Below are 56,865 nucleotides of genomic sequence, written 5' to 3' on the forward strand. Positions count from 1 at the left end.
AAATACACGAGCACGTCGAAGAACACAAACCATGCAGACAAGTTCTCGCGAAGCCGGACTTCAATCTGAACACTATCAATAAAGTAATCTTCACACAAGCTAATATCTGTTCAAGTGTCAAACATCGCAGTCGCGTGCCAACTCGCGATGCCCGTGACACATCGACATGCATTACACACGTAACTTGCGGAAATTCATATCTACGTAAGAATTCCTTGCCGGGAAACTACCGAGAAAACAGTAACTTTCAGTGTTTACGTAAATATTTGCCCATTAAGTCCCAACAATCAGTGGTGGTAGCACATCACTCCATATAGCAAGTAAGCGGTAAGAAATGATACATTTCACGGAAACTCCCCACGTGAAGGGCTTTGGTCAACGTACGCTCAGAAAGCGTTCTGTTGTCGTTCCACAACGCTTACTACATGAACCAAAAGCTGCGAGAATGCGCGCAAGCGTCAGACCTGCTTACCTTCAATGTGGTCAGCAAACGGCTTCTTCGCCTCGCAGGCACCACGCGACGACGCTCTTTCCGGCGCGAACACTGTCGAATTGGCGATGAACACCAGCGCACGAAAGCACAACTTTCAACAACTTCTTCCACGCACCATAATTCGAAGCCACAGTATCAGGTATTCCACGAGCGAACGCGGACAGGCGAGAACAAAAGCAGCTCCGACGGGCGCTGTAGTACACAAGACACTGGCGTATCACAGGAAACATAAGGCGAACTAATGGCGTTACACGAGTCCAGAGGTCTCCTGATGGTTCATGCACACGGTACGGGTCACAGTTTGTTTAGGCACTTCGAAAATATGATTAAATTACTGTGTAACGAGCACTCTCACTGCTCACAGCAACACAACGTGGCCCAGCTCACCGTCAACCGTTACACTGCGGCAGCGCCGCACTTCGGTTAAAAAGTGAATTTAGCCTCCGAGATCTACATTTCCTTTTAGGGCGTGCATTTTGGAAAAGCACGGCCTTCGAGACTCAAAAAAGTCGTTGCTGGAAGGAAGGCTGGTATTTAAACAGAGATTATTGATTTTAAAGTGTCTTGGTGCGCTGCCTTCTTTTTTTAAGTATATGGAGAGATTTTAGACGAACTATGCGCGAACTTTTGCCGGCGGACACGAGCCAATCAGCGCGCATCATGTGCAGCTCGTACTTGTGGTCAGCGCGAAAGCGACACGGACAAAAGGAAGAAACACAACAACACGGCGCTGTTTCATCGGAGTGTTTGTTCCTTGTTTCCGCGTTGCTTTTGCGCTGTTGCTAAAGGTACGATGAATCGCAACCAACTCGCCCACTTTGCTATCTCGCTACAGCAATCACACGCAGTTTTGAAAAGAAAGGCACTTTTAGCATCAACCGCCGGTTCTGCATTGGTTAGTGACCAAACTTTTGTGTATAATCTGTGTGAGTAGTAGAGAAAAGGTATCATGACAAGGCCGAGGGCTGAAAAAAAACTAGCGTAGAAAAAGCAACATGTCAAAAAGTGCTTCGAAGACCACGGTTTTGAGGTGGAGCAGTGGCAGCGTCTCCCAATGTTCGAGCTTTTTTTTTTTCAGCTTAGAGCATCAGAAACGTTATAGATATTCAATTTCACTACATTCTTTCGAACTAGGCGTTCTGAAAGTTAGCGGCAGCTCCAGTTGAGCTTTGGAGGTGGCAGCGCTTGCATTTCCCGCTGATGGCTGCAAAGAAATCTTACGAGCGTAATATAGAGACAATCATAATGTACGTATTAGATATTTATGTGTAATGAGGCTATCATGAAACCAACATAACACCGCGAACAGCTACTTAAATGGTTGTATAATCATATACGCTCACAGCAAAGCGGCGGATTGGCCGCGGAGGCATCCGCCTCTTTTGCGGTTCATGTAGCGCAAGCCATCGAACACTGCCCTTCGTGCCACCGCGTCTCTAGCCACCGTGCAATTGTTATTTCTCGTGAGGGATTATTCGCTGCATGAGGCTTTGATGCACGTATGTACTGTTCATGGCGCGTGGGGATCAATACGGCCAAGATATATAGGGAGGGGGAGGCAGGCGCACCCCCCTTGTTTTTTTCTTTTTTACTTTAATACGCCAGTAGTTAAAGTTAATACATCTTTCAGGTAGACGACCTATCTGTAGCATGCGTAAAAAGATAATCACTGGGCGCACTCTATGTTACCTGGATGTGCACTCGAGGGAGTGCACAGCCAGGTAACATAGAGTGCCCACACAGGTAACGTAGTGCTCATATATATATATAGAAGCCAGATATGTAAATTAAGTACCTTATTTCCCAAACTGGAGGCGAAGCGGAGCATCTGCAAGACGGCTGCTATGAGAACCGTCTTAAACATTCAATCAACTATATTTGATAGCCTAGCTGGCACAAAACTTTCATGAAAGTCTTGCATATATTAGGTTAAACACTGCAGATTTCTGCATCTGACTTGCTACTGGAAAATAGCAGGTTGAAGAAGCAAGAAATACTTTATATATTCAGAGAATGCATAGCATAAATCATTTGTATACACCATCCTATTTCATTGCATGCTCAATTTTCCGCACAATATAGCCACAATTAGTGCCGGTCGGTATGTCTAGTGTGAGGGGTGCAAGCAGTGCCTTTTCCATGAACCTGCCAGTGACTAACATACAGTACAGATAGCTGTAACTGTACTATTTGCAAAAGATGCTCACTGCGCACATTCTGTTACCTACATGTGCACTCAGGTGCACATGTAGGTAACATATAAAGAGTACATGCACCATATATAGATTAATGCTCTATGTTACCTACGTGTGCACTGAAGTGTACACCCAGGTAACATCCCGCCGTAAACACAAAGGGCACATCCTACAATAATTATAATAAGGGTTGTTTTCTTGGGGCAAAGGAAAGGATAAGTCGAGATTTATTACTTACAATGACTCTGCAGAGTGTATCAATGGCTGTCACACAGTACAGGTATATCTGCCTGTATTATATGTACAGACAGTTGTTATGTGCACTCTATGTCACCTACATATGCACTCAAGTGTACACTCAGGTAACACATAGTACACACCCAGTTAACATCCTGCCGGAAACATAAAGGACACATCCTGGAGGCATAATAAAGGTCACTTCCTCGAGGTATACGTTAGGATGAGTAAACATGTGGTACACACAAATTTGGCGTCCCGGAGGTCACACAAAGGACAAGGAATCATAAAGGTCACATAGGGCACAAGAAGGAAACATAAAGGAAACATAAAGGCAATGACCATTTTCATAGGGGGCATTCCTGTTGCGTGCATCGTGCAAGCTCCTGGTAGCAGAGGACAAAGCGCTGCGCTCTGCCAACTCACTTACGCTTGCAATACCACCTGTCAGCTGAGAATGAAAAAGAATGACATTAATAAATTATTTCTGCATTGCGTAAACGCCCGGCCCCATACGTTTATACTTTAGAACTTGCCGTATAATATGTAATTTATATTTAATATGTAATTAGGAAGCAGATACATTCTGCAGTTCCTCGATTAGCTCATCATATGATGACGTACACTTCAGAGGTAGCACCCTCTCATATATTGGTCGCGTCCTCCCCTTCTCCACCTTCGGCTTGGGAAGGAAAGAAGGAAATCAACTTTATTCGAGGTCCTGCAGGCCACGAGAGCTTTGGGCTCTCGTGGAGTGGGCGTGTCCCACGACGGAACCGGGAAGTTGAGTTTCCCGGCGGCGTCGTGGGCCTGCTGGACGGCCCAGAGTCCCAAGCCTAGAGACGGCTTGGGAGGGGCACATTTAGTGACGTAAGCGGCGAAGTGAACGGTTCGTTTTCCGAACCGTTATAACATTCAGCCCCTGGATACGAGTTGTTGCATTAAAAAGTCCAAAAAAAAAACGCCGTGGTACGTTGCTTAGTGGCTATGGTGTTGCGCTGCTAAGCACGAGGTCACTGGATGGAATCCCGACCTTGGCGGCCTCATTTCAATGAGGCGAAAACATCCATGTACTTAGATTCAGGTGCACGTTAAAGAACCCCAGGTGGCCAAAACTTTTGGAGTCCCCCAATACGGCTCGCCTCATAGTCAGATCGTGGTTTGGGTACGTCAAACCCCATAAATGATTTAAAAAAGATCAATTGAGATGCTTGCGTCCATGAATTTTGCGCATGCTCGAAGAAAGTATGCTACTGCTCAAGCGTTACTTGTCGTCGTCTCCTTCCCCAGCTGGCTCCATGCCGCTCATTATTTAAGGGATATGAGCCATTCATTGGCAAGAAGAAACTATCGCCGTCGTCGTCATCACCAGCATTAACAACAAAAACAACAACTATCATCATCATAAATGACTCGAGCATCGTCGTCTTTTTCCACAGCTGGCTCGCTTCCGGCCCTCGGCACAACCACTCGAACGCACTTACGCCTATACGCTCGCGCATTCGTCGTCGTCGTCTTCCCCAGCTGGCTCCGTGCCGCTCATTACTTAAAGGGACACTAAAGGTTACCAGAAAGTCAAGTTAAAGTGATAAAGCAATGATCTAGAACGTCTAAGGCGTCAATATTATCGCGAACAGAGCTTTAGTAACCGAGAAATTGAGGTAGATGGATGACAGGAGTTGAGACCCCCCAGCGACATTCCGGTACTAGCCCGATGACGAAAGCACTCCTCATAATTTATGTCGCTAGTACTCAAAAACTCGTACTGAAAAGATCATTTCGTTAGTTTATAAAGACGGAAGAAAATGCTACTTGCCTACTTCTATTCGATTCTAAGAAAAAATAACATTTTCACGTTACCCTTGAGTAGTACGGGTGATCGAAAGGTTTCGTTTTCGCTCGACTCTGCGCGCGCTTTGGAGTTTCAGTTGTTTCTTTATCGCTTCGTGCTGCGGTGGTCCTGCTGGCTCGCGAAACTTGCATTCCGAACAAGCAGCGAGAATGCCACGTCCATGGGATGTCGTGGGATGCGCGAACGGTCTGCGGAACTTGGCCAAGGGCAGTTGCAGCGGCGAATCCAACGTTACTTATCACTTTGTGCCAACGAGTGAACCTCTCCGTTCGAAATGGTTAAGTGCCGTACCTCTGCCACAGCGCACTGGCAAAGAGCCGAAAAAATTCATAGTGTGCTCGCTGCACTTTCGTCCAGAGGATTACGAGTTCAACGCCGACTTAGTGAAGTCGCGTGGAGTGCCTTTCAAAGCAGGCCGCCGGCGTAGTAGTACGCAACGACGCCGGCAGCGCGAGCCCTCAGCAGCAGGTCACGTTCATCAGTGCTTAAATCGCGAGCCAACGACCCTAGCATCGCGAGCCAATGTGTCGTTGTCAGGGTCGTCCATAGCAACGAGCGTCGAAGTTGGCGTCATAAAATAAAGAACAAGCTTATCGTCGCCCGCTTTCCCTTCCGCTAGCCACCATAGTTCCGCTTTCGCGCTGCTGTCGGCTCTGTCTTGGCTCCGTTTCTGGCTGCGCGTTTTCGTTTTGCGCAGAAAAGGGGTAGCGCCGTCTGCGGGAGCCGTTTTACTCACCGACGGCGCAACGTCATTGTGAGACCATGACGTCAGGAGGAGGAGGAAGCAAACCTTATTGCCCTAGAAACAGTAATTCAGCGGTCGGGCCGGATGTCTTCATCTTCTAATGGTTGATGCCGATCTCCGGCCTGCATGGTTGGCGCCCCTATTGCAGGGCACCACTGTGCGTGGCTGCTCGTCGGGCATGATCCACCAGCCTCCGTTAGAGGCTAGGGTCACCGCTATTTTCTATTTTGTGGAATGCCTGATTCGTATTGCACTCCCATGTGATGTGATAAACTGTGGGTATTGCGCCACACCACGGGCAAGTGTCCCTGTATTGACCTGGGAACATTTTGTGTAGTTTATGTAAATTTGGGAAAGTTCCTGTCTGCAGCTTTCGCCAGTAAACTGCCTGTTCTTGAGTGAGTATATTGTGAGGCGGGGGATATCTGATCCTCGTCCCTCTATGGTAATTTAGTAGGTCAGAGTACGTTGGGATCACTGTCATGAAGTCCTCAGGATCTCTGTTTAGGCCCGCTCGGTTTGTATGCTCGCGAGCGATCCTATCTACCCTTTGGTTGCCCTCAATCTCAGTGTGCCCCGGTAACCAAAAGATGGTGTGTATAATGTGTTTATTCTGTTGGCCAGCGCGGAGGAAGATTTGGAGCGCTTTTAGACCAATTCTGCCGTTAATGTAGTTTCGACATGCTTCCTTGGAGTCTGTTAGAATTATAAGGGATCTATTTGTGTGGTAGCTCTCCGCAGCTGCTAGAGCAACAGCCATTTCCTCTCCCTCGGTTACCGTACAATCCCGTGCCGACGCGCAAGCGATTTCCCTATAGTCCGAGCCTATTACTGCCGCGACGACTCTTTGTTCTTTTTCCTTTCGTTCTCGAGGATATACCGGCCGCGGCGTCCGTGTATACCGTGTTCGCCTTGGTTGCTAGGTATTTTTCTACATACCTTGCCCTAGCGTTCCGCCTGGCTGTGTGTATATTCGGGTCCATGTTTCTTGGCAGGGACCCTACTTTGATGGCACTGCGATACTCATCGGGTAGGTTTGCCGTTCTTTGTTCTTCCCTCTCAATTTCTTTATGCCCCAGTTTTTTTAGGAGCTCTCTGCCCGTGGTAGTCTGCTGAAGTCTGAGTAGCTGCGACCCTAATTGTGCTTCTTTGAGCTCCTCGAACGTGTTGTGGAGTCGGAGGGCCAGCAGCTTCTCTGTCGAGGTGTTGGCCGGCAGGTGAAGCGCTGTTTTAAACGCTTTCCATATGATGGCGTCGGCCTGGTCCCGTTCGCCTTTGTATGTGTAGTAATATGGGAGGGCGTACGTAATCCGGCTGATTATGAGGCTCTTAACCAACTTGACTGTATCTTCCTCCTTCATGCCACTTCTTTTTTGCGAGACGCGAGTGATCATACGTGCCACCTGTGCCGTCGCTTGCTTGAGTATGTTTATGGTGTGTGTGCAGCATTGATTGCTCTGCACCCACATTGCCAGAATCCTGACGGCTTCTTTTTCTGGCATTTTTTGTCCTTCTAGGGTGACGCTGATTTGTTCTTCCGAGCGTTTTCCTCTTCTGACTCGCAGGAGCTCTGACTTCTCCGTAGAGCAGGCGAGGCCTCTTTCCCTAACACATTCTTCCACGCATGTTGCTGCGGCTTGTAGTCGTTCTTCTTTTTGGCTGAGCGAGCCTTGGTTAGTCCAGATGGTGATATCATCGGCATAAATGGCGTGATGTATGCCGTCGATCCCTTCCAGCTTCCGGGCTATCCCAATCATTGCAATGTTGAAAAGGATCGGTGAGATCACGGATCCCTGCGGGGTTCCTTTGTTAGGCGTGTGGAACTTGTCTGTCCGCAGGTCTCCTAAACCCACCGTGGCTGTTCTATTTGATAGGAACGCTGTTACGTAGCCGTGGATTCTTCGTCCGCTATTGAGATCGTCCAGTCCCTTGAGGATGGCCGCGTGGCTGGCTTTGTCGAATGCTCCTTTGACATCGAGTGCCATTATTATGTTTTCTCTGTTGTAGGGGATGTTGCTTAGAACCCCCTCTTTAATTTGTAGTAGGACGTCTTGGGTTGATAATTGGGTGTGAAAGTTGAACATACTGTGGGGATACAGATCTTCATCTTCCATGTATTGTTGTAGCCTCCTTGTCATGATTCGCTCGTACAACTTGCTATGGCACGAAGTGAGTGATATCGGCCGTAGGTTTTCTACTAGTAGCTTTTTCCCTGGCTTGGGGATCATAACTACTTCCGCATGTTTCCATTCCTCTGGCAGTGTCCCCGCTTCCCAATGTGCGTTGAAGAAGTTCGTCAGCTGTGTGACCGCCTCATCACTTAGGTTGCGGATTAATGCGTTCCTAATCTTGTCCGCACCTGCTGCTGTGTTCCGGGTCGATGCCTTAACTGCTGCGAAAGCTTCCTCCCTGGTGATGGGTCTGTCTAAGTTGGGGTTTTCTTCGCCTCGGTATCTCTCCGTGTGCGCTTCGGGTTTATCTTGCCCGTAGCCATTTACACTGACTTTTTCTAGTAGCTCTTCTTCTGTCCCTTCAAATTGGTGTACTAGTCTTTGGATGGCCTTGTTACTTTCTGACTTGGTCTTGGTTGGGTCCATTAGAGCCTTGAGGATACGCCAGGTCTTTGCGGTGCTGAGGGTTCTATTCAGCGAGTCGCTAAACGTTTGCCAACTTTGTCGTGTTAGTTGGGCTGCGTATTACTCTGCCTCCTTGGTCCCCTCTGCTATCTTCTTCTTTAGCTTCTTATTTAGTCGTTGTTTCTTCCACCTTTTTGTTAGTCCACGCCTTGCCTCCCATAGCCTGAGGAGTCGCGAGTCCACCTCCGGTGTTTGTTCTGACCTGTTGACCTCCTGGGTGTATTGTTGCTGTATTTCCTTAAGTTGTTTGCACCATTCCTCTATGGAGGTTATCGCCCCCTACATGTGCTTGCATTCTTTGCGAAAAGCGTTCCAGTCCGTTATTTTGACTGTTCCTATCTTGCGCTTGATGTTCTCTGCTGACACTTGCGTTCTTATAATATAATGGTCGCTACCCAGGTTCTCCAGCAGGTTCTCCCACGTGGCTTGCCTAGCTCCCCTGACGTATGTCAGGTCTGGGCATGTGTCGGGACTAACGCTGTTGCCTAGGCGCGTTGGATGGTTTGCATCCGTTAAAAGGGTGCAGCTTGTGATTTCTGCTGCGTCGCTAACTTGCGTTCCCTTCTTAGTGTCTTTTTGCTATCCCCAGCTCTGCCCCCTGGCATTAAAGTCACCCATTATAAGCAGGGTGTTGGATTTCGCTAGCTTGCTGGCTCCTATGAAAATTTTCTGAAAATCCCCGTCATTTTGTCGCGGTGGACTGTATAAGTTTATGATAAAAGTGCTTTTTTCTTTCCCCTTTTTCTTTGGAATTATCTCTGTCACGATGTGTTCTATCCGCGTGTCCGGAATTTCATCGTGTGCTATGGCGACTAGTTGTTTACTAATTAAGGTGGCCGGCGATTTTTTCTTGGCACGTGTATCCTTTGAGTGTCGGCACGGTGCTTGTCTCCTGCAGCGCGATTATGTCAGGAGGACTTAACTGTGAATTTATGAATTGCTGCAGCGGGCCTTGCTTTTTGCGGTAGCCTCTGCAATTCCACTGCCATATATCTAATGTGTTGTTTCTAGCCATGTTGGTTTATCGTTGGTTGTTGTTATACTTTTGTTCTCGGTGCCGAATCTTTTTTCGTGATAGAGTCTATCTCTAGCCTCATTTGTTATCTTTTCCGTATTTTGACTTTTTATGTAGTTGCGAAAGCTTTGATCTTGCATTGCGATCTTTTGTTGCATTAAATTCATTTGCTCCTGCATATTTTGCATAAAGGATTGCATTTGCATTTCTATGGTTCCCCTTTCCGACTGCTGTGGCTGTTGCTCCATAGCTGGGGGTGGAGTCTGCTGTCGCGGCAGGCTACCCGCCCTTTGCTGTCGCAGTTCCCTGATTAGTTCTTTGACTCTCTCCTCTAGTTCTGTTCTCTTCCTACTCTGCTCTAGTTCTCGCCTTAGAGCCTTGTTTTCTTCCCTTAGTTGTTTAAGTTCGTTGTCGTTATTGTTATTGTCCGAGTGCGGAAACAGTGATTTGGGAGGGCCTGCCCCCCAGCTTACCTTAACTCCGCCCTTCTTTTGTTGTTGTTGTGGTTTTGGCTGCTGTTCCCACTGCCCTTTGGCTGCGGGTGGTGGCCCCAGCGGTGGGAAGGAGCTGTCCCTGGAGTGGCTCCGGTCCCGGCTCCACGTTTGGCTGCGGCCTCGGCTCCGCGAGCGGCTCTGCTCTCCTTCTGAGCTCAGCCACCTGGGACGGCGCCTACGTCTCCGGCTCCACCCTCGGCTTTTCTGCGAGGCTCGTCCTCGCAGATCGTCGATGTTCTTGAGGCGCATCCTGCAGTCCCGGGTACCGGCGGCGTGTTCGCCTCCACATACCAGGCACTTTGGTTGGCACTGATGTCCTTCAACTGGGTTGTTTGCTCCGCACTGCCTGCAGGTTCTCGCTCCTGGCGTTGGGCAGACGTCCGAGCGGTGTCCTTGCGTGCCGCATACGTAGCAAAACGGTCTGGTTGGTCTGTAGGGGTATGTCTTCTATTCTATTGAGCTGAAGATGACCCACTTGGAAATGATGGGGCCGTTGAAGGTGATTAGCGCCGTCTCCGACTTGCCCAGCATCCTTGCCGCCGGGATCTCCACCCCTTGAGTACGTAGTCGCAGCTTGGATTCCAGTATTTCAGATGGTAATCCTATCGGTAGCCCGTGGATGACCACCCGGTTTACGTCCCCAGGCATGGCCACGTAAGCGTTTACTTCGTAATTGATGCCGCTGTGTGGGAGGTACTTGATCTTCCTGATGACGTCCGCTACTTCTTCCTTGGAAGCACTTGCGATGACGATGTTGGACCCTGGTCGGAGCCTGACCAGAAAGTCTTCTTCCTTGAATTTCATCCCGCAGGCCTCTATGATGGCTTGCGTTGCTTATATGGTTTAATGTCCTTAATTTTCAGCCCCCCTCTGGGCCGGATGATGATCTTCGCGTCGTCCGTCGGTAGCGGTGGCAGCCTCTGCCTCGGCTGCCGCGGCGCTCCCACCTTTTGTTGTTGTTGTTGCTGCAGCGCTCCCGTCACGCCGTCTTGTGTGACGCCGCTGCCAGCTGTGGCTGCCGGCGTCATCTTGTTATTGTTCTCCGTGGCTTGGGATCCTCTCGTCTTCAAAATGACGTCGCTCTCTGTAGTGCGCTTGAGATTCTTTTTCTGGCGCCTGGAATGGTAGATTTGCCAGTTTTTTTTCCCCGTCTTGCTGCCGGCTCGCCTCGCCCGTGGCATCCTGCTGCATGAGGTCCTCTTCTGCGGCTCCGGTGCCCGCTTCCTCCGTGCTCGAGTGCGTGGTGGCGGGCGCCTCCTCCATATCTTGGCATTCTGCCGGATTTTGGGCCGGCCCGGCCATAAAATTGCTTGTCACAGGGTTGGTAGCGCCCCGGGGATCCATTTCAGTCGATGCCTTGTCGCTCCGACCTACTTGGTGCACGCCCGGGTGTCGGGTGTGGCTAAGCCTAAGGCGAGACTTAGCTCCCCGGCCACGTCGGGGGGCGCGTGGTTTGAACTGCGCTTGAGCTACGCGGACGCTTCAGAACGCATTTTCTCTTAAAATAAGTTTCTTCTTCGCACGAAACAAACGCTTCGAGGTTTTTGGGATGGTATTTCAAGAGGCCGCGGTGACTTAATATTAACCTTTAGTGTCCCTTTAAGGGGTATGAGCCATTCACTGTCAAGAGAAAACTATTGTGATCATCATGACCTACAATCATCATCAGAAATGGCTCGGCATCGTCGTCTTTTTCCTTAGCTGGCTCGCTTGCGGCCCTCAGCACAACCGCTCGAACGCACTTACGCCTATATGCTCGCGCGTTCAACGTCGTCTTCCCCAGCAGGCTCCGTGCCGCTCATTCCGTAAGGGGTGTGAGCCATTCACTGTCAAGAGGAAACTATTGTGATCATCATGACCTACAATCATCATCAGAAATGACTCGGCATCGTCGTCTTTTTCCTCAGCTGGCTCGCTTACGGCCCCCAGCGCAACCACTCGAACGCACTTACGCCTAAATGCTCGCGCGTTCGTCGTCGTCGTCTTCCCCAGCTGGCTCCGTGCCGCTCATTGCTTAAGGCATAGAGTTTCAGACAATAATTATTAGAGGAAAGTCTGGCGCTAGTGTCTACAGGAGTTGCAATAAGAACGGTTGTACCAGGATGGGAATGATGGGAAATCATGTCTTCAGATTGACTTCAATCTTTAGCGACGTTTGCTTGCGGCACAGTAAACGAAGCTATACTAAGATATTATCGCATGAAATCCAATTTTATTTAAGCAGTATCTTATATAATGCACAACACATTACGTAAGCTTTGTATGACTGAGATTGAAGCATGGGTTGTCACTAGGGCAAACCAGGGTTTGCATTCTACTGCAATTCTGTTCCGGATTTAGCGCCAGAGAATAATTATTTATTTACTTTTACAACACCAATAACAACCGTGCATGTACTTATATAAAATACTCATCAAGTATTTATGGAAATCAAAATTTTGTATTGTGAGAGTGTTGTGCCTTCGAGAGGAATGCTATAAGTGTTGTCTGCTACGACGCCTGCTCGCTGCGAACACGATATTTTTCTCGCAGACGACAGGCACTTGCGAACTCTCTCGCTCTTTCGAAAGGCTGCGGCGGCTGTCACAACGTCACGATCACCATCATTATCATCATCAGCAATGGCTCGAGCATCGTCGTCTTTTTCCGTAGCTGGCTCGCTGGCGTCCTGTGGCGCAACCGCTCGAACGCACTTACGCTTATGTTCGAGCGTTCGTCTTCTTCCACAGCAGACTCTGTTGCCGCTCGTTATTCCAGCATAGAATTTCATTTCTGTTTTGTCGTCACAATGGGGAGGCCGTGTTAATTTTTTATTTACGGTGGTATCCACTATTGCTCAAGGGGATGCGAGGCATTAATTCTCTTACGTGATGGATGCATTTAGTAACAGAGGTGACACGAGAATGTGTGTGCATGCCTATCGTCCCGATGACCACGGATCAGGACAATAACTATGTTCCTTTGTTCAAAATTTCATGTCACCTCTCTGTCGTGTGCTAAACAGCTTTGCTGGGCATCCACCTTCACAGAATGGAATTGCTCATTATTTTTTTGTCAGGACGGCCATAAATATGACTCGCATGACACCAGCTACTTCAGCCGTTCATAGTCGTGAACTATATGGCTATTGCGGCAAAGCAACCCTGGAAGTTGCCCGCGGCAGTCCTATTTCAGCCAGTCAGCTACGAGAAGCTGTCGGGCGGCAGGGGCGCCTTGCCACCGGCTTACACCGAGATTGGCATCCGATCTGGCTGGTCCGATGCGCACAATATGCACGACCAGTTAAAAATATCTTTAGAGAATGCATCGGCCAAATGGTGACAAAGCGGAGACCTACATGGCACTAAGCGCCCTGCGACATGCCCGGACACATGACAAGTGCAAATATCACCAACAGGAATATGCGTATGCTACAGGAGAAGACTTTTCTTTTTCAATGAAACAGCGTATCAGTCAAACTTGTCGCTTGCAGTCTTACAAGCGTTCAGCAAGAAGAGTAGCCGCGCAGGTGGCAGCATTCCTCATGGGCGCGGCGGCCGGACATGCGAAAACGTTGGCAAACGACGGATGCTCTCTGAGTGGTGCGTTGCAGCGGTGGCGGCCTCGCACCTCGCCGCACTGCAGGTAGCACCAGATAGCGTATTTCAGCTGAGGACCAGACAGCTGGGGCACACCCGCTAAGAAGGCTGCCGCGTCTTCTTCTCGCACGCGCGCCTTGAGGACATGCCGGAGGGCCGCCACTTCCAGCAGGCGGGTCGTCGCCTCGGACCCTTGTTCCAGTGCTTGAACGACGCGCCGGGCACATTCGCTAACAGGATGGCTCTGGTTGTAGGCTTGTCCTGCCCACGAAACGTTTTCCCGATCAACGAATCCCTTGTCCACCACCAGGGACAGTAGCGCGGACGACATCAACGACGCCAGGCTTCCGAGCTTAAAGACGAGCGGTGCCTCAGCGTGGTAGAAAGGAACGGCGATCACGTCAGGAAGCAAGCGGAAGTCCTTTACGCCGTTGGGGCCACCGCTCTCAACAAATTCATAAAACATCGGTTCTAGCCGTTTCGAGTAAACTTGGGGAAAAGTGACTTTGTCTCTGTCGGAATGACTGAAACCCGCTTTGAGTCGGAGCCAATTCTCGAAGCTATCAGCGGACATGTCGCTGAAGTTTTTGTATGCGTCATCGAGGTAGGCATCACTCGACTTCTCCACAATCTCGAAAGGTCCTCTGTTCACGCTGATGGTCCCATTCTTCTGACTGTCGTGGCCATGGCGTTCGTCGTAAGCCCCGAAGCTGAATGTCGGAACCAACGGCCTGAGTGCCTGCAAAAGGTACTCGTAGGCGTCCGTGAGATCACGGTGCAGCGTTCTCAGGTCGCGCTCGACAGCTTCGGTAAAGAAGTTCCGCACGTACGGTGCCACAAACGCCCGCCCTGCGTACTTCAGCAGGATACGGTGGCATTTGAATTGCTGATGCAGTAGGGCGCGTTCTTTACTTCCGGCCATCTCGACCATCCAAGGTCCATGGTAGTTCGCTGCCAGCGTCTCGATAACGTACCACCTTAGGTACTGCTGTGCCGCGGGTGCTCCGATCCTTGTAGGTAAGGAGAGCACCTTTCGGACGAAAGCTGCGTGGTACACGGTGTACACGAGGGGACCGGTGTGGTCCAAGCAGGCGTGCAGAAGCAGCCGCCACACTTGCCCGTAGATTCCCGGCACAAAAGAACCGACTGTAACGTGGTCATAGAGCTCTCTGCCTTCGTACTCCTCGGGCTGCAGGAGCTCACCGCCTAGCTCTAGCGTGATCCGGTTGTCTAGGCCTAACAGTTGTGCCGAGGTCATATCGTCGGTAGAAAACTGTGAGCCGACCGCGGCACGCGAACCTGGGTAACTCGATGCGAAGAACTTGTGCAGCGCGTCGAAGTCGGCCTCTTGCGGCAGTCGACGAGACCTGCGAGCGAAATGCTTCTTCGCCCACATACTCGGAGCCAGGGCGAGCAACGAGGCATTCCTCTCGAGTTTGAACGTGATGAGAGGTGCCATATGCCAGCGGGTTTCCAGTGAGCAGGAAGCATTGACCATGTCATGCGGGCCAGTCCACACCGGCGGAGCGAAGAGACCGGCTTCCATGAGCATGTGTCGTACGGAATCCATGGAACTGTGGTTTTTGACGACCAGGTCTTCGCAGGCCTGAAAAGCCATGGCTGCTTTCTGCACTGCTGTCTGTGGTGAAGGTGTGGTGACTGCGACCTTCCTGTTCAGCTCATTGACGGCGTGAACCACTCGCTGCAGCAGTTCCATTTTGACCGTGTCCTGAAACGTAGCAGGAAAAACGTTAAATGGAGACAAGGCACACCTAAGCGGCATCTGAAAAATATAACCTGTGTTTAATTTCATAGCTCAACGAGTCGTGCGGGTCCAAAAACGCTATAGCCAAATTGCACCGTCACCAAACCGATGGCGCTATCCCCCCTCTACTACGCTGTCCTTTGGCATCATGAGTGATGCTACGACACAGAAGCACTTCGTCATTGGTCACAAACTCGCAGGTAGCTGGTGTCGTCGATGTTGGTAGGCCTGGAATGGGTTCCAGAAGAGCATCAGCTGTTTTGCGCATGCGCTGTGGTTGCCTAGGCGCAGGAGAAACAGGCAGTGGTCTGTCTGTGGCGCACCTGCCGTTTTATTTTTGCTTTATAAAGCTGGCCCGTTTCTTGCACTGCCTCAACTGTGAAATTTTGGACTCGGATATCAATAAATTAAAAAACGACCTTCAATTTATCGAATTGAAGGTCATTCATTATCATATAATTTATCATTCATAAACTAATCAAATCGACTGTGTGATTATTAAAATTGTTGAGTTCGATATAAAGTGACACGTTTTGGTGATCAAGATGCATAGCAGTGGCTGTCATTAGAAATTGTTGAATAGTCACCAATAATCGCATAAAGAGCTCACAAGTTCACAAAGAATCATAAATAATACAAAAACTAGTTTTTCCGGAACAAATAAACAATTTAAGTTATAGGCTCAAGGGGCATGTCATAACTGCAGAACTGAAGACGGCCAATAGGCATAACATAACCATTCGCAAAAACTTTGTGCTAGCAGCAGTTTTTATAGGAACATGGATTCAAAACGCATGTCAATTTACTGTTCTTAAACGTGCTTAGCGCACACACACACGAACGTTTGTGTGGGAAGTCTGGGAATGTAATGTCTGAAAAGCACTCCGCGTGGGCAGCACGCCAATGATAGGCAGAAAATGCGTTCTCACCGTTCGCTGAGCGTCCCAGGAGCCGCACACGTGACCGTAGAAGTCGTCACATGGCCTGACAGTGCGCGACAGGCTCTTCTTTAGCGTGGTGGCGAATTGGGCGCACGCAACACTTTGGCAGCCTAATGCTTGACGCTGTGGCTCGGCCGTCGCTGGCGCATCCATGAGGTGGATGCCACAGTAGACCGCCAGGACGACCAGCAGCAGGGCGCAGAAGGCGCCGAACACCGCCGTCACGGTCCACGATGGCATCTTGACCATGGTTATCAGGCCCACGCGCTGGCCGGTTTCGTCCGTGTAAGGCTCCGGGTTGGTATCCACCTGCTCTTCCATTCTCAAAGTCTGCGAGAAATATATATATATACCTTGCGTGAACGAGGAGTCGATTACGCCAGTCAGACGCTGCCTGCTGCTGAGAAAAATTACACCATCACCGAACAAGAGTGCCTTGCTGTTGTTTGGGCAGTGCAAAAGTTTCGGCCCTACCACCATGGCCGTTACATTACAGTCGTCACCGACCATAACGCATTGTGCTGGCTATGGTCGCTAAAAAACCTATCGGGTCGCCTTGGTCACTGGATGATTCGTTTAAAAAGTATGATTTCGATGTTACCTACAGGTCTGGCAAGAGTCACAAAGAGTTGCCCTTTGCGGAGCAATAATGACTCAGCATCGCCTAGTCGTACTCATGTACAGCTCGAGCCCACTTCATCACTCTTGTCCGTCTCAAAGCTCGATTGGCTGAAACCTAATCACCAATCGGTCCTTGTTTCCCACCCACGTGCCAACCCATACTGCCGAACTATTCTCGACCGCATGCAAGGCTCTGCTTCACCTCAGAACGCACGAATCCGTCAACAACTTAAACAATTTAAGCTTCATGATGGCGCTGTCCATCGCTATATTTACCACGTCGATGGCAACAAATGGGTACTCATCATACCACGTTCTCTGTAACGTGAGGTGCTTGAAGCCTTTCATGATGAACCGATGGTAGGTAACCTCGGATACCACAAGACATAGGACAGAATACGAAGTCGGTGCTCTTCGCCTGGCCTCTCTTCTGCCGCAGCCAGCTTCGTCGCATCATTCGCTCTTTGTCAACGCCGCAAACGACCTATTACCCCTCCTTCTGGTATTTTGCAACCTCTTCCTTGTCCCGTTTTCCATTTCAAGGTCATCGGAATAGACTTGTACAGTCCTCTTCCCAAGACCTCCGATGGAAATCGCTGGATTGTTACTGCCGTAGACCATCTGACACACTACGCCAAGGCAGCCTCTATACAATATGGGAGTGCCGAAGAAGTCGCCGATTTCTTTATCCGCAACATCCTCTTACGTCACAGAGCTCTGCGCATTCTTCTCAGCGACCGCGGCAGAGCGTTCCTCTCGTCTCTTCTTACCGAAGTTCTGCGCGCCTCAAACATCGTTCACAAGACCACTTCGAGTTACCACCTGCAGGCCAGCGCCTTGACAGCGCGTTTTCATCGCACTCTATCGGATATCATTGCAGTGTACATCAGCCCCGACCACAGCATCTGGGATGCCATCATGCTGTTTGTGGCATTTGCTTACAATACGGCTGTACAACACACCACCACCTTTTCTCCATATTTCGTCGTCTATTGCCGCCCACCTAGTTTCGTCCTGGACGTCTCGTTCATTATGGCTCCCGTGTCCTCAAGAACGCCCTTCTCAGAACAATTTTTGTCTCGCCACGAAGACTGTCGTCATCGAGCATGCATTAACACCGACAACGCTCAGTATGTGCGGAAGCATCGCTACGAGTCGACTCACCGTGTTGTCACTTTTTCCCCTGGTGACAAGTTCTTCTATGGACTCCTGTGCGCGTCCCTGGTTAATGCGAAAAATTCGCCAGTCGTTTTATTGGACCCTACATGGTCATTTAGCAGACATCTCCGGTTAATTACCGCGTCACACCCCTTAGAATTTCTTCTGACCAACGTTGCCGTGGTATAGAAATTGTGCATGTATCGCGCTTAAAACCATGCACTTGCCGCGTTTCAACATAATGCCGCGTAACCAGGCGGCCGCTTCTACCGCGGGAGGGAATTAGTGTGAGCGCGACCCATGACTGACCCTTCTTCATCTCTACACATCATCATCACTTGTGCAAATTCCTCATCTGTCATTATCATCATCAGCCGCACAGCTTGTTTTCCGTCGTAGCTCGAGCTCAGCTGGATTACTCGAATATATATATATATATATATATATATATATATATATAATAGGTGGATCTGCACTCGCCGAAGAGCGTGCTGCAGACGCACACGCTTTGTGCGTTGTTCATTGCACACACTTTGTGTTGAACATTTCGTTTTGGTCATGGAAGTGCACGAAGACTGATTAGCATTTCTGGGGAGTAATTGAAGGGACATTAGCGTAAACGTTTGCTTGATATTTTAATAACCGAGGCTACCTACATTTAAATATGTCCGGGGCAGCCATAGCGTTGCAAACGTATGAGCTCTGTATTTCCGTCCCGACATTTCTTACATAGGTGAATGTGATGTCGACGCTGGCTTTTGGCGCGTCATTAGGAGGCTTAGAGATCCATGGGACAAACATTACTTTGGTTATATAGATTGTCCCAGGTAACGTTAGTTGAGCTGTTCAGCGAAGAAATATTTAAAAATACATGGTTCATACATGTATATATAATATTAAAACTTACGCTGTTTGGTCATCAGAGCTCTTACAACCGAACACCATCTGTTAATGTATCCTGTACCATATTTTTTTAAATCGATTTTTTTTTCTTTGAAGAGCTTAGCTAACCTTAGCTGGGACACACATTATATAGAATCTGTAATCAGTGTTTTAGGCTAGGCACCTTCACTGCACTTCTCGTGAGGCGGAACTTCTGCTGCCACATAATGCCGGAATGTAAAGGCGCATTCACATCAAGTAAGTCGCGGAAATCGCGCGACCAACTTCGTCGCATGTGGTCACGTCGATATTGACACGTGTATTTATATTCATCGGGCGACCAGGTTTCACCGCCTAACAAATCTTATCGCGCAGCGCGGGACGCGCTTGCATGTATCCGAAGTTTCTGGAAAGTTATCGATGCTTCTATCCACAGTCTGTTGTTGCCGAACCTTGTGATATCTGATTTATTCGCCTGACGCGAATGATGTAGAACTTTATGGAAGGCACGCGGGTCCCAACGATTAGTCTGGAACATTCGACGATTGTGTATAAAAGCCGACGCGCTTGAACCGCTGATCAGATTTTCGACGATCGCCGACTGTGTTCGCCGCTTTCGTTGTGCTATAAGTGTAGCCTGTTTTGTGGGCACAGGTTCGCCCAATAAAAGCTAGTTTTGTATTCCACCGTACTGCTTCTTTCTTCGCCGTCACTACCACGTGACATCTGGTGGAGGTGCTTAACGTCCATGTACCGGACGCCCCCGACAAGCCGTAATACAAGCCCGGACCGCAAAGACAACACCAGCGCCGTCCCGGAGCATCGAGCAAGCCGCCGTCTTCAACAGCTGCCCCCGGAGCACGGACTTCTACCTGAGAAGACCAAGAAGATTGTGGACAAGGCAACCCCAATGGCAGCCCCAGCATCCCCCATCGTGCTGCAGCAGCCCAGGGAACCTCCGACGTTCCGCGGATCAACATTCGACGACCCGGAAACCTGGCTCGAAACGTATGAGAGGGTCGCTAAGTTTAACAGTTGGGACAGCGACGACAAGCTGCGGCATGTCTATTTCGCATTGGAAGACGCCGCCAGGACGTGGTTCGAGAATCGGGAAGCCACCTTAACGACGTGGGACCTTTTCCGAAGCGGCTTCTTGCACACGTTTACAAGCGTCGTGCGAAAAGAGCGAGCCCAAGCTCTACTAGAAACCAGAGTACAGCTGCCAAACGAGACGATCGCAATCTTCACGGAGGAGATGGCCCGTCTTTTCCGGCACGCCGACCCGGAAATGTCGGAGGAGAAAAAAGTTCGCTTCCTGATGCGCGGCGTCAAGCAAGACCTTTTCGCCGGACTTATTCGTAACCCACCGAAGACTGTGGCTGAGTTTTCTGCAGAGGCATCGACGATCGAGAAAACTCTGGAGATGCGCACCCGGCAATATAACCGCCAGGGGCACACGCCGCAGTATGCCATCCAAGGACTAGGTTCGGACGACCTTCAAGATACCATCAGGGCCATTGTGCGCGAAGAACTGCGCAAGGTCCTGCCTTCGTCGCAGCCTCAAGTGGCCTCTATCGCCGACATCGTGAAGGAAGAGGTGCACCGATCCCTTGGAGTTCCTGAGGTGCAACCAGAACCACCGCAGCCGGAAGCAATGACCTACGCCGCCGCCGTCGCCCGCCGTCAAGGCCCCCCTGCGCGACCGCGCCAAGGTCCTGTAACACCGCAATTTCGTCGTCCGCCGCCGCCGCCGCCGCCGCCAGCACGACCACCCGTCGCCCAGCGCACCTACGCGAGGAAGACGGACATCTGGCGTGCTCCTGACCACCGCCCGCTCTGCTACCACTGCGGAGAAGCGGGTCACGTCTACAGACGATGTCCGTACCGGGAGATGGGACTGCGAGGTTTCGCCGTCAACGCGCCGCGTCCACAGCTTGGCGAGCGCCCACGTGACATCGCCGATTACCTCGCCGCTACTCAGTGGAGCCCTCGACGGCCGTCCCGTTCGCCGTCACCAGGCCGCTACCTGTCGCCGCAGCGCCGTCCATACACTGGCCCAGCCCGGGGCCGCTCTGCGAGCCCATACCCGGAAAACTAAAAGCAGCAACCGATGGAGGTGCGGTTGCTGTTCGTCGAACTGACGAAGATCCTCCGCCGCCGACGAAGACGACGAAGAGACCATCTCGACGACATAACGACACGCTGCCGTCCCGACGAAGTCTGGAAGCCAAAACTACACCGACGAAAGACGACTTGACGACGCGACGTTCCAACCTCAGTTCAACACGATGCAGCCGTGATCCAACGCCAAGACCTAACTGCAATGCCAGACAAAGAACAACCGACCTCGACGTGCTTCTCGACGGCCACGCAGTCACTGCCTTAGTCGACACAGGGGCCGATTACTCCGTAATGAGTGGACACATCGCCGCCCAGTTGAAGAAAGATAAGACCGCATGGGAAGGCCCTCAGATTCGCACGGCTGGAGGACACCTCATCACGCCGACTGGGATCTGCACGGCAAGAATAACCATTCATGACCGGACTTACCCTGCCACCTTCCTTATCCTCCAACAGTGTTCACGAGACGTCATTCTCGGTATGGACTTCCTGGACCAACACGGCGCAATCATCAACCTGAAGTCGAAGTCAGTAACGCTGTCGGAAGATAAAGCAATGCCGCCGGAGAGCCCTCGTAGTCACCACGCCTTGAGTGTGCTCGAAGATCAAGTGAGCGTCCCGCCTCGCTGCAGCATCGTTATTTCGGTCAGCACCGAAACACCCGCTGACGTAGAAGGCGTCATTGAAGGCGACCAACGTCTACTGCTAGACCATGAAATTTGCGTCGCAAGAGGGATCGCTCGACTGCATGGCGGGAAAACTGAAGTGTTGCTGACAAACTTCAGCCAGGAGTTCAAGCACATCAACAAGGGCACGACGATCGCGTACATCGAGGAAATTCTGGCAACAAGTAATTCGTTTGTCCTCTCGGATTCCGCCGCATCTACCCCGACGACCATGGTTCCCGAACCAGACTACGACATTAATCCAAATCTCCCTATGATCAAGCAACAGCAGCTCAGAAGTCTGCTCCGACGATACAAAGGCTGCTTTTCGACGTCATCGAGGATTCGACAAACACCAGTCGCCAAGCATCGCATAATCACCGAGGAATGCGCTCGCCCACTCCGTCAGAGCCCTTACCGAGTTTCGGCGCGAGAACGTGAAGCTATAAGAGAACAAGTCGACGAAATGCTGCGCGACGACATCATCCAGCCGTCGAAAAGCCCGTGGGCATCCCCTGTTGTTCTGGTAAAGAAAAAGGACGGAACCCTACGTTTCTGTGTCGATTATCGTCGTCTGAACAAGATCACGAAGAAGGACGTATACCCCCTCCCACGGATAGACGACGCATTAGATCGGCTCTGCAACGCTAAATACTTCTCGTCCATGGACCTAAAGTCTGGCTATTGGCAAATAGAAGTCGACGAAAGAGATCGCGAAAAGACCGCCTTCATCACCCCAGACGGCCTCTACGAGTTCAAGGTTATGCCATTCGGACTGTGCTCGGCGCCTGCAACGTTCCAGCGGGTGATGGACACGGTTTTAGCAGGATTGAAGTGGCAGACCTGTCTCGTATACTTGGATGACGTCGTCGTCTTCGCCGGAAATTTCGACGTTCACCTTAGGCGGCTGGCAACAGTACTAGAGGCCATCAGGTCATCAGGACTTACTCTGAAGCCGGAAAAGTGCCGCTTCGCTTACGAGGAGCTTCTATTTTTGGGCCACGTCATCAGCAAATCCGGAGTCCTCCCCGACCCACAGAAGACAGCTGCCATAGCAAAGTTCCCACAGCCCATCGACAAGAAGGCAGTGCGTAGATTTCTTGGCATGTGCGCCTACTACAGGCGATTTGTCAAGAACTTTTCACGCATCGCTGAGCCGCTGACGCAGCTAACTAAATGCGACGTCGAGTTCAAGTGGGAAACGCGGCAGGCCGAGGCATTTCAAGAACTCAAACGACGCATGCAGTCGCCGCCCGTACTTGCGCACTTCGACGATCACGCCGATACCGAAATCCACACTGACGCCAGTAGCCTAGGCCTCGGCGCCGTCCTGGTCCAGAGAAAAGATGGACATGAACACGTGATAGCTTACGCTAGCCGGTCGTTGTCAAAAGCGGAAGGCAATTATTCTACAACCGAAAAGGAATGCCTCGCCATCGTTTGGGCTACAGCGAAATTTCGCCCTTACCTATATGGCAGGCCATTCAAAGTCGTCAGCGACCATCACGCCTTGTGTTGGCTAGCGAATTTAAAGGATCCCTCAGGACGGCTGGCACGGTGGAGCCTCAGACTACAAGAATACGACATCACCGTAACATACAAGTCCGGACGAAAACACTCAGACGCCGATTGCCTATCCCGCGCGCCCATTGACCCGCCGCCGCAAGATGACGAGGATGACGACGCCTTCCTTGGAATAATAAGCGCGGAAGACTTCGCCGAACAACAACGAGCGGACCCGGAACTTAAAGGCCTCGTCGATTATTTGGAAGGGCACACCGACGTTGTCCCCAGGGCATTTAAGCGCGGATTATCTTCCTTCACGCTTCAAGACAGTCTACTCGTGAAGAAGAACTTCTCGCCAGTCCGCGCCAATTACCTTCTTGTTGTCCCGTCAGGACTTCGTCCAGAAGTATTGCATGCCCTACATGACGATCCGACCGCTGGACACCTCGGATTTTCCCGGACACTATCGAGGATACAAGAAAAGTATTATTGGCCGCGCCTGACCGCCGACGTCGCCCGTTATGTCAGAACATGCCGAGACTGTCAGCGACGCAAGACACCGCCGACAAGGCCAGCCGGATTACTACAGCCAATCGAGCCTCCTTGCCGACCATTCCAGCAGATCGGGATGGACTTGCTGGGACCCTTTCCGACGTCAATAACCGGAAATAAGTGGATCGTCGTGGCGACGGACTACCTCACCCGCTTCGCTGAAACAAAAGCACTGCCGAAAGGTAGCGCAGCCGAAGTGGCGAAATTCTTTGTCGAAAACATCCTGCTGCGACATGGCGCCCCAGAAGTCCTCATCACCGACCGAGGAACGGCCTTTACAGCGGACCTCACCCAAGCCATTCTGAAATACAGTCAGACAAGGCACAGGAGGACAACGGCTTACCACCCGCAGACGAATGGTCTTACGGAGCGGCTGAATAAGACCCTCGCCGACATGCTAGCGATGTACGTCGACGTCGAACACAAGACCTGGGATGCCGTCCTGCCATACGTAACATTCGCTTACAACACGGCAGTGCAAGAAACAACACAGATCACGCCGTTTAAGCTGGTTTACGGCAGGAACCCGACGACGACGCTCGACGCTATGCTGCCCCACGTCACTGACGAAGAAAATCTTGACGTCGCTACCTATCTCCAGCGCGCCGAAGAAGCCCGACAGCTCGCCCGCCTGCGAATCAAGAACCAGCAGAGGACCGACAGCCGACACTACAATCTCCGACGACGCTTCGTCGAGTACCAGCCCGGCGACCGTGTTTGGGTATGGACCCCTATACGCCGACGAGGACTGAGCGAGAAGCTTTTGCGTCGCTATTTTGGACCGTACAAGATCATCCGACGTATTGGTGCACTGGACTACGAGGTCGTGCCAGACGGCATTTCGCTGTCACAGCGGCGCCGCTCACGACCTGAAATTGTCCACGTTGTGCGGCTCAAGCCGTACCACCAGCGTTGACGAACTTTGGGACTTCGCGCAACTGACCTTTGGACTTTATTTCTTTTCGTTGTTTCGTTACTTATGTTTAATAAGCGTCCCTTTGTGTTTCGCTCTCTTTGTAGCATCGGGACGATGCTTTTTAAGAGGGGGGTATTGACACGTGTATTTATATTCATCGGGCGACCAGGTTTCACCGCCTAACAAATCTTATCGCGCAGCGCGGGACGCGCTTGCATGTATCCGAAGTTTCTGGAAAGTTATCGATGCTTCTATCCACAGTCTGTTGTTGCCGAACCTTGTGATATCTGATTTATTCGCCTGACGCGAATGATGTAGAACTTTATGGAAGGCACGCGGGTCCCAACGATTAGTCTGGAACATTCGACGATTGTGTATAAAAGCCGACGCGCTTGAACCGCTGATCAGATTTTCGACGATCGCCGACTGTGTTCGCCGCTTTCGTTGTGCTATAAGTGTAGCCTGTTTTGTGGGCACAGGTTCGCCCAATAAAAGCTAGTTTTGTATTCCACCGTACTGCTTCTTTCTTCGCCGTCACTACCACGTGACAATATAATAGCGGCTTGCTTCGGGCCAATTATTAGCTGTTCGCTTTTTCCAGCTCAGTCGCTCAGTGACTTAAATGGACCAATGCGGGCTAGACAGCGGGCCTGTGTGCCCTGCTTTATGACGTCATGCTACTTGGACAGAAATTTCCCCTGTCAAGGCCGGCGTGATGAAAGCGCTGACGACAAAAAAACCGCGGCTTACTCGGAAGCAACCCCATTAGATTCTATGGTAGTCAGGCAAGGTAGCATGATGTCATGGATCGAAGTACACAGTCATTGTGGTAGCTAGGAGGCGTTGACTAGAGGCTATTTTTAGAGTGAAGCTGTTAGAACCACGCTGAGTTTCTCTTGGCGTTCGCAGCTTTACCGAGCTCGGGGAGAGAGAGCTGAGAGAGTGAAAGCAGGGTATAAAAGTAGCAATGTGCAACGTAGCGACGCAGCCATGGAGGGTGGAGCCTTGTGGGAGAGGAGTGGCGCGGCGGGGACACAGGTGGCATGACGTCATTGCTCTCCGATATTTACCCGCGCGCTCGCTTCAGTGGATTTCGAGAAGATATCAGGTACACGGCGTCGGAGCTAGCATGCATCAGAGCTAATGCGCAGCGGTTGCCGCCGTGTCGCGCCGGTGCAGCGTCTGGCACACGACACCGACGCATGTGGCGTCTCAACAAATCGCTTCTTATGCGGTGGGCGCCACAAATGGCGCGCCGTCCCAACCGAAACTCCCCACAGAGGAAGACGGCATGGGCTTTCCGGAAGCCTTAACTTCCCCCAGCTCCGCTGGTCTCTGGTGTTTGCGAAAGCAGAGCCATGCATAATTTTTTAAAGGGAAGCTTTCTTTGCCTCTGCCCGCCTCCAATGTGTGGGTGCTGGCTGCTACCGCCTTGCCGATGACATAACTTGGTCTTCATAGGATGAGCAACTGGGCATGTGCCACTGGGTATGTGTCCCAATAGACAACTTGTGTCACTGGGCATCTGCGATTGGGCAGTGGCGCTGGGTATGGGAACATTCTCGACCAATCCTCCACAATGGGTATGCGCCACTGGGTTTACACCCAAACAGACAAAGAGAACAGTATGCAGGAAGTGATGAAGTCGGCAACAGAAAATTGAAGAAGTCGGCTACAGAGAAACCGAAAAGTGCGCAAGAAAAGCAGCCGAGCGTAAGAAAGAAGGGAAAAATATGAGAACAGAGTGTGCACTGACATTCATTGAGCTACATAGAGCTGATGATGGGCAGTGAAGTCGTCTCAGTAAACGTCAGAGAAGGATTCCCTTATCACCGACTCTCACATTGGCGTGGGATCCCCATATGAATTCGCATATGTTCAATACAAGAGTGACACTGCACTGTAACAATAAAATGGCATTGGAATTCAGAAGCCTGCGATAAGGAAAATAGGAGTGACTTATTTTGTGCTATCCCCGTCCGTAGTCACAAAACTTTATCTTATCTTTACTCTGGCGTGAAAGTGTTTCATCAGGCAGCAAAAGGGCGCATGCCACTCATGACGGCGACACGCAATCGTGATCAGTGAGGGGAGCTTGCATGCGAGAAGGTTTACGAACGCGCGTTACGCCAGGCCTGTAATTAGGAAGTCAGCGTATTCAAGATAAATTCAAAGTCGCCCACCAAACACTGCTTACGAAAGCAGCCGCCATTGTGACTATATATATACACGCCTGCATTGCAATATTCGCGCCACTCACAACGTCCTCTCTAAATTCAACAAATTCCGCGCCCTTATATATTTTCGCTCGATAGTGTGCCCTTATGATGGCTTTATATTCGAATACGTTACAATAGATACCTTGGCAGGGTAATTTATGGGCACTGTAGAATGGTACACAAGAGCATAATTTAGAAGAAGATATGTGAAACACGATTTTTTTGTTTTTGCTTTTTTTACACATTAAGGGTAAGGTCACATCAAGTGCTCTCGCATAGTTGAATCGATTTCCGCGAATTCTCACGCGAGGCCACTGTGGTAGCATGACTTATTTCATATAAAAATGTTGCGTCTGTGTGATAATGTTTTTTCTGAGCAAACATTCGTGGATATGCCTAGCAATATGGCACCGTCACCACGATACCCAACATACCGTGTTTCTTCCATAACTGCATTTCATACTTGTGCGCAGTGTGTTAATTTGCTTTTTTTTAAAGCTCTTTAACATCATGCGGATGGCGTGCCATTATTTAGGAGACTGACTGTTTACAGAAGATAATAACTTTCACCTCATTTCGAGCCACTGTTATGTAATCCAAACGTCGCGATGAAAACACCCGAATCAAGCCTCCACTCGTCTCACACCAGGGCATTTGGCAGTACATTTACTACAATACCGAAAGACACCTGGATACGCGGTAAGCCATTCCTTACATTTAGCGGGGCACGGTTACCTTATTACCGTACGAACTGACGATGCGTAAACGCAGCAGAGCTGTGGAATTTCCCAGCGACCGCGGTCAACGGGCGAAAGGTTCTCACCGGTGTGGTTCAGTCTCGTCGTCCATATGAAGCGCAGCACCGGGCAGCGCCCATCGTCAGGTGCCTCCCGCTTCAGGTACTCTGTCCCAGTGGCAAAGCTGACTTGTCGAAGAAGGCCATGCAAAGTCACCGCGGAGATGCCCGGCTGTTGGACATTTGAACTTGCTAGCGGCGGATGATGGACGAACCGAACGCTGGGAAGCGCGCGCGAGTACCAATGACGCTGGTGACTTCCCGACCACGAAATGAAGACGAAGAGCAGGTACTAGGGCGCATATAGCACTGAAAGCAAAAAAAAAAAAAGAAATTCTGCTATGTCTGACATTGTCATAGGAAACCACATCACTGCCGCCAAGCAACCGCGGGCCGTTTGAGGGATCCCGCAGTGAAAAGCATGGAAGCACGGATGTCATTGAGACCTCGAGGAAATCCCAGATATCTGCAACCCGAATAGCACTGTTGGCGTTGCCGAATGCTATCGTGGTCACACTTTGCTGAGCGACAACATGGTTGGGGCTATACTGAGGTGTGCGTCAATGAGAGAAACCAACGAGATGAGGCACCTCTTGGGGATGATGAACGTTTTACATCGAAGAACCAGCTTTTTTTTTGCGAAAGCGTGGATAGCCTAGCCTCTTCAGAATTGGTTGGGCGCGACAATGACGTGGCATGAGACGCGCGTCATGCGCGATTGGTCGGACGTGGTAGGGCAGCAGCCGGCGAGAGGCATTGTGCGTCGTACCAACAGCTTCAGGCAGACAGATCGGCAAGCGCGTTTAAGAAGCTAGGCCCATCCCTCATTGTGTGTATTGCCACCCGAATCGTGGCCTATTCCCCATAGTGGGTTAGTGCCATTAATTGAGGCTTCATCATCATCATCATTTTTTGTACGTGCCATGTTTTCAAGGCAAAACAACAAAATCAGCAGCAGCAGCTGCCGCCACTGCAGCCGCCACCATTCCAAAACGTCAAATGCTTTCTCCTTTTTTCATTCTTGCTCGCAGCGCTAAGGAAAGGAAATGCAAGCAGGACAGATGACGATTATTGTTTGGGGACAAAATACAACCCAAACACTAAAAACAGTTGCACCCTCTGGGCTGTGTATTTGGCACACAACGATAATCGTCACCCGTCTTGCCTGCATTTTCTTTAACGCTGCGAGCCCGGTACTTCAGAGTCACGAACGGCATGCGCGTTATCAGCAAGACAGAGCGTTCTCGACAGGAAAATAACGAGCGCAGCGTTTTCGAGAAAGGAAATGCGGGCAAGACAGATGATTATTGTTGTGTGGCAAATATACTTTTCCACCGACGAGGTACGCCAAGCTCTCCATGAAATCAATGGGCGCTCCGCACTGGTCCCAATGGCATCACCAACAAGCTCCTGCGCGACCTGGATGACCCCTTCGTCAGTTACCTCACCGACATCATCAACGAAGTGTGGAAGAAAGGCGAACTACCCGACGCTGGGAAACTTGCCAGGCGATCTCCATTCCCAAACTGGGCAAGGCGCCTAGTCTAGATCGCCTCCACCCCATCTCGCTCACGTCATGCGTGGGTAAGGTGGCCGAACACGTCGTCCTCAACAGGATCGGTTGATACTTCGAGGAAAACTTAGCCTCTCGCAACACTCGATTGGCTTCCGACCCGGGTTATCTACACAAGACGCCATGTTACTCCTAAAGTATCAGATTCTTGACGGAGGAAACACTCGGGACACCCGTGCCATATTCGGCCTCGATTTGGAAAAGGCATTTGATAACATCGCGCACTCGTCCATCCTGAAGGCGATCACCGACCTCGGGCTCGGGCCTCGGTTGTATGACTTTATCCGCTCCTCACCCGGTGCAAGGTCCTACACGCAGGAGACCTTGTGTCGGAAGCAGTCGAGCTCGGACAGCCGGTCCCAGGGATATGACGTGACCCCCATGGACTGAACCCCAGAGAGAGAGAGAGGATCAACTTTTATACTGAGCCCTTAGTAAAGGATGGTGCGCGCAGAGATCATTCCTCTCGCCGACGCTTTTCGATCTCGTGATGATCGGGCTCCCCCAACGATTCTCGAAGATCGACATGCTAAACCACGCCATTTACGCAGACGACATAACCATCTGGTGCTCCGCAGGGTCGGATGGCTTCATCGAATCCGCCCTACAGGAGGCCGTCGAAACCGCCGAGTCCTACCTCAAACACGCTGGTCGCAAGTGCTCCCCCACCAAGTCGGAACTGTTGCTGTACGTGCCCAAACGCCGGGGCGCGAAGGCCAGAAGGTGGAAGCCCCCGGCTGAACGCAACATCACCCTCCGCACCAGGAATGGCCAAACCATCCCCAAGGTAGACCCCCTCAGGGTTCTAGGTATGATCATCGAGTCCCGGGGAGCCAACACAAACGGTGCAGAAGTTCACGACCAAGACGGAGAACGCCATACGCCTCGTACGCAGAGTGGCGAACTATCACCACGGCCTCAAAGAAAACCTGCTACGTCTAGGACACGCTAGAAGGGATCGCCGAGGCTCAGGAGCGAACGCAGGTGGTCCGACTGATGACCACCAAGGTGGGCTGCCACATTTTGCGCGAGCTCGGCTGCTCTTCGACGACCAGGGGTCCACCGAAGTTCAAGCCGGTTCCCCGCGACATCAGATACTTCATCACGATCAAACCTATTCCGCAGAGCGTGCATCCTGACCACAACAGAGGCAAGCGCCTTGCCCGGGCCACCGCCCTTCTCCAGTGCTTTGAAATGAAAGCGGCCGATGTTACGTTCGTGGTGCCGACGCCTACAGGAAAAACCAAGCCTTCACCGCGGTCGCAAGTCTATTCCATGCAACGGACCCTCAATTCTGCCACGATCCTCACCCGAGACCCAGAGGTGGCGGAGCAAGTAGCCATAGCCTTGGCCGTGCTCGACGGCAAACGGGGAGTGATCTACAGTTACTGCAGACCGGCCATCAAAGCCTTCGAACGGGGCGTCGTCTCCGACCGAGAGTTACGCGTCCTCCGTAGCGCGGATCTGAGCACCTTCAAGCACCACACTGTCATCTGGTTGCCCGCTCATCTCGGTCGTGCGGGCGTCCCGCCCAACCTCAACGAGATCGCCCAAGACGCAGCGTGCACGCTTACCGACCGCGCCGTGCCCGGGCAACCCAATCTCGTCGAGCTAGAGGACAACCGGGGCGCGCTCATTGCGTACAGTGAAATAACACACTTCTACCTGGGGCGCCGCATCTCCTCGCCACCATACCCAAACTTAACAGAGTGCAGGCGCTAACACTACACTTACTAAATCCAGATCAAACACGGGGAAGGCGGGAGATCGAAATTCAAGACGATGAGCAAAATGAGAACAAGGTGAAAGCAGGAACCAACGTTTCGATAAGTGAACGATAAGTTTCAAGGCGACATAGGCTTTTCTTGCCACAGTATATGGGTGTGGGGGTCCTTCTAAAGGGGAGAGGGCGTAAGGCGGGTGGGTGCGGCAATAAGCGAAGGTGTGTTAGCGGCGAGGGTGTCGAATTTTTTTTTTATGTGGTTTTACGTGCCAAAACCACTTTCTGATTATGAGGCACGCCGTAGTGGAGGACTCCGGAAATTTTGACCACCTGGGGTTCTTTAACGTGCTCCTAAATCTAAGTACACGGGTGTTTTCGCATTTCGCCCCCACCGAAATGCGGCCGCCGTGGCCGGGATTCGATCCCGCGACCTCGTGCTCAGCAGCCTAACACCATAGCCACTGAGAAACCACGGCGGGTAGGGTGTCGAATTCAGAATGAAGGAGTGCTGTGCACAAGGACAATGACACGGCAGTCATTCAATTACTTGTCAATGGCCGTGTGTCATCCGGCGTGTCAAAGAAGTTTACACCAGCCCTCGATTGTTTCGCTGGTGGTCGTGGGCTAGCGTGTCTCTGAAAGAGATACTAGAAGGAGCGGCAGAAACCGGTGCTCGTGAAATACTGCACAATTTTTTAGACAATTAGACAAACGACGCATGCGGAATTAGGTGCAACATGAAGCGTCTCTCGAGACAGTGCTTGTGACAAAGCGTGCAACATAAACAAAAATGCACCACCAAGTTTGTGGTGCAAAAAGTAAAAATAAAACATTCGCATGGACAGCGGTTTGCCGTCACGATGGGTACCAATTATTTAATAACTAGAGTCGTGAACAATTTTACTTCTAATAAGGCACAGTACTCTGTCAGACAAAAAAAAAACAGGATATATTGGCATGTTGGTTTAGCAACATGGGGTGTGCTAGAAGACGACACCAGTGAGGCATAGATACCTAGTAGTACAGTATTCTGGGCTACATCAAGGTCATTTTATCGAACGAGATCGTGCAAGGACGACGGCTAATTTGAGCAAAAGTACTACAATGAAGAAACACAAGAAACAACGGACGGGCAATAAAAGCCAATTTTTATTGCGCGTGCATTAAAACATTAGTCTGTGCAGACGAAGTTAAAATAAGCTGACAGGAATGTATACGGCATAAAGTTGCGAACATAAAAGGAGTTAAAAGCGTTGAAATAGGTTCATTATGTTAAAATGCGAGTCGCGCATTGGGCTGCCTATAGAATTATCGCTTCCAAGAGCGGCCATCAGCTCGATTCACAGTATCGACTGCAGGCAAGACGTTCGTGCATGAGGCGTAGCTATGATCTGGCGCATAATGACTCGTCTCGCCTCAGCAATAGATTTCACGAGGAGCCAGGCGCCGACGATGCCCAAAGTGAGCGACCCCACGGTTAGCGCCGACACCAGGCTGACCAACATGGAGTTTTCCCTCACCAAGGTGGCCAACGCCTGCAAGCAGCCTTGAGTGTATATCGCGCGCTCGATCGAGGCAGGCGACCTCTTTGACGTGTCCGTAACACCGTAGCCGCACATCACGTTGGGCAAGCTGCCCCGGTCCCTGCAGCAGGAATAGGGCACGCCACAGCGCTCACGGCTCGGGTTCCACTGGGAGCAGTTGAAGTAGGCGTTGTGCTGCCAGTCCAGGTAGCCCCGGGAGGTGATGCCACAGCAGCGCAGAGACAACTGGAGTGTGTTGATGAGGTCTTCCATGTCCGGGTCGTCCCTGTAGATGATTATTGCACGCTGCAGAACGTTCTCGAGACGCAGCGAGCTGTTCGACGGGCCCAGCGTGGGCCACACAACGGTCAGCACGGCCACGAAGAAGGCTGCGACCACGATACCAGACAGGCAGAAGCCGTACAGACAGAGGAAGCGCGTGTTCTCGCGCAGTGCTCCGACGCAGCCGAGTCCGGCTATGACGAAGACGAGGCAGCCGACGACGATGAAGAACACGGCTGGATCGAAGGCGAGATCGACGTAGCGGTGCAGGATGCGCACCTTCACCATGAAGAGGTAGACGCCCATTAGCACGGTCGTGCCTCCGAAGAACCAGTACAGCAAGTTCACGAAGAAGAGTATTCCCTTAAGCAGCAGCTCTACGGACATGGCTAAGCAGTTGCGGTGCCACGTACAGAATTACCGTGTTTAGCTCTCGTTCCAAGTATTTATTGTATTTCCGCCCCTTTTTGAGGAAAGAATGCAACGGACATGCGCGTTGCGCTTTCTCAAGTGACTGCTGCCTTCGGTTTATGATTTTCAAAGAATTGATCAGCTGATAGAAATGGCGTCCGCCACGTACCATGATATTCCTACTATGGGCGTTGTTGGCACGTGCCAGCCATCGCTGTGGTGTACTCAATCAAAAAAAAAAAGAAGAAAGTGAGAGATAGGTATCGGAACGGGGCATTTTGCAGTGGATCTTGATATTTTATCTGGATGTTGAACGCGCTTTTTTTGTTTTCATATTTTGTTATCGCTTAAGAACGACAGGTTGGCAGATCTACTATTCATCCTGCAGCGTGCGCAGTAAAGAACAAAGTTAGCCCTGCATGGAGACTATGTAATCAGACAGTGATAACACTACCAGCGGTCGCCTGTTGCCTGAAACCAATCGCTTCGCAGTCTTTTCTGCGCCCGGGTAGCTGCCAAATACTTCCATCGGGTCCGCTGCCACGACATGCCAGCACTCCTGATAGATGTATGGATTGATGGATGGATGGATGAATGCTATGAGAGCCCCTTTGAGAAGGGGTGGTGGGTTGGGTCACCAAGGTCTTTTTCTTTATTTTGGCTAATTTGTTACATATCTTATTTTTTTTACGAACGAAAAATTCCCTGCATCAAGGTTTCTTCACTATATGTATTATTGGGGACATTGTTTTTGTATGCCTCCGTTGTTTGTAGTCTCCCTACTTTTCTGTCACCAAACCTCCAATCGCCTTTTATAAATCTTTGTTGCAGAAATGTTTACTTTCCCCCTGCTATCCCTGAACCAAAGAACTTCAAGGAGGCCAGTGGAGCCTAAATCGACAACTGGGTAATCTTCACATTCTAATAAAACATGTTCCCTAGGTTTACCGCATCGTTTCCCTAGGTTTACCGCAGCAAGTACATGCTTCTTCCTTGATGTTCCTCGCTTTATAGCTAGGCGTTCTAAGGCATCCTGATCTTGTTTCGAAAAGGAAACAGCTTGCCTTTAAGTTATCATAAATTGTTCTTTCCTGATTTCGTTTTTACCTCTTAGGTAGTTACTCTAGTTACTTATAGCCAGCTTCTTTTCCGTGGCCGCCACCCAGGAGATTGTCTCAGCCTCTTTGACAGGCGTTTAACGTTTTTGTTGCCACGTTGCTCACTATACCGATTGCACAGTTTCTGGTAAGCTTCCTAGTTCTTTTTCTCCACTGTAAATCAATGTTCTTCCTGTAAAAACATCTGAACACTCTCCCAGCCCATCACTCTCTTCCATATTTCTCCGTCGTTCTTCATAGTTTTACTGTTAGCTTCCCTCACTTCAAAACTTGCCCAGCCCACACGGTTTCAGTTCTAGTCTTCCCGTTAGCGCCCAATACGATGCATCTCGGTGACCTTTTGTTGCTATCGAGTCCTAACTGTGCCACCGACTTCAGGCAAACAACCGTATTTCCCAGTGTAAGTCGGGGAAACATTACACCTTTACGCACACCCCGAGCACCTCATACGTATTGTATTTACATAGCGTTCTGTGTTTCATTATGGCCGCATTTATCTTCCCCTTTACTCTTATTGTTTCCCCCTGTGATTCTATATATCTAACGTCTTCGTTTATCTATAGACTCTAAAAAAATCCACGCTTATCTAAGCGTGCGTTTGCAGTCTTTTTTACACGCTTAATCTAAGCTTGATATTTCTCCACGCTTACCGATCACGCCTGCTAGGAGTGACCAGCAACTCCTCGCTTAGCAGATGTGATAAGGATATCATATGTAAGAGGCAAGGGACACAAAAAGAAACGAAGAGCACGATGTGCACCGACCGATCGGAACGGCACGAGCCCTCGAGGCGCCTGACTCGAGGTGTAATCGGAGGAGAAGCGGCGCCAAGCTGGGGATTATCGACGTGGCTCTGGACCAAGAAGGTTAGAGCGCCAGCTTCGCATTGGCTACGGGAGCGACGGAGGTTCGGACAGGCCCGTGACGCTGGCGACCCAGGGTGTGGCCATCGACCTCGGCGACGTTCTAGCGAGGCTCCCTGGACCTGCTGCAGCCTCCCACGGCAGTGCCGGACATTCCAGGAATAGGATCCCCCTTCTTGGGCAGACCAGCATGGACCATAGTCCCGGGGCTTCTCGCCGGCACTCGGAGAAGAAGCGGTGGAGCGCGGTGTTAGACCTAGCCAGGCAGGTCGGTGTGATCCGTCACCGGGCCTCTTCGATTTTCGCAGTTCTGGCAGCCCGCTGGTAGCCAGACGGCAGCCAGCTAGTTCCGGTTCTGACAGGAAGTCACGTGGGCTGGGATCCCAAGACAACCCGAACCTGCCCGAAGTTTGCAAAATCGAACGCCGGTACAGCTGGCCAAATGTAAACATGCTACCAGCATGGCAGCGCCCGTCGAGGCCGACGCGCGCTCGGCGTAGTCGGCCCATTTATGCGTTGCCACCTTGAAAATGTATAGTTGCATTCAGGAATACGATCGCTTTCGCGCGATTTCGCGCGACTCGTCGCAGGACGCGTACTGGGCCAAGCTCGCCTTGCGCAGCGCAACAGGTGGCCTCCGACGCGGCAGATGACAAGACGCGAAATCGTGATTGTATACTCGAAAGCGATAGCTGGAAGATCCCTGTTCGCAGCGATCACGTCGCCCACCGGCGACATTGATGAGTTGGCGCTGTACATCACAAGACATGAGAAAGCAGGTTATCGGGTACGTCTCATACGCATAAAATTTCGCGCCGACCTGCTTGGGCTTCGATTTCAGAAAGTTTGTTGTGGCTGATGGTGCTTCTCATTTAAGGAGCTGGACGCGGCTGGCGCGTGAAAATGCACGTCGCTTGTGACCAGCGAAACGTTTTACACGAAAAACAACATTGGTCGCAATCATTAGAGCAATAAGCCATGCAATGTACGTGTGTCTAAATGTACCGAGTGCAATCAGTGTATTCTTAGATCAACGGCCTGCAGTTCGAACACATATCGGTTTCGAGCTGCCACCTAAGCATACGACGGAGAGACGGAGCGAACACGGGCTAACTGCAAAGCCTTCGCTAACTGCAGAGAAAGGAGAGATATACATACACGAAATATGTGAAAAGGAACGCCACCAGAGAAAGACGAAACTAAGATGTACCGCAATGTGTGAATGAGCGTCTACAACTTGCGTGGAACACGATGCAGATAACATGCACGCATGAGAGCGCGGCGCACTGTTCACCGGCGCGAAGAAGCAATCAGGGGACACACACACACAAAAGCTTCAAGCGGTTCACCACGGCTCGCATCACACCGCTTCGCGATGCGGAACGGAGCGTTAGCACCTAAAAAGATAACGCTAGAAGTAAGGAAATCCGGAGATGACCGTATACAGTTGGCTGAGCGAGATAAATTTAAGTCCTCAAGCGCCCGCGTTGAAATCCGTGAAGTCCCCGTAAAGATGGCGGCGAGCGCCCATAGCCTCTTTTAGTCGTCTGCTAGCCAGAGAACTTCCAGAGAGCAGCCAGACCAAAATCGTCCTGGCAGGTTCTGGCAGCCCGCGGGTAGCCAGAACCGTCCAGCGCGAGCAAAACGAACGCCCGGCGGAAGTGCGTAGCGCGGTGGGCGGAGCAACCCGAGAAAAACGAAGACGCTCTGGCTGGCTCTGGCAGCCCGCGGGTAGCCAGAAGTGGAAAATCGAAGAAGCCCACCGACAGAGTTCGTGACGCCGGCATTCGAGACGGAGGAGCTGGCCGGCCGATAGCAAGGAAGCAAAACTTGCGGAGTCGGCGGGAGCACTGACGGTGACCAAGAGCCGACGCACATCGGACTTGGAGTGACGTGCGACAATGGAACCTTGTAAGAGCGTTCCTTTTTGTAAGCGTGCAGCCATAGGCCAGGGTTGCCGGACTTTCGCGCGGAACGCGCTAAGGACGAACGTAGGGGAGAATAAGGACATATTTAGGCTACGCAAGTGTGGAGTTTTATTTTTGTCAGTTATGTTTTGAGTAACATTTTCAGTGTGTTTTATTCTGTGTTTGTTCTTAGTAAAGTCTGTTGGCTGTGCTCGCCTGCGTCTCCAGACTCCATCTCTGCCAACATCCGCACGGCCCCGAGATCAGTGTGACAAAGGAGCCCAGTTCTTACACTTATTATGGCGTGACCAATCTTCACGCTTAGAGAGGGTTTCTGAGGTGGCAAGGGGGATGGAGTGACCCCTTAAACTTCGTAAAGTAGCGACAGTCTTTTCCTCCGCCTTCACTCCTCCTCGTTTCTCCTCTCTTTCACGCTCCCTCCTCGACCGTGGCGCCGCCTACACTGCTCGAGCGTAGCAACGGTGCCAACGTGCGCTCCTCACCACTCCGTAGACGCTTCTCGAGCAAAAGTGGTGCTGATGCACGGCACGAGAGCCCACGTGATGCTATTAGGTCAATAGCGGTGCGGCGTCGGCCTCGGCTAGAGTGCGCGAGGAGGAGGCAGCATTCTTCAAAGCATGGCACTACTTTACGAAGTTTAAGAAGTTTTAGCATGCCCCATCTTTCACTCACACCTTCTCTGCATGCGTTGGAAGCAACGAAGAAACACCGGTCATGGTTGGCTTAGGCGCTTGGGTCGCATCTCTGAAGCGAGCTTTGCTCACCAAGCTATTCGCATTCCTCTTCTTTAACTTCTGCTTCGATGGCGCAGACTGTGACGAACCAAGACGCTAGACATTGACAGAATGCCGGAGAAGTAGAAGCTGAGTATGCTCAGAGAGATTGCGCAAGACGCTCCCGCCAATGACACTGAAACTAATCCAATAAGAAGGGGCTTGGCAAAGCCCTGGCACATTTCAACGACGCCAAGGAATGTAAAACGTAAACAAGCCCCTCCGTATCTCAGTGCACAAAAGGATGAATGCCCTCTCAACCGTGCTCTGCAGCGCCACGCGTTCGAAGATAGCAAGGCTAGTGTAGGATAGGCACGTCAGCACAGAATTTCCCGCATTAAAATAACCATGATATTGCTCTCTTTCTTCGATTGTTATCCCAAAACATCTGATCAAATTCTTTTTCACTGGCCTCTTTCTCTAAGAAAGACGAATATTCTAGGCTGTGAAAAAGTATTACACACATATTTCTTCCTGAGGTAAATCTTGTATTCATATTATTCATTCCCAGGAAATATGATACAATGAAACGTTGATGCTTAAAAACAAAACTTCCAGAGCTAAAGTGATTTCAGATCGCCGAGAAAGCGTAAGTCTCTATATGAGTTTGATTTAAATGCGCATTGCAGTGAAAAAATGTTTTAAACTTGTTTGCGCCCATGATATTTCTTTGCTTGTTCTTGGCGTTCAGTTGGTTGCACAAAAATTGCCCATATGCAGCAGGATATGTTACATATTACATACCATAAAGGCATACGCACATCAATAGTGCCTTTTGTAGGGATGTATCATTACTGATATCCATGCTTTCCTGCATGCTCACAGCCGCAGATGAGGAGACTTGTTTCCCCCCAGACAATGAACGGTCTTTTAGGGTCACTTAGTGCGATCTGGAAAAAAATATAGAAAATTTCTTATTACCAAAAGTATCATACTTTATAGGTGAAAACATGTTTCTTTTAGACTAAATGTGCTAACGAAGACAGCTTGCTTTTTCACTGCTTTAACAGTGATCGCAATGCTTCTGACATTTCTCCTACTGACTGCTCTTAAAATGTTCTGGTTTGGAAGTTTTTAGAAGTAGCTAAGCGACAGAGGAAAGGTGGTCAAATCGCCGCAATAATGAGAGCATGCATTGTAAGCCTGGGTCGCAAGCATGCTTCTAAAGCGATGCATGAAGGCTCAGAGAATTTAACTATTTTCGATAAGATCAAAAGAAAGTTTTTAAATTTTTATTCATTTTTCATCAATCCTGCATTCAAACCTTTATTAATTTTCAAATAGGACCTGAAAAACAAAAGAACAATGTGCAAAACGCATTTAGGTGAGACACATAGCTGTAACTGATTTTATTCCAACATGCTCTTCATAAAAATAAAGTAAAAAATTCAAACACAACTGGCAACGCTTTCGACAAAACATTTTAATACCTACGGAAGAATTAGCTAGAAAAACGTAGCTATGCTGATGAGGAAGCTTTAGCTGGGGCCCAAATCCGACGCGGCCTATTCAAGTGCATGTAAAACGCAAAAACGTTTTTCTGAGATAACCCCTCGACCGATTTTAATGAAATTTGTTGCATTTGCGAGAGAAAGTTAAATCCTAGTGACTGTTGGAAGCAAAATGTCAATTTAGGGCTTGAAGATTGTTGAAAAAATTTTCAAAAATGCAAAAGTTTGAAAAAGAAAATAGAAGCATGAAGTTTACAAACTCATAGCTCTGCATCAAAAACAGATATCGTGGTGCTGTGAACAGGATCCATTAGATCAATGAAAGCGGACAAATTCGATATCTCATTTTACATCTTACGTGAATTTGTTACGTTGTTTACAAGAGTTGTGCAAAAGCTGAATTCCCATATTACAATTTTTTTTATATTCATGTGTAACATATCAATTTTGTCCGCTTTGAATGTTCTATTAGATGCAATTCACAGAACTGCATTATAATTTTCGGTTGCTGAGTTACATAGTTGTAAACTTGATAGTTTCATTTTCTGAAAAATTGCAAATTTTGCCAATTTTTAATTAGAACTCTACGGCCTAAATAAAAAATTCGAAGCGAAAAGTCACTAAATTTCAAGTTTTTCTTTTAAATGCAACAAACCTCGTGAAATTTGGTGCAGTGGTTGTCGAGAAAAACGAATTGTCCTTTTACATGTATTTAGATAGGAGCACCTGAGCTAAAGCTTCCTCTTACGTCTCGGCCCAATGATAACGGAAATTTTGACAACAATCACATTCTACGTGAAATTATCACACGTGCGCTCTCACTGTGGACATAGATGTGTTTGCAGCTGGAGATGGAGAGCTGCAATGGGCAGAGTATATTCATGTTCATTGAACACAGTCACACTTTCTCACTTTAAAGCCCAAAATATAATATATGTGGATCTACACCAGATGGATATCCTAATTCAGAGTGCAATTAAGGTTGCAAATTAAGTGGCACGTGTGGTTACAACCTCGCATGCAGCGCTTCGGAGATGCTGGTCACTGTCAGTCGACAAATAGCTGATAAAATTATGAATTTTCACTTTATAGGCAACGGTATACTATGAGCGGCAAACGCGGCCACTACACGGCAACTACACGACATAGACGGCATACCACATTGATGCGCCACTATCAGAGTTCTAAATCATGAGAAGAAGCGCGGTGCAAAATGCAGAATGGCAACTCCCAGCTCGCCACCCTTGCCCGAGGCGAAATGGCAACGGGCACAGGGAGAGCAACAAAAGAGAAAATAAAAACAACAGAAATCGGGAGAATTTGGTACTTCAACACAATAAGCTGAAAAATTAAGAGGAATTCAACAGCCCGGTATTAAAACTTGCTAAAAAAGCACGAGGCTGACTGCTTTCGATTTCGATCAACGCTATACTGCTCGCGTAAAAGGTACCATTACGGCAAATTTTACACCACGCATCATAAAACCACATACCGGAAATCATGACAAATTGGCAGTTAGCCGCTATTTAATACACGCGAACCATAACTAATGTTCTTAACTGTATATTTCAATCGTCCGTGAATAGTAGGTGAGGGGCCGCAACATATCCATTATGCATATGAAAATGCTGCTCTGTAGCCGTGAGGCCGTGGTGGATTCTCTGTCGTAAACTCTCGTAAACTTGGCAGAGTGCACAATGTATGCATACACCACCCGCGTTGTAAGTCATGAATGTACGTAAAAGTGAACATGGCGATACACCCCAACTCTGACCTTTAGACCGGAAGCTCTGTGCTACAATGAAGGAACGTGGCTCATTGCAGTCCGCCGGAAAACCCACACCGAAAATGGTCGAGCACAGACACGAAAACACAATGGCCTCCTTCAACCTACCCAAGAAAATTTTCGAATTCACCGCAGGGCAGTGAGAAGACGCAAATAGTTGTTGTCCCTGGCCCACGCTCCGCGCAGACCCCATGATATATCACGGCTTTCTTATTTGGATTTTTATAAGCGTGATGGAGAGTTCTCGCGCGAGTGCTCCGCGGGATGTGAAGCGTGCGATCTGCGTTTCTCACGCGTACGCAGCTCGCTCACGCTTGCACAAGACCGAACCATGGCAGGCCGTCTTGCCCTCACGCTTAACTGAAGGAATGTCACGCTTATTTTCGGTCGCGTGGTGCTTGAAACGTCATCTGCGCCTCATTTACATGTGCGTCACGCTTAAACTTACAGTTTAGCGTGAGATTAAGCGTGGAATTTTTTAGAGTGTACACCGAGGTATATGAATCATTTTGCCCATTGTATTTCCCAGTTCTGTATTGACACTGTCTGTTCAACGGTTTCATTGAATACCATTAGATCTGATTTTTAACGCAAAATTTCAGACCTAAATTCTCGCCTTCCTGTCCACAAATATTAGCCAGTTGATGCATATCACCCTGCTTGTTAGCAAGCAACGCAATTTCGTCCGCATAACACAAACCTGGAAGCTACTGCTCTACAATTATGCCCGCCTGTTTGTATGATATATTACATCCGATATCGATTACTTCTAGTGCCCTTTCTATCCTTACCATGTATATCATAAACAGCAGCGAGGATAAAGGGCACCCCTGTCTTAACTCATTGATGACATAAACTTTCTCCTCGCTCCTCAGCCCTTCAAATTCAACGCAAATCGTATTTTCTTGGCAAATCTACTTCAGAAGCTGTAGCTCTATACAGTAGTTGCTTAGGCCTTCTTCTTCCAGATTATCCCAAAATTGTTGCGGTCAGCGTTGACATACGCTCCGGTAATGTCTAAAAATGCCGCATATAACGGCCTCGTTTCTTCTTCGGATATTTGAATACACTGAGTAAGGACAAATAGGTTATCATCCAGAAGCCTACCGATTCCGCATGAAGCCATTTGTTCTCCCAATATGCCATTATGTTCTGTCTATGCTTGCAGTTTGAATTTATTTGCCCGCATTGCTAACCTGCATATTACCGATGTAATGGTCAACGGTCTAGATGAGTGAATTGTATCTTTTTTTTCTCTTAGCTTGATAAGTTAAGTTCATTCTACCATGTCGCCAACTGTCTGGTATTCGTCTGTCTTGTAAACTTTATCCTAGTGCTTTTGACACAGCTGCCTTACTCTTTAATCCTAGTTCATTGATCAGACTAACGGGAACCTCCTCTAACCCTGTGGCTCTGAGGTTAGGACATTTATCTTTGGCTTTTTTCCAGTTAAGGTTTCTCAGACTTTTCTGTGTGGCTCTCCTTCATGCTCTTTATTTTTTATCAGAATCAATCTCGTCATTACCGTGAAATCATTCGGCTGTTACTTTCCGGGTGTAATTTATTACCGCGTCCCCATCCAGTTTGTTTGCACCCCCGTTTAGGATATGTCGTAGCATTGTTCGATACTTGTTGCCGAATAAGTTAATGTGGTTCCAAAATATTCTAGGTGGGCCTTCTCTTTCTCATGTGTTTCCGACAACCAACGTTCCATTTCACCTCTAACCCTCTGAGGGCCAATTTATTTCGCCAAATATGCCACCCCATCACCACCCCAGGGTTGATTTTGTTATTGCAGATTTAAAATGTTCAGGGGGCCCTATTTGGAAAAGATTTTCCGCGATTTTTTTAGATTGATCATAAAGTGGCAAAAAAACTATTTTCCGCATGTAAATATGCATTATTTATACATGAATGCAGATGGGCTTGCATAAATGGTTATTATAAGAATAAAGAAGCACGTACACTGGAATAGACATATTCCGATCCGGCACTACGGCAGCAGTCCGCAACGCAGGAATCACCCCTCAGCTATCTTGCCGAAGAGCAACCGGTGCACACGTCCGTAGCGTAATAGAACCATCTACCTAGGCGCATGCAAAGTAACTCGATGGCTGTGTGCCCGTCAGAAATAAAAAAAAGTCGCAGATTCGCCCGAAAGGCGAAGCATCGATTGCGATAGCAAATTAGTGGACAGCTATACGAAGTAAGGATAGTAGTTTTATCGGCCGTATAAACTTGTAAACACAGGCATACTAACTAAATTAACGAACATGGTATCACGCGCACGCAAGCAAACCTGAACACACCTGACTCGATGACCGCGGAAACTCGCTGGCAAAACGCGGCAGTGAGGCAACGTGGCCGCAGCAGCAGCGGGAGAATTGTCCTTTGTGATACCACTCGTATCAACACGAACTAAGTCGCGAAAACACAACGAAGCGCGGACTCTGTTCGCGGCGCAGATGACTTATAAGGTACAGAGGACCCAGCTGAATCCTGCGCGGCCGCCCGGGCCAGCCAGAGTGGAAGATTAATTTTTACCACCTGATGCTGTTTAACGTTCATTTCGCCCCCATCGAAATGCGGCAGCGCTGACCGGCATTGGATCCCACGACCACGTCCTTAGCCGCGCGACGCCGTAGCCACTAAGCCGCCACGGCGGGTGCAACTGCGAAATTGAAGCCGAGCAGTAGTGACGTAGTTTTCAGTTAGCATAAATCGTAAGTCCAGCACCAATTTCGAGATGTTCATCTCGAAAATTTGTCAGGAAATGCATCGGATGTTTTAGTTAAGGTCGCCCTGAACTGTTGAGGGTACTTAGGGTGAGTGTGAAATTTAATACCAATTCATTTGGCGGTACTTTTTTAAGGACGCATATCTCGGCTACAATGGCTACTTCTTGAATGTGCGTCGTGCTCTTGTTTGTTTCTTTCTTTTTTTCCTTTCCCTGCGTTTGGCCAAACACGCAGCCAGTATCTTCACTGCGTGCGCGCTACATCGCGAACAATACAGTTGATGTGACCTCGTGCACAATGAAAAGGTTGGCCGCACGTGCGACGGCAACGCTCGGAAACAAAACAGAAAGAGCTTGCAACGCGACGCTCTCCGAGCCGAATGCACACTGTTGACAGCTGCAGTCGTGGCCGAGCGGTTAAGGCGATGGACTAGAAATCCATTGGGGTCTCCCCGCACAGATTCGAGTCCTGTCGACTGCGATTTTTTTTTTTTACATGGCGAGCCTGTATGTTTTTGTTCGCGGCGCCTGTCTGACACGTTTATTTATGCTGCATATCTTAATTTTAGATGTAGAAGCAAGGGTACTGCGATCTTCGCTTAGCGCGTTGCTGCAGCATACGATAAGCATAGCAATAGAACTTACGCGACCAACGTCATTAGTAATATGTTTTCGTGTCTCATCCGAAAAATAGATATATCAAATATAAGATATTTACCGGTTGCGCGATGTATTTAGACGCATGGCTTCGAACCTCCGTACACATACACATTCCAATTTCATGTGTCTAGGTGCTTAACTTCGTTTTCACCAACCACCCTGTCGGCTCGTAGCCCACATATTCCAGGGTATCAGCAACTGCCAGTCTGACGCTGGATATGAAGCGGTATTCATTCCCAGTCGCATTCCACGCAGGCCGCAGCGACTGGACATAGACAGGCAGGCCCAGAAGATCGCAAAAGCGTTAGCCCCTCCCGCGGCAGAATTCGCTACCAAACAAAGCATGCTTTGCGTTACGTATACACGGGTTGGGCATTTACAAGATTTCTGCAATTTTTAAAGATCGCCTCTTGCTGATAACATAATCCTAGTCCTTAAGCTAATTTACTCAAAGAGGTGGACATTACTCGCACGAGAAATTGAAACGCATATTCAACTGAATAATAAAAGTACAGTAATTAATAATTAATTAAATTATGCCACATCTTACAATTTATGAATTGTAGCCGGTCAGTGTGCAAGCTATATCTATTTCGAATGAATGTCCACAATGACGCCAGTTTGGAGATATGCGCAATCAAACTCACATTAAAAGTGCACTGTTGTCCTACTTACCTTTTAAAGAAAACGCTCGTTTATGCATTGAAGTGCAAAAAGCAACTGGAACGCCCATGTATTTCACTCGGCACTTTAAAAATTCATACCTCTGAGCTGGTGTCACCCTGAGAGTTCGTTCTAAGTGGACACGCCTTGCGAGCTCAGCGGCTACCATCCTTATTGAAATATGGGCTGTAAAGTAACTAATTAAGAAGTTAATTAGTGGATCTTTGATAGTTAGTTGAATATGTGTTTCCATTTCTCGTGATAGAATGTCTATCACTTCGAATAATCCAGCTCAGGGAGAAGAATTGTGTTATCTGCCGCAAGCGATTAAACATTCCGGAAAACTTAAAAATGATCACCCTGCATGCCAACTGGAGTCAGGTCTCCTTTAAGTTTTTATGCTTAGTGACAATCATATAGGACGTGACAAACAATGAAGCCAGCGAGACCATAGGGGAAGGTAAATGCTACGTTTAATTGAAATGTAGAAATAATGAGGTAAGAGCAATGACAGTGGACGAAAAGATTATTTGCCGTAGGTTACCGTGGCGCCATCCCTCTGGCCAGTTACTTGGAAATTCTCGTGTAAGATTAGGCCTGGCCAGCACTGACAATGTTAGCCAGCGCGGCGCACCGGCTAAACGCGCAGAACCTGGAACGTCCTTTTACTCTCAGGTGCGGCATGCTGTGCGAGTTCAGGAGCATGCAGCTGGAGTTCAAAAGCTGACGGGAGCGTGAATTGGTCAGCGATCGAGATAGGTAAAAGACGTGTGGACTATTGGAAAAAGCGGTATTGCTGCAGGCACATAGGTAATATTACGATGACGCAGCAGATTGGCAGAGCGCCAGATTACGATAGGGTAGAATATAGGCAACTTACAACGGCTAGGCGACTATTTCCCAGGTAGCACAAAAGGGATACGTAACGTTTTCGTAGCGTTTATCCAAGACGATAAAAACGGGTTAAAGAAGACACGAATGAGAGAACTTCGGCGGGAAAACGTCATATATCTCTGCTAATGTCCGGCTTAATTACTTTCTTGAGACGATCTAGAACAGGTCTGCAAGACGTATTCGAAAAGCTGGTCTAGAAATAGGATTGGGAAAGACACAAGTAATCCCTTTGCCAAAACTATTCGTAACCAATTTCTAAACGTTTTTAGGAGGTTATCAAAAAGCTGGTCTAGAAGTGGTCTTGAAAGGTTTACGATCATCTGAAGCTAATTTTCGCGGGTGACGGGTGCGATCAGACATCGTTGTTCAAAACACGCGTTTAGTTTCGCCTCACGCGACTGGCCTATGCCGCGCAGACGTCGTCAGCCGCACCCGTCGGCACGGCCTAGGCCAATCGCGTGAGGTGAAACTGATCGGGCGTTTCGAACAACGATCTCCAATCGCACCCCAGATGAGTAGAAGCGTCGGTGTTGACTGTAAGAGCCATGGCGCAGTGCCAAGCACTGTTCCCCGCATGGCCGGCGCATCCTCTACCAAGTCCCACGAAAATAAGCCTGTTAGGAATAATGAATCCTTAATACCACCTTTAGTAAGCTACGATGCTTACAACTAAAATGGGAATGACATCCTGCAAAGAACAAATGGTAACGACTTGGCAGGCGGCAAGACCAAGCCCTTCATGCCAAGAGTGCATGAAATGAGAACACTGTGACCAAGCAAAAACACTTTATTAAAACGTAATGCTTATGCAAGCTTCGAACAAACTGTGTGAGAAATGCAAATAGAAGTAAAAGTACATCAACAATGACAAAAGTCGCAGAAAGGATTCGTAATGAACTCGAAAGTGAACATTCACTAGCACATAAACAAAATTCCAAGTACACATACAAAAATTAACAGAAGAACCTGGAGTGTACTAAAGTTTCTCATTTATCATAGTAAAGAGCACGTGCTATTAGATGGACTAGAGTTATGCAGAAGTGACATCGGAGCGAATGGAAGTAGAGTGAAAAATGCAAGAGTATGAATCGGATGATAACTGCCTCCAAGCAATGCTACCAATCAGCTAGAAGCTTGAAAAGAGCACAAAAAGAAATACCACCGCATACCGTCATAAAATAACCCTGTGACAGAAATAAAAAAATGGGAACAATGCAAAATTGGAAATATCGCCTTTAGGATATATCAAAGAAGGTAATGGCGAGAAAAATAACCATACAACAAAAAAGCAATAAAGTGAAATTAGTACAGAATACTTAAACGGGGGATTCAGTGTAACAAGTGAACACTACTGCAGTACAGCGAACGATGAGACAGTAATGCTGCATCTTGCCACTCCAGAACGTGAGAAATGAATATGCAAGCCTCATATTAGTAACTTACATAAACATGGAAATAAACTGGAATGCACTGGAAGCTGCATTTGTGTAACAAAGGAAGCAATGGTCGTAATAAATAGTAAGTGTTTTGTCTAAAAAACCCTGTACAAGAGGCAAAGTTGTACCTCTCTGGCAAAAACAAAGTTGCAACGAATAATTTGCAGACCAGCAAATACATTAATTAGCACACTGACATGTCACGCTTTGCGCACATCTTCAGTTTCCTAAAGTAAAAAAAAAGCACTCTGAATGAGAAAAACGTTTAACACATGTAGCCCAGAGCAAATTCTTTGCCAGTTCACCCACACTTTCACATCCAAAAACATTTGCCACAAAGTCCAGGCACAGTTCCACTGATGTTTACCAATTCACCTCCACTTTCACGTCCAAAAATATTTGGCACACAGTCGAGGCAGAGCTTCATAGATAAACAGCTTGAGCGCACCCTACTGATTATTCTGCAGTCCCGCTGGGAATAGAACTGCCGCACAAGCTGGTAGTGGTTTAAATGTAGACACACATGCTGCCCTAGCTGGACAGGTATGCTCAGATATCTGCACTGGTGCTCCGTTTTGTGAAGTAGGCACATTGATGCACTGCGCTGGTAATTGAAATGTTTTGAATGCACAAGTATTGGCTTCACCAGAAAGACTTGCCCACATACCACCACTGGCATATATATGCACTTGCTCTTCACTCAGTAGCATTGAACTTAAAGTGTTCCCTATGTGGGAGCCATGTGTAAAACCGGTGTCACACGACCACTCTCGATCGCGATCAAGCCCGATCCGGATCGAAATTATCGATGCGACTGGCTCACTCACGTAGCTTGCGCAAAGGAGCCAATCACGACCGAGAAATTCAATTTGTAACGGATTGGATAGCGGTTAAAAGAGCCCCGTGTGAAACTGGTATCAAATAATGCACAGGCGTACGCTAAGAAAATGTGTTGCACAAGGACAAAGAACTGCGGCATGCCCTGCTGTGCGAAGCGCGCGAAAAGAACACATATAAAAAAAAAACCGCGCGAGCGCTTCGCAAACTCCATGCGCACACATTGCACCCGCACGAACTCGGCAGGCCGCCGCCTAAGTAAAGCGCGAAGGGCGCACAGCGTACATTCCGACACATGTCCCAAACGGCAAACAATCGTACTACCTGAAGCATACTCGACTCACGTACGCAGTATCCACAAGCGAGTTATGCAGCGTACATGCTGTATCCATTCGCCAAGTAGTAAAATTGATAACAAGCATAAAGCTGCAAGGGACTCAATACATTAATACCATTCGAGGCGTCAAATAAAATAGAATTGGGCTGTTTCATATATTGGACACAATATATGGACACACGTGGTACCCCGTAAGACCATGAAATACCGCTCACGTGGGTAAAGGGGGCGAAAACACAATCGAGAACCTGAAGAGTAAACGATAAAAGCACGGTATATATGGTGCGCGCAAAATTCTGTCAGTGCGCTGTAGCGCGAGGGAAGAAAATAGGGCGAGCACTTGACCTCACCTTTTGGGATACCGTACTAGTACTGAATCATTAAAAAAAAAAAAGCCTGTTTGAACCAGTTATCTTGTCTGCAACACTCTTGCTAAACGGGAGACTAAAATACCACGATAACGGCTCTATTGCGGAGATTGGCAAGGTGCGCACAGACAGCAATTTTGCCAGCTTTCTTCGCATTCTTCAAAATGCTTTCTTGTTAGGATCACGCATAGCGGCCGATCCCGACGCTAGGGACACACAGGCACGATTTCTTCTCTCTAACTTTCGTCCTTATACTGCCCTTAACGCCTGAATTACAGCGTCAGTGAAAAGGCGCCTCAAATAACATGACAACGAACTTGAAGAGCTGAGTGCCCTCCACTCGGCGCCCTCCAATTGAAAACACTACTGATTTCCAAATTAAAACTACACAAACAGATCGCACAACCCAAACTAATCACAGAATGTCGTTTTCTTGACGGCAAAACACTGCAACACTTACATGACAAAGGGCAGCGGCAGCACATTCAGGACAGCCGCAAACATACCGCAGCGCAATGCAAGTGCGATAACGCTATTATGCCCGGCTCAAACAGATCGCACAACCCAAACTAATCACAGAATGTCGTTTTCTTGAGAGCGAAACACTGCAACACTTACATGACAAAAGGCAGCGGCAGCACATTCAGAAGAGTCGCAAATAAACTATAGTGCCATGCGAGTGCAATAACGCAACTATGCCAGGCTTCACGAATAACGTGGCCGCCTTGGTCAGATAACAATTGAAAACACTACTGATTTCCGAATTAAAACCACACAAACAATTTCGCACAACCCAAACTAATCACAGAATATCGTTTTCTTGACAGCAAAACACTGCAACACTTACATAGCAAAGGGCGGCGGCAGCACATTCAGAACAGCCGCAAACACACCACAGCGCAATGCGAGTGCGGTGACGCGACGACACCATGACGACGCGACTATGCCCGGCTCGCCCGGCTGCCCGGCATCACGAATCACGTGGCCACCTTGGTCACATGATAACTAAAGAGATAGAGCGAGTCATATGAAGTCGTTTTCAAAACGTATTCACCCCTCGTTTTTAAGCTGCCTGGCTTCCAACGTTATCCAAACGTATTCACCCCTCGTTTTTAAGCTATCTTGTTTGGAACGTCTTTGATGCGTCGATTTTGGTCAAAAATCCGTTTCAGACGTTGAATCCCTTAATACGACGTTTTCAAGACTTTGTGTGCTACCTGGGTTGTCGCCTCCATTATTTAAAAGGGATGCCAGCAGAAATATTCACGTTCAATTACATCTTTCGCCGGAGTTTGTTCACGGACCCTTTAAAATTATTTTTAATGTACTTTCAAATCCCAGTATGTGTGCCCCCATAGAAGTAACGTGGTCTTTGTCAAAAGTATGTTATATTTCCTAAGCTTGGCTGCTTCCTCCTTCTACAGAACTTAACAATTAAGAAGTCTTGCGGCCTTTACAGCTTTCGAAATATGTTACTGGTACGTTATGTGGAGTGAATTGCGAGATTCTTTGTAATAATTTTTCATGTTTGTTGATACACTGCAAGACTGCCAGATGACAAAAGGAAATCCTGACTAGTTCCTGGAAAAACAAACAAACAAAACTGATCAGATTCAACTGTTTACCACTTTTGGAGCATAGAGTTTTGAAGGAAACGAAATTTATCAACACACAGTTTCGACACCGGTTTATAAGAAGGGACACTCAATCACTCAGTTACAGTACTTTACTCAACTGTATCATCTCTTGATGACAATGGTTAGATAGATATGGCCTGAGATTAGAGCAAAGCACGTCAGATTTTACTTCACGGGAGGCGAATTAATGCTTCAGCTTGAATGAACTTTGCTAAAATCTACTTATTACGGATTGATGCATACTGAACCAACCGGCAAACAGTTACCCAAAACACGTGGACAAAGAGCCTCTTGTCTTTCAATAACAACATCTGGGTGGTTCTCCTCGTGTTCATATTGTTACGTGTAGCTTATGTACAATTCTATTTACAATATATTTACACGTGGACCAACGGTGGCAAAGATGGCGACGCTATCTCAAGCGGGGCCACGTCGTCCTCTTTTTTCCTCAGTGCAGCCACACTGTGGCGGCTGTCCCGTAGCATCACCCCCGGCAGTAGAAGCACCGTCCAGGTGCTTAATCTACACGTCCGCGGCGAAAGGTGTGAGGTATGGCTTTAGTCTCGCCACGTGAACGATGTCACTAGCAACCGACGATGACGCTGAAAGGTTGGCGGAGATGACTTCATACGTGACATCGGTCACTTGTCGCACCACACGGTATGGGTCAGTGTAGCGCGACAGCAGCTTTTCGGGAAGGCCTACACATCGAATGGGGGACCAAGGAAGCACCAGAGAACCCGGAGTAAGTTGTACGTCACGATGGTGGCAATCATAGAGGCGTCTCTGATGCTCCTGCGAGGCCTCGAGACGGGTGCGGGCGAGCTGACGCGCGTGGTCGGCGTGTGCGATCGCGTCACGGGCGTATTCAGTGGCTGAACGTGTGGCCGAGGGCAACAAAGTGTCTAAGGGCAACGCGGGTTCTCGGCCATATGGGAGATAGAATGGTGAATAGCCGGCGGTGTCGTGACGCGATGAATTATACGCCAACGTCACATATGGTAAGTGAAGATCCCAGTCGTCGCGGTCGGTCGCGACGTACTTCAAAAGCATGTCGGTGATTGTCCGGTTGAAGCACTCCGTGAGGCCGTTGGTCTGTGGGTAGTAGGACGTGCTGAACTTGTGCTTAGTCGAGTAGGAGCGGAGGATGTCCTCGACGACTGCCGACAGAAAGCTGCGGCCACGGTCAGTGAGTAATTGGCGTGGAGCACCGTGCACTAAAATGATGTCATAGAGCAGAAAGTCAGCAACGTCAGTAGCACAACTTGTCGGGAGGGCTCTGGTGATTGCGTACCGTGTAGCATAATCAGTAGCGGCGGCGACCCATTTATTTCCGGAGCCCGAGAGAGGCAATGGTCCAATAAGGTCTAGACTAACACGGAAAAAGGGTTCCGGTGAGATGTCGATCGGATGGAGACATCAAGCTGGAGTTGTGGAGGGCTTCTTCCGCCGCTGACAGGGCTCACAAGCGGCAACGTAGCACCGCACGGAGCGGGCGAGACCCGGCCAAAAGAATCGACGGCGTACATGGTCGTATGTGCGCGAGACGCCCAAGTGTCCAGCCACGGGAGCGTCGTGAAGTTGTTGGAGGACAGTCGAGCGCAGGTGTGATGGAATTACGAGCAGAAGGTCATGGCCATGTGGATCGAGATTGCGGCGGTATAGTGTCCCCTCCTTAAGGAGAAACATCCGGAGAGAGGCGTCGCCAGGCGTTGACTCCAGATGGTCGTTGAGGGCTCGTAATGAAGGATTGCGGCGTTGCTCGTTGCCGATTTCAAGCAACTGGGACACAGAGAAAACGCAAGCGATGGTGTGCGCATCAGCCGGGTCGTCGACGGAGTAGCGGGACAAACAATTGGCATCCTGGTGCAAGCGCCCCGTCTTGTATACCACGGAGAAGGTATATTCTTGCTGGTGTAACGCCCAGCGAGCGAGTCGTCCCGTGGGGTCCTTAAGCGAGGATAGCCAGCAGAGTGCGTGGGGATCAGTGATGACACAGAAGGGGCGTCCGTACAAGTATGGACGAAACTTCACAACAGCCCACACAAGAGCGAAGCACTCGCGCTCTGTGATTGAATAATTGCGCTCGGCGGGTGATAGAAGTCGGCTGGCATAGGCTATGACACGATCATGTCCACGCTGGCATTATGCTAACACTGCTCCTATGCCGTGACCACTGGCATCAGTTTGAACTTCCGTTGAGGCAGCCGGGTCAAAGTGGGCCAAAATTGGAGGCATGGTAAGGAGAGTAGTGAGCTGCGAAAAAGATGCGGCATGGTCAGGTCCCCAAGAAAATGGGGCGTCTTTCTTCAAGAGGTCGGTAAGGGGACGTGCGATGGTCGCAAAATCCTTCACAAAGCGTCGGAAATAAGAGCACAGCCCTACGAAACCATGAGCGTCCTTGGTAGACTGTAGAACAGGAAAGTTCATAACGGCGCGAATTTTGTCCGGATCAGGTCACACGCCTCTGGCGTCCATGAGGTGTCCAAGGACGGTGATTTGGCGACGAGCGAAGTGACATTTTGACGAGTTCAACTGGAGACCGGTGCGGCGGAACACGTCAAGAATCGCTGAAAGACGGTCTAGATGCGTGTCAAATGTGGGTGAATAAACGATGACGTCGTCCAGATAACACAAACAGGTGGACCACTTGAACCCCTGAAGCAAAGAGTCCATCATTCGTTCGAAGGTGGCGGGCGCGTTACAGAGACCGAAAGGCATCATCTTGAACTGATAAAGGCCGTCCGGGGTAATAAATTCAGTCTTCTCTCGGTTCATGTCGTCGACGGATATCTGCCAGTAGCCGGACTGTAAGTCGATAGAAGAAAAGTAGGTGGCACCATACAGGCAGTCGAGAGCGTCACCAATACGTGGCAGAGGGTACACGTCCTTTTTCTGTGATTTTGTTCAGGTGGCGATAATCTACACAAAAACGCCACGTGCCATCCTTCATTTTGACAAGTACGACGGGAGAAGCCCAGGGACTACAAGAAGGCTCGGTAATGTCCTTTGCAAGCATCTTTTTGACTTCCTGTTGGATGACAGCTCGTTCGGACGCAGAAACACGATACGGATGTCGGTTAATAGGGTTCGCATCACCAGTGTTTATGCGATGGGTCACGACGGACGTTTGACCTAAGGGTCGATTATCAAAGTAAAAAATGTCGCGATAGCCTTCAAGAACGCGGCAAAGAGCTTCAGCTTGAACAGGTGTAAGGTCAGAGGAAACCATCTTCTCAATGTCGACGTCAGTACCGTGCGATGACGTCACGGTATGGGCTGAGCTGTGACGATCTTCCACTGTGAATGGCTTGACCTCACCATCCTGCAAAGCGGTAATTATAGCCAATGAAATCCCCTGAGGCAGAACTTGCGCGGTTAGCGCGAAATTGACAAGGGGTAGGCAAGTGCGGTTACCAGTAATTGTCAGCACAGTGTGTGGCACGGTAACACCATGTGTAAGTATAACTGCCGGAATTGGTGCGACCACGTAATTACCGTCAGGTACAGCTGGTGAGGACAACAAGTCGATGTGTGTCACAGATTGAGGCGGTAGGCGAATAAAATCTATGCAGCTCAAACGGCTTGGAGGCGGGTCCACATGGTCGGCAAGAAGAGGCAAGTCAAGGCGAAGTAAGCCGGCCGAACAGTCAATGAGGGCAGAATGATTGGCAAGGAAATCCAGACTGAGAATGAGTTCATGAGGGCAATACTCGATGACGGTGAAGAGAACGACGGTTTGTCTCTCAGCAATGGTGAGGTGGGCACAGCACATGCCAACAACAGCGACAGTCCCTCCGTTGGCGACTTGTACAACTTGGTCCGGGGCGGGCGTCAGAACTTTCTTGAGCCGACGGCGAAGAGCAGCACTCATAATGGACACATGCGCCCCGGTGTCGATGAACCCGCACACAGGAACATTGTAGACGAGAACGTCCAAAAGATTCTTGTTCGTGGGTAAAGTGAAGCGAGGATTTCGTGCCAATTTCGTCATTGCAGCTTCGCCTCCAGAAGCTCCACTGTCTAGTTTTCCGGTCGGGGGTGCGGTGAGTAGGTCGGAGAAGGAGCACGGCGTGACGGGGGCGAACGAGATTGACGACGGGAGGGAGAAGGCGAGCCGGTGTAGCGGGGTCGTGTCAAAGGTGTCGCAGGGTCAGATGATGGAGCGGGCATAGAAGGGGCGAAGGGAAAGGACGCGCTAGAGGGGCAAGGATGGTAATCAGGATAATAGCGCACCGGAGAAGTCCAGCAGCTGCAGCAGTGGCGAGCGACATGTCCTATGCGTCGGCAGTTAAAACAGATCGGCTTGTCATCCACAGTTCGCCATTCGGAGGGGTTGCGCTGTCCGTAAGAGGAGTAACAAGGGCGCGGTGGGGACGTGCGTGGAGAAAGAGGTTCCGAGCCTAAGGAACTAATGGATTGCAGGCCGACATTGGATAACTCTTGATGGACGACGGCCTGGATCAATGAGATTGTCACCAGAGAATGATCAGGTGACCGGAATGAAGGGGCCGCCGGTTGTGCCGCTTCGACCTCAGGACGAATGGTGCGGGTCAAGTTGTCATATCGCGATGGCTGGTGGAAGAGCTCGTCACAGCATGACGTAGCAGCTGTGTTGGGAAGTCGCGTGATGTGCTGGGATACCCGGCGGCTTTTAGCATGCTCAAGACGGCGGCATTCCTTGAGGATCGTATCGATGCTGGTGACGTTGGTAAACACCAGTAAATTGAAAGCGTCGTCAGCAATGCCTTTGAGGAGGTGATTAACCTTATTGTCCTCAGTCATGGTCGGGTCAGCCTTGGCACAAAGGGCCAAGACGTCGAGAATGTAGGACACGTAGGACTCGGTCGACGTGTGTACACGTGTGGCAAAGGCTTTCTTGGCATTGACTTGACGACCGAAGGGATTGCCAAAAAGGTCGCGGGGCTTCTCTTTGAAGAGATCCCAGCTCGAGATTTCCTCATCGTGAGTCTGGAACCATGCAAGTGGAGCTCCGTCGAGGTAGAAAAGAACGTTCGCAAGCATAATAGTCGAATCCCACCTGTGACTGGTGCTGACACGTTCGTATAAGCGGAGCCAGTCGTCAACATCAGGACTGCCGACTCCGTTGAAAACACCAGGATACCGAGAGGCGGGCAAACGGTGACGTAAGTCGGGGCTGCAGGCGGAGACGGTTGCGTAGAGGAAGTGCCGCCAGTAGGGGCCGAAGTTGCACTGTCGCCGTTGTGACCGCTGCGAAACTCCATGACGGGTACGGGGAATGTCCACCTCTACCAAATAATGTTACGTGTAGCTTATGTACAAGTCTATTTACAATATATTTACACGTAGACCAACGATGGCAAAGATGGCGACGCTATCTCACGCGTGGCCACGTCGTCCTCTTTTTTCGTCAGTGCAGCCACACTGTGGCGGCTGTCCCGTAGCAATATTGTATGTAAACGTTACTTTAAACGCTGTAGTCGGGAATTAACATACAGATAACACATGTCGCCAAAACGAATGGAAGGAAGAAAATAGGAACCTGCAAATCGATTTGTACCGAATCCTATTGCCTTAACCGCTAGGCCACGACTGCCGCTGCTAACAGAGTGTCCTGAATGGTCATTACGCGATAGAAATACAGTAGCAAGTTGCTATTATTTTCCGTAGGTGTGTAGCGGTGGGGCATGCGACCACTCTTTGGTTTTACGCAAGGACAAGTAGAATGTGTGGTAAGTAAATGTTCTACAGTTGATTCCTCTAAAATATGTGCATGACACGACGCAGGCTTGCCAACAAAAATTACCTACGCAGTAGACGCGATTCCGACATGTACGGCGGGACCCCAATAGATTTGTGTCAATCGCCTTAAACGCTGGGTCATGACTGCCGCAGTTTGCAGCATGCTCTGAATGGTCATTACTCGTGAAGTATTCAGTTGCAAGTTGCTCTTCTGTTTCTTAGGTGCGTTGCCGACGGGCAAGTTACCGCGCTTTAATTTTATGCGAAGCACGTAGAAAGTGTGGTAATTAAGTAAACATTCTGCAGTTGCTTCCTCTACAAAAATGTGCACGAAGCTACACAGGCTCGCAAAGAAATTGTGCACAAAGTCGGCACGATTCGAACCTATGCGGGGAGCACCCAATTATTTTCTAGTCGGTTGCCTTAACCACTCGGCCACGACAGCTTTTTTTTCCTTTTTTTTCTTTATTGCCTGTTTTCTTTTACCTGTTGTGCAAACAGATGAACATGAATGATAAAAAGGAGACACTTGGACCAAGACTTTATCCGGTGTGTTCACATTAAAATTTTTTCAAGTTGCACAATTCGTCCAAGAGAGGTAGTCAGTCAGGAGGCTCTGGTTGCACTTTATACAGTTGGCGTATATAATCCATGTTTACAATGAAATTTTCCCTGACAAGACGTGCGTGAAGGTCGGCATTGCGGACCGGCATTCTAGTCTGCCAGATTCTGTGCAGTGCTATTAGCAAAAACA

At 49.3% G+C, this 56,865-nt stretch overlaps 3 protein-coding genes and 1 non-coding gene across 4 annotated transcripts; 1 reads left to right on the top strand and 3 right to left on the bottom strand.

Annotated features, from left to right (window-relative positions):
- Window positions 1-5,590: 5,590 nt before the first annotated feature.
- LOC139052325 (uncharacterized) lies at window positions 5,591-9,916 on the bottom strand. Its single transcript, XM_070529419.1, has 2 exons — window positions 9,647-9,916; window positions 5,591-5,644 (listed from the first exon to the last, which is right to left on the bottom strand). Exons 1-2 carry the CDS (start codon window positions 9,914-9,916, stop codon window positions 5,591-5,593), a joined length of 324 nt encoding a protein of 107 aa, XP_070385520.1.
- A 3,028-nt stretch (window positions 9,917-12,944) lies between these two features.
- On the bottom strand, window positions 12,945-27,635 carry LOC135896196 (neprilysin-1-like). Its single transcript, XM_065424565.2, has 3 exons — window positions 27,415-27,635; window positions 15,940-16,281; window positions 12,945-14,974 (listed from the first exon to the last, which is right to left on the bottom strand). The coding sequence occupies exons 2-3, from the start codon at window positions 16,270-16,272 to the stop codon at window positions 13,142-13,144; spliced, it is 2,166 nt and encodes a 721-aa protein (XP_065280637.2). The 5' UTR covers window positions 16,273-16,281; window positions 27,415-27,635; the 3' UTR covers window positions 12,945-13,141.
- Window positions 27,636-31,814: 4,179 nt separating this feature from the next.
- On the bottom strand, window positions 31,815-33,784 carry LOC135896195 (tetraspanin-33-like). The gene has a single exon (XM_065424564.2). It carries the CDS (start codon window positions 32,873-32,875, stop codon window positions 32,024-32,026), a length of 852 nt encoding a protein of 283 aa, XP_065280636.2. The 5' UTR covers window positions 32,876-33,784; the 3' UTR covers window positions 31,815-32,023.
- A 10,170-nt stretch (window positions 33,785-43,954) lies between these two features.
- On the top strand, window positions 43,955-44,036 carry TRNAS-AGA (transfer RNA serine (anticodon AGA)). The gene has a single exon. It is a non-coding gene; the product is annotated as a tRNA-Ser (tRNA).
- Window positions 44,037-56,865: the final 12,829 nt, after the last annotated feature.

This window comes from Dermacentor albipictus, unplaced genomic scaffold, assembly GCF_038994185.2.
Source record: "Dermacentor albipictus isolate Rhodes 1998 colony unplaced genomic scaffold, USDA_Dalb.pri_finalv2 scaffold_21, whole genome shotgun sequence".
Classification (NCBI taxonomy): Eukaryota; Metazoa; Arthropoda; class Arachnida; order Ixodida; family Ixodidae; genus Dermacentor; species Dermacentor albipictus.

Coding starts and splice junctions, on each gene's coding strand:
- LOC139052325 (XM_070529419.1), bottom strand. CDS start 9,916: ATGCGCCTCAAGAACATCGACGATCTGCGAGGACGAGCCTCGCAGAAA. Junction 5,645..9,646: donor AAAAGAAGGGCGGAGTTAAG/GTAAGCTGGGGG, acceptor CCAACCATGCAG/GCCGGAGATCGGCATCAACC.
- LOC135896196 (XM_065424565.2), bottom strand. CDS start 16,272: ATGGAAGAGCAGGTGGATACCAACCCGGAGCCTTACACGGACGAAACC. Junction 14,975..15,939: donor CCTGGGACGCTCAGCGAACG/GTGAGAACGCAT, acceptor GCTACGTTTCAG/GACACGGTCAAAATGGAACT.
- LOC135896195 (XM_065424564.2), bottom strand. CDS start 32,875: ATGTCCGTAGAGCTGCTGCTTAAGGGAATACTCTTCTTCGTGAACTTG.